We start from the raw sequence: 72,089 nt of genomic DNA, 5'->3' as shown, positions 1-72,089 counted from the left end.
ATGGTTTATCTATGCTTCCCCGCAGCGAATTTTTAAGGCTTTATTCAGAGAAATTTTTTTTATAAATTACCATCTCATACCTGTAAACATTCGAGAATTAAAATAACGGAGATTTGACTAGCGACGTTTTTCGGGCAATGCATACAGATTGACTATATCACGCATAAACAGGTAAGTCAAAAAGAGAAACGCAAAATTGAAAATATCATAAGCACTTACAAATGCTATAAAAAATACGTACATTAATCTTAGTCTAATGAAGTTTTTTAAAACCATTAATCATAATTGCTCAAACTATATCATTTCCGGATTTAATTTTTGGGAACATTTTTCATTAAAGACCGCTCCCATGATCAGAGCAGTTCAAAGGCTAATTATGTTCCACGAAAAAATATGTAAAAAGGCATTCTAGGAGATTTACTGCATACTCTTTCGTCATTGAAGAAAAAGTTGTTATTGCATTATTTTTATTAGAAGCAGCAAACAAAACCAGATGCTTCTTCCCTGCCAAATGTTGTTGCATGTCTCTTTTTTTGTGAAGCTAAGATCACAATAACAAAGTGTGTAAAAAACATGATTTACCTCTCGTTGAGATTTTTTTTAAGCAGGCGAATTCAGTCAAATACTTTTGAAGATATCGTAACTTTATCGATCTTCGAAACTTAAGACTTGGTGTTGAAAACAAAATTATTTTCCTGTTTTGATGATCAGTAAAAATACAATGTAAACAAAGTTATAGCCAGATTCCTGTAAGTACATAACATGTTATTGGAGAAAAATGATTCACTGAACAAACACCAACTTTCTCCTTAAATTCGGTTTGGTTAGTGCAGCATTGCAAGAACTAGTCAACTGACCATAGTGATATCTGTTGAGGAATAAAAGAAGTATTTTGCCATTAACAGATATTTTATCTATAACTTTTTTCTCATTCCCTCAAAAAATATGGAGAAATTCAAGAATATACGGGTAAATGGAAGATAGTTGTAAAATACGGGAATCTTTGTTTAAAAAAAAACAAAACAGGAGACTTGACAGATATGACAATTAGTGAAAATGATCAACTAAAAAAATACATACCAAACATATTTGTAGGAGCAAAATGCTATCAAATCAAACATTCGAATAGAAGATGAAGCACTTGACAAATAAAGAGCAATAAATAAAACACCAATTTCTAAGACAGACCATCCTAATGCAGAACTAGCTTGCATTCCTAACTGCTCAGGGCTGAATCTAAAAAATTACATATTATATGTATATATATATATATATATATATATATACACACACACATGCATATCACATTTTTTTATCTTAGAGGATCACAAAATAAGATTTAACAAAATTTGTACAGACTTAAATAAACAAATCTATGAATTTAATAGTAATTTATATGCATAAAATTTTTTTTAAATTAAAATGAATCTTTTATTATTTTTATTACATAAAATTTTCATAATAATATTATTGTAAATGGAGCTCGATATATGCCTTAAAAAGCGTTAGATAAATTAATTTAATAATGAATCATACATAATTACTTCAAGATTAATCTGAATAAGGTTTAATTTTCCATTTCTTTTACCTACATACATTAATTCTTAATAAATAACATTTAATTTTGATGATAATTTTTTTAGTTTGGGAGAAATTTCAGACAAAAATATTTTGCCATGGTAAGGAAATATTTCTGTTCCTCCAAAAACTTGTAATTATGTTTCTTGATAATTTGTTGAGTTTGTATCATGAGCTTTTACTACAGGCTGAACATAAAGAATAGATTCTCTGATTTTTCTATTTCTTCTGATTTTTGTCACTGATAGCATAATTTTTATTGCTACTAATTTATACTGCTAATTTAGCTCTGGCTTCCCCATGAAAAGTGCACAGATTTTCATCTTATATGATATGCTTTAAAGATTTAGACAATATTAAGCTCTTTGGACAATGTTAAGCTCGTTAAATTTGTTTTAGAACTCACCGTTGCTAAGTATGCGCCATATATAATTTTCATTCATAGGGCCAAAAATTTTCCTCAAAATTTATCTTTCATAGATCAGCAGTTTAATCTTATTCTTAGTAAGCTTCCAATATTCATACAGAACTAGTAGTGATTTAAGGTTTTATATATATTGATCTTTGCTCATTTGAGAAATTTGGATGTTAGTATTTTCTTAAAACTATAAAAAATTCTGTTTGACATCATAAGACGATTACTGTTGCTATGTCATTATTTTTGTTAATTAATGCTATAAGGTCTTTAAATTAAGTAACTCTATTAAAGCTGTACTCTATTAACTGTAATAATCTACTTCAAGAAACTTAGGATTGATCTTTTTTTAATTACAAAATAAATAAATAAATACAAGAAGAATAAGTTAATAAAATTTAGTATGTGTAAGGCTTCAGATAGATAGCTTTTAGAGATAAAATGAACACACATTTCATTTTTGATTATTTATTTTTTTGCTGCTGTTATATCAGACATGTGAAAAGTAATTATAAGAGTAACAGGTACCATTTACATGAGACATTAACTGTCAGTTAATATAAATAGATGCCAAATGATTAAACATCATTTCAGATTGAAGATTAATATTTTGATTTAGCAATATTTTTCTAATAAATGTTTAATTACTATTTTTTTTAAAAATATTTTTTTTAAATTATTTAATAAAATTATTAACTTTAAATGCATTAATGAGACAAAAAAAACTTCTACCAGATATCTATTTATTGATATAAATAAACCCAAACAGAACAATAGTGTTCGATGGTCAGAATTCTTTTCAGGATTGGTACCAATTTTACTTTTAAAAAAATATTGAACTTAAAGATACTTTAAACCCAAATCAAGTACTTTTCTTATGGATCTTTGATTAAAATTCTTTGACAGTTTAATGATTTTTTTCATGTTGACAAAATTCGTTGAACTTTTCCCAATTCAGTGATCACCCTGTAGAAATATTCAACTAATATTTAAAATAATAGCTCCTAACTCTACATGTCACATGGAATGTAATATTATTTTCTAAATGTAAACCAATATAACCAATTCGTAAAACCACTGTATTAAAGTGCAAAATATGAACAATGAATATATAAAAATATAGAAATAGACATTTTCATCACTTCTTAATTCCATAAACTATATATATATAAAATGAGATTACCTATAATAGGTAAGTGGACACCATAAAATAAATTAAATTTTTTTAAAGAATTTTTTCAAAGTTTTAAAAATTGAAAATCCTTGAAATCAAGTTACATGTTTTTTGTAAAACACCCCATTGACTCAACTGCAATAACATAGCTAGCATGAAAGCTTTTAGTCTTCTAAAGGCAAGTTTTGCCTTGGTTTTTGTCTTGGGAGTTTTCTTTTTTAGTAGGATTCAAGATTACAAGGTTATAAAGAATAATATTATTGCATTGAATATATCCATGTATACAATCGATCAACCAATAGTGATAAAATTTAAAACTATAAAATAAAAAATGACGACATAAAGTGCTGAATATTTTATTTTATAACCGTCGCTGAACAGCTGACCCAATTTTTGGGTTTCTAACTACTAATGTTCAACTCCGTAGCGTTGTAATTTTGAACCCAGTCCAGAAGACAAGGGAATTTCTGGATCAAGTATCGGGAGAAATTTGCCTTCGTGGAGGACTTATTGATGGAACTAATCCACATCTGTGTTACATAGTGGAAAAACACAAAAACCTGACAAGGTCAGTCTGACGACAAGGGGGCTCTAACCCATGATCTGTCTACCACTCAGGCTATTTTATGTCAGCACTGCGGTCAATGCAAGCCGGAAACGGAATTTGTATCAACCAGCCCTCGTTAGGATTCGAACACAGTTCATCTCATTGGAAGGCGTACGCTTTACCCCCTAAGCCATCAGGGCTTTCAATCACCTCTTGCTTAGTCTTTTTTTAAGCTGCCTAATTTAGAACATTACAACGACAACAATAAGAACCTTTAAAACATTAAGAACTGAAGAAAGAAGTTGAGTTTAAATCTGTGGTTTTTTGAAAACAAGTAAAATGACATTTCCAAATTTACAAGAAAAATCTTCTTTGAAAATTTTGAATTCCTATCTTTTTGAAAGCATTATTTTTCTGGTAGCTCTTAGCCCCGAGTCTGTTGATTTGGCAGTAAAAAATACAAGTTAACTATAACTTTTCAAAAAACATTTTTTCTAAAGTATATAATGAGTATTTTTTTTTTCAAAAAATATATAAAAAAAAATTTTTTTTAACAAATAGATGATGAATCTACTTCGACAATTAAGAATTTTAAGTTTACAAGAAAAATCACATTTGAAAGTTTTAAATTCCTATTTTTTTGCAAGCATTATTTTTCTGGTAGCTATTAGCTCCTAGTCTGTTGATTTTTCAGTAAAAAATACAAGATATGATTAATTAATAATTAGCTATAACTCGAAAAAAATATTTTTTCAAAAATATATAAGTAATATTAATTTTTTTAAAAAAATATTTAAATAAAATTTTATTTTACAAATAGATGAATACCTATTTTGAGATCCAAGTATGTATCCAGCAGTTAAAATATAGGTTACAAAAGCCATTGCTAAAACACAAAATAAAAATATTAAATAAATAGAGAATAGATAGTACATAAATAAATAGTTAATAGACACAACTAACTTGGAATATACAAATCAGGAGCATTGACATCATATCTTGGAGCTACAGGTTCATTTTGGTTATTAAAGTGAACAGCCCATTCCTAAAACATAATATTGAATTCAACATTAAAATAAAACTTTAAATAATTCATTTTTAAATAACTATTGCTAAATTAAAAAAATCTTGTTCATCAAGGAAACATGAGTGCCACTAAAAAAAATTCAAGACTGAACTTGTTTTTTGACCAATTAATGCAGTCTAGCATTGTTTACCAGAATTTTCAGAAATTTATAGCTCACTGACACCAAAATTTACCTTTATTACCAAAACTTACCTTTCGTTATTAAATCATTCATTTGGTTATTTTTTCTAATTTTTTTTCTTTATTTTATTAATTTATTTTTGACACAAAACAAAGCAAAAATAACATCTGGAAACATTGAAAACTTAAGACAACCATACCTTGATTTAATTTTATTGCAATAAATATCTACATTTCAATTTTTAAGATTCTACATCTTTTTTTAAGTTTTTAGCCACCAACAAGTTTTTTATACTATATCAGTTAACATTTTAAAATTTGTTTTTATTTTTATTTATGTAAAATAGTGATGATCAAAAACGTGAATTCGGGTAGTATCTTTGGCTTACAAGCTCCAATTAGCTAAGCTATATTCCAACCATAAATGGCTAGCAAGAGATTTGATTTTAAACAATCTATTTTGAGCCTTTTATCTCGTTGTTGACGCTGAGAATTCTATTGTAATAAGAAAATATCAAATGAAAGCTTCAAATAAGGCTAATCAATCGGTATACAGCGCTTCATTTCCATTTCATACTTCTTGCTTTATCAAATCATATATTTCACATTTGTTCACTAGGTAGGTAAAAATGTGTTTCCCTTTAAGGTTTTTATTACCAATGGCTCAATTCTGAATTTGTCTTCTTCAGAGTTTGACATTATCATATAATTAGTTTTTTCGTCATTAATACTCAGGCTTATTTCATTTGCAATAAAGATTAACTCTTTGTTACTTATATTAACTATTGTCTTTCTTACTATGTCAAATTAACCTACATATGTTGAAATTTGTACTAGTTTTTGCACTAATTCTGCAAAGACTTAACCCATTTAATCAATAGATATAATTGCAAGGTAATATTCAACAGCGTAGCTGATAGTAAATCACCAGGGGTCGACTGATACATTAGTTCAGCATTAAAGTTAAAGGTTTTTTTCTCTCCTGAAACCTTAAATAACACTTAGTCTAAAAAATTACCTACAATTTTATAAATATATAAACAAGTAAGTACAGTAGGGAACCGATTATCCGGAACGATCGGGACCATCGCTATTCCGGATAACTGATTTTTCCGGTTTTCTGAATCGCTACAAAAAGCAGTTTTTTTATTGTTAAACCTAACTAAAAAAAAAATTTTTTGGAAATAATCTTAAAAAGAAGAAAAAACGATGAAGTAATACACTAATGATTATTTCCAAAATGATGGTAAGGTAAACATCTTTCAAAAAAGAAAGAAAAATCCTAAAATCTTATGAGGAAAAAAAAATAATTTTTTTTTCAAAAATGGAGGGAAAATTATCGAATTTCGTTCTGGTTTTTTGGTTTTCCGGTTTTCTGATTTCCGGATAACGGGTTCTGTACTGTATAACACAATAAAATATTTCATATTGGCTTAGCTTGCAGCATCATTGTAAATGGATAAAAAAGTTTTTGTAAATTCAAGGGTCAATTTATACTTTAAAACTTACTTTATGGGTAAATGGGAAAAACAGTAATCCAAGTTTCTTCATAACATATTTTGTATCCACAGCAAAGTAGTATTTCACTTTTGAAATAGACACATATTTTTCCAGCTACAATAACATTTAACACATTAATTATAAATATAAAAGAAATTTAGATTAAAATAATAAATCCACAAAAATTATCAAAATCTAAGTTAATAAAGGTATACAGGATAAATTATTAATATTTTGCACATCTTACAAACTATTGACAAAAAAAAAGATTCCTTTAAGTTGCTTCCAATTTTTTTTTTGAATAACTGACGCACAAACACAATTTTTTGGTTATAAATTGCTACACAGAAATGTTTTGAAGTTTTCAATTTCTGATAAATCAACGCTCATAAATTGGGTTTTGTGAAACGTAGTTTGGAGTTTATAATATAATCATGTTAGTATTATCATATTTTTATATTAATAATAATATAAAAATACAACTATGATATTTTCATAATATCATAGTTATGTTTATAATAATAGACACAGTAAGCTAGAATTTTCACTTTATTCAGAAAAATATATAAAATGTTAATATAAAGCTTGCTTTTACCATGTTATTCTACTTATCCTTTATAATTTATGTATCCACAAATCTTAAATAAAGCTGTGCAAAAAATGAAGGTTTCATTCCGTAAAACACATTTCTCCTAGGATGATCACAAACACACAGGAAAATTTTTTTCAATGATTTTTCCCTGATTTTTGTAACCGGTAGACTTAATTTTATGGTTATGCCTTATTCTTGTACAAAAAATGTATCAAAAAACACTTACACTTGCATTTAAAATTAAATATAAATTTAAAAAAAAATTAAGAATGATTTTTTGGAAAAATATTGACCTTTTGGGTATTTTCAACTTAAATTTCTCCATTTCCCTTCAGTTTTGGGGTATTTTAATTCAAATTTCCTGATTTTTCAAGACTGCTAAAATTCCCTGTTCTTTGATTAATCCATTTTCACAATAAAAAGGCTTGTTATTCTAGATAAACATTCCCTTAAAAAATATAGTTTTTTAGAACAAGTTTGAATAATACATGGATAGCTGATTTTTGCTGCGGGAAATGCTTCAAGTTCAGAAAAAGATGAAATTAATGTTCAAAAAGCTGAATATGTATTTTTTTCTTTTCTAACTGCAGGCACTGAATTTTTGTTCTTCATCTCGGAAAATGGCGGAAGTGTTGCTCATTGGGCATCTGTGAACGTAAGTCACGGATGTGAGCAACATTACCCATGCCACAGATAACCGCTTATATGGTGGGCCACATTCACACAATAGAGAACAACACCCAAAGAGAAACATCCATGCCCTGAGCGGGATTCAACCCCGCAACCATTGACTTCACAGTCAGGCATGCTGACAGCTGGGTCACTTGGCTCTGGCTAAAGCTGAATATGTGACTCGGCTTCTACACTAAGCGTGTAATACTCATGCTTGTTATAGAACATAATGCGACAGAAAATAAAATTACCTTTTCTTCCACAATCTGTTTACCTTGATCGGCTATAGTCTGACCATATTGCATTGCCATGGTAGCCATTGGATCTGATAGAAGTTGCTGACCAGGAAATGCTGGCTGAGGAGGATAACTTGAATCCCAACCACCAGATCCCATACCTAGATATAACAATGTCTGTTCACTATTTACACACATTTAAAACAATTTATAATTTTTTTTTCACTGACAGAATTTGCACACTAATGAAATATAATTATTTAAGTCTTTAAAGGGTGTGTAGCTTAATCTTTCATTAAAAAATAAGCACCTTTTAAGTACTTTTTAAGCACTATGTATATTAACAAAATGCAAAATAATTTTAAAAGACTTTACATGATCATGATAAAATAACTAGCTGCTGAGAGAGTCTAAAATGAAGTCTGTAATTGAGAATCTCATGCAAAATGCAGCAGAGTTGCACATGATAGTGCAAGAATAATTCCCACTGAATCGAGCTCAGTATACGCACACACAGACCAGCAAATATTTCATCAAACATGTAAAATGATTGGTGCTTTCATAAGCTACAGAATGTCGTTATGCCGAAATAGATTGTGGTTGAATGAATTGAGAAAACGTTGAATAGAACTACTCTTTTGCATAATACGTGGCAAAAATCGACAAGGTAAAGAAGAAAAATATATCATTTCCGAAAAGAGAAAATTAAGCACTTTTTAAAAACACCCAATAAAAAAACGCACTTTTAAGGGCTTTTAAAAAATAAAATTCGGAAATGAGAACTTTTTAAAAAAGCTAAGCACCCTGCTTTATATATGAATTTGAAACTATACTATTACAGTTATAGCACAAGTTAGCCTATTTTTTTCAATAATGCAATATTTATTTATCTTATTCTTAAATGTCAATGCAATTTTAGCTTTTAGAAGCAAGACATTTTTATGATTTTTATTTGGTAATTATTCTATGTTATTTGAATAACTTGAATTTTAGAACACTTTCCACGATAGTGAATAAATTTCCATGAGCGGTGTTCATGTACATTATGGATTTCTGCCCATCGGGCGTTAGGCAAATTCCATGCCAACCAACTTATATTGCAAGCCAATATCATCTGCAGATCTTCAAGTAATGCAATATATCTAAATTTTTGTTCAGTAAAATAATAGTTTTTGTCTTCTTATGCTCAGCAGAACTCAAAGCAATATCCACAATATATTAGTATTCATATGCTCCATATATAAATATGGAAAAAAGTATACACTTCTAATATTCATATAAGATATTTAATATAAAAACTTTTTCCAGAGAAAGGAAAGTTTATGATCGTTTGATCTGCTCTATGATGTCACAACTTGAAAATGAACACTTGTGAAACTTTAGTAACTTCAAGGTTATTATTGGGCTATAATTTTATTAGCTGTTATCTTGCTTTATTACACTAAAAGAAATTAAAATTTTTACAATATATGACTCCTTTTTTTAAAAAAGAAAAATACATGAATTTATAGAAACATCAAAACTAAATTCAAAATATTTAAAGATATAAAATATTCATAAATGATAAACATTCAGTGATTAGATATATATTTAATATATTTAAAGTAATTTATATAGAATTTTGAGATACAGTACCTGGATTCTGCGGATACGGTGGAACAAATCCCCCACTTGTATCATTAAACAACTGTGGTACTGGTGGATATTGGCCATACTGATAATCTGCAGGATTATTAGGTCTATACCCTTTTTGCCTCCTAGGACCACCTGAAATATTTTAAAGAAATTATAGTTTCAGAATGTGAATAAGATTTAATTTATAAACTAATTTATGATTAAGCCTTAGCTTAGGGTTGGTATAACTGATGGACTAGAATAGAAGGTGTTATCCTATTAAGTGGCATTAGCAAAAGATTAAACAATGTGTGTTTAAAAAGTACATCACCATGTAAAGGCTAGAATGTTACTTAATTTTTTCTAAAAGGTTGTTCACTCCTTTAAATGGTGAACCACATTTTAAATCATAATCCCTGCAAAAATAAATATTTTATTTCTAAAAACATATGAATTTAAAGAGTGAATATATAAGAAACAATCAAAGCTTTTAATAAGGACTGTAGCATAGCTACTAATACAACTATTCAATTCCCATTCACTACTATATGAGACATGCCAACTCTATTTTATCTCGAGGCACTTTTCAGTAGATGATGATTGACAATGTCGGTAGCCTCCACACACACATTGGTGACTCAAACATGATTTGAAAACGCCTAGTTCGATTTGAAAACGCCTAGTTCAATACATGGTAAACAGTGAACAATTGACTTGCTATTTGTGACTTGATTGCTCATAGGAACACAGGAGTGACCACACCCACAACCGTAATCTTAATACAGCTCCCCTACGATGGCAATGAAATAAGTAGAGGTATCTATTCATCGAATTCTATTATAGATAAAATTCTGGTGGGGCAGTAACGTAGCGTAGCAACCCCTACAACTAATAAATTTCCACTCACTAGTATATAAGACATGTTAACTCGATTCTATCTTGAGGCATCTTCTGATAGATGGCTGGTAACATTGTCGGCAGCCTAACACTTTCAAGGATTAACCCGTGCATCGATGAAAAGCAACAATGTAGTATGATACTCAGAATTACATAATTTTTCTCTTTTAGTTTCTAGTAAAGAAGAATTATTTTTCATCAATATTTGCACAGTGAAACTTCTGAGAAAGACCACCCCTATGTAGCAACCACTTTTGGGAAGCATGGAATTTTTTCCACAAACTTTATGTTGTAGGAAACTTTTAGAAAAGATTTTATCTCTCCAAATGCGGAAAAGGTCATATAAGGAAACAAAAAAATATCAAAACAAATAAGTAGATCAGGGTGTGTAGCCAAATAGTTCAACAAAAAATAGATACCTTTCAAGTACTTTTTAAGCACTCAAAAAATATTTTTAGTACTATATAAATAAACAAAATGCAAAATAATTTTCAAAGACTTTACATGATCATGATAAAATAACTAGTTTCTGACAAAGAACTTTTTTTCTTGATTATATTAGCCGTTATAAAATGATCATGAGATTTTTCCGTTCTACATCAGAGGGCGGAAAATGAAGCCTGAAATTGAGAATATCTTGCAAAATGCAGCAGAGTTGCACATGAAAGTGCAATAATCTCCCTGAACCCAGCTCAGTAGACGCACATGCAGATTCCCAAGTATTTCATCAAGCATGTAAAATGATTGGAGCTTTCATATGCTATGAACGAAATGGATCGTGGTCGAATGAATTGTGAAAATGTTGAATAGAACAATGTGAAAAGCACGCTTTTGCATAATATGTGGCGAAAATTCACATGGTAAAGAAATAATATCTCATTTTCAAAAAAGGGAAGTTAAGCACTTTTTAAAAACACCCAATGAAAAGAGCACCTTTAAAGCCTTTTTAAAAATGAAAATCAAAAATAAACTCCTTTAAGCACTTTTTAAAAATGCTACGCACCATGTAGATTAAAATGTATTCAAAATATTTGTGTGAGAGTCTTATTTAGAGAGTTCTTAATTAACGATATAACCTCATGTTGCAGTCAGAATGCATTAAAAATGATGCTATCAATGATTTACTTATTGTGTGGAAAATTAAGTTAGAAAAAAAAGTGTTTAGAAAAAACAAGCATGTGAAACAAAACCCTTAATATCTCTTAAAGCTAACAAATTTTTATGACATAAAATTAAATGCAAACTTAAACAAAAAACTTGATTGGTAAATTTATTACACATATCAGTTGGGATCATTTTTATAGACGTTAAATTTTATTCATAGATTCGTCTTTCCATGATGCCACTAGAAGTAGCATTTTCGCACCAAGAAAATGACATTGACTAAAAATAAAATTGTTTGCGAAAAATCATGTACCTTCGATCGCAATTTTGAAGTCAATGGAGGTAACCTCTAGAACGACCATTTTACTGTGGTACGAAGAGTGGTTGCTCCCGAGAAGTCTCACTGTTAGGACTGGGCGATACATTGATTCATAGGAAAACATCGACGCTGTGTAATCATTGGCAATCCGATGTTTAGATTGGGGTCTTTTACGAAGCATCGGAAATTCTGGTGTACGACTGGTGGGTACGATGTTTCCCGATGATGCAAAGAGCGATTCTTAAGGTTCAACATCGATGGTCGCAAGAGTGCACAAAGAGCATTCCCCCCGATCACGAGGTGACATCGATTGCCGTGACGATCTTTTCTTGTGTGTTTCTTCCTTCACGAATTATCAAATAGCAATGTGCTGATATGATGAATTCCGACGTACTAGGAGTGAAACTAACTCATCGCCAATGAAAGATGAAAAAGTGCTTTCTTCAATTCTTGCAAATTTAATTTCTCTAAGGATTATTTATGTTTTGCTATTTGACAATACTTTGAGATAATTTTTGTTTTGTTGAAGAAAAGATCGCTTTTCATCTGTTCCGATAAGACTTTTTCCTTATTTATTTTTTTACCTATTTATTTTTCTTTGTTAAATCTGAAGAATTGCATTCCTTCAATATGGATAAGATATTTTCCTTAATAATTTTGTATAAAGCTGCAATTCTGCATATTGACCACGTTTTCAATTATTAAAAAATTAATATTATTATTAGAAAATATAAAAAAATCTAATATTTTTGCAAAAAATTTTGGCAAACAAGTTTTTAAAACAAATTTCCGTTTTAAGACAGTCGTTTCGTTTTTATTTCTTTAGCATTTTCTTTTTCATCTTGATTGCTTTTCAATATTTCTCGACCTTCCTTATTTATAACGATTTTTAAAAGAGTGTGCAGTTAAATTTTATTTTCACAAAATATACTTTAGCAACATAATGCATTAGGTTAGCAATAATTCTGAAAATAAAATTTTGAATAATTGATTTTTACAATATTGAAGCCATATTAATTTCCATCGTATCCTTTTCCAGGAAATTTTATTTTTATACTAATTTTTCCTTATTTCCTCAAAAATATTGAAGGTTACCACCCTCAATAAATTCAATAAATTATTGAAGGATGTTCATCAAGAAATTCTGGAGAATGAAAGGCCAAGAGGTTATACGCATCGGTTGTTCTAAGTATTCTATCTTTCTCAATCCATCATTTTTTAAAAATATTTTTCTATTAAGTTTTTCATATTTCCGTTTATAAAGATTTTTAAATTGTTGGCTCAAAGCACATGTTAAATTTTATTTTATTTTCATAATTGTATCTATTTTATTTTTACAGTTGGTTGACACACTTTGCAGCAGGCTAATACTTTTCTTCTGATTTTTACGTATTAGGACTTAATCTTTAGTGGTTTGAGGGAGAGACCTCAAATATGCTAATTAGTTTAAGCAGACAATATTTTAAATTATGAAGTGAGGCATAAAAACGTACTTATCTGAATACATTTTTTGACGGATTATGATTCCTGACCCTCAAAATATTAGGCGTAGCTGTAATCTGAGAAATATAGATCTAATAGTTTGGTCAGGAGAGCGATCGAAAGTTAGGATCTCTTGATGTTAATGCTACTTTTTGGGTATTCCGTCACATCGCGAGAACTTTTTACTCGAATGGAAAAATTTTAGCACAAAATTATAAAATTCGTTCATTGAAAGATTATTTTATGCAAAAATGATTTTAATTCATTTTTTTTATTAGTAATAGCCAAAGAAGTATACAATTTTTGTAGAATATAATTTTTTATTTCAAAATAAAAAAGTTAAAAGAAATTAGTTGAATAGTTTCTGAAAAATAAATTTCAAAAAATCAGACTTTTTGAAATCCGATTACTAAGTCAAAAATAATTTTTTTTTCATGCACTACACTCTATCCTCAAATATTAATTGCTAAAATATTCATGTTAAGATAAATTTATTACAATATAAAAGCTGAAAAAAATGCACCAATTTCTCCTAATTTTATTTTACAGAAAAATTATTTCTTAATGTAATAATTTTTTAATGTGTTTTTGTCAAAGATACCTAACTATCGTTAAGAATGTTGAAAATTAACAATAATTTTTATTGGTCAAGGTTGAAATAATATTCTCTTTTTTTTTACCTTTCTTAATTCATCCTTAAAGATAATTTACTAATTTTTTTCAAAGCTGCATGTAAAATTTTAATTAATTATTCGTTTCACTAGTTAACTATATTTATTAAATACCCTCTTTCTTTCATTTAAAAACTTTTTTCCGATTTTTTTCAGCAAAATCTGAAGGTTGAAAAGATGTGTTTTGTTTAAATTGAAAAAGACAGAATTATTTTAATCCAAAAGAAGAAAATAATCAAAATAAAAATAATAAATAAAAAAATAGAAAAAAACCCATTACAATAAATACTTTTTACTAAACATTGATGTACCAGGCTATAAAGTCATACATTTAGTTTACTCCTATCTTTAATTTTCCCCATTGATTATATTTTTTATATAACTTTATTGAAATTAAATACAACATTCAATTATAAATCACTTAGTTGCTTACCTATAAAATGAATATAATTCGGATAATGTTAATTTGATGCATTTTGGCAGATTTTCACTTTTCATAAATTTTATCTGAATATCCCTCTCTTGAAATTTTACTCTCTGTTTTCCCCAAACACACAAAGTTTAAATTCTAAAAATCTAATATATATATTTAAAATTTAAATTTTACTTTTACTTCACAGTAGCATCAAATAAATAAAAAGCAAAGTTGTGCAAGAATGCAAAATTTGGCAAAACCAAATGTGAAACAGTAACGTGACATCATGATGTATCGAAACATCGCAATGTTTGAGTGGCGATGCATCATGATGGTGAAATCTTAACATCGTCCAGTCCTACTCACTGCATATTTAAAGTTTGGTTATATTTCTGCATACGCAATTTTTTTTGCACAGAAGGATCATGCGTCCGAGAGGATGCACAATAACTTAATTTTTTGAGACCTCTGTATGATTTTTGATGTATTTTACGTGTTATAGCACCTAAACAATATCATCATCATCATAGTTGGCCAGGCAGCCCAATATGAGCCAATGCCTTCCTCTGAAGATTTCTCCATAACGACTTCCTAAACAACATCACTGTAAATATATTTTGACAAGTTTATATATCTTTCAAGTAGAAGCAATTTATCTCTAATTTATTTATACTTTAGTAAAATTTATAAATTTAAAAAAAAAAACATACCTTTATCTTCTTCTGAAATTAAAATTAGGATTTATAAAAATATTTCATTTTTAATAATAAGACAAAATTAAAAGTGTTGCATTAATTAAAATTAAATGTTTAATCTACATAAAAAAAAATAACAAAAAATATTTGTTAATGTATATAATTCACACATTCAAGTAGGTTCATAGCTAGAATTTTATTTTGAAATATATTACAACTACAATTCAAATTAATATATTTTCCTCTGGAAACATTTTGAATTGGAATCCTGTTTGCAATTCTTAATACAATTTCACAATTCAAATTAGCAACTTAATTAAGTTATAATTTGTTAATTCTTTTAGCTTTATTAACCCCCAGAAACATTCATCGTAATGAAATATCAAGCTTTTATGCACGTAAAATATCTGGGTTCGGGAGTCACCTTTAACAATTTAGACTTCGTTAAAGTTTTCAAGTTACCAAAATGATTGAACTGAACTAGCTTAGTATTGGAAGAAGTCAAACACAATATTCATGACTACAATTATCAACACTTTCTATTTTATATGAACATATCCATTTACTTCAACCTTAAGATAAATATTAAGTTCGCTCTAGGAATAAAAAAGGGCAGGGTGCTTCCTCTCAGAAAAGGGCACTCACTTAACACCGTGAAATTTTTTATCAAAATGTGTAATATTATGTAATAACTGAATTTTATCCTCAACAATTTTTAAATTACCTTCTAATACTATTTTATGTGTATTTTTAAAAGTAATTTTCTCTCAGAATCAGAATAAGAGAAAAATTTGTAATTTATAAAAATAATGAAAAGAATGCTGAAAGACAATATCTGCGCATAAATTTTTTTCAAAAAAACTATAAAAAAAAAAGAATGCAAAAAAGATTGAACTGATAAACAGCTTGAAAGCTTCTTTCTATAATTTAAACTGAAAATTATGAGAAAATTGACATTTAAAAGTGTATTTTATTTTTTTAAAAAATAAAGGTTTTTACTTTAAAAAAATTATCAATATCTTTTTTTGAAAAAAAGAGATACTTGTAAACATTTAACCAGTTGACAATAATCATAATGATGTAAATATTTGTAATAGTAAACAGAATTAAACCTATAAACACAGTGAATTTTACCTAGGCGTAATTATTATTTAAACAGTGAACTTATATTTTTTTAAATGGATTATGATTAAAAAGGCAGTGTTTTTAAGGGATGATGTCTTATTTTTACAAAAAGAGCCAAGAGAGCAGATTTATTTGGATCAAAGGGCAAGCAGAGCGGGCTGCCCTTCTAAAAGCACTGGAGGAAAACACTGTAGTTACTATATTACTTTTTTATTACTGAACAAAAATTATTATGATTTATCATTGAAAACTACATTACTATTTATTATTGAAAAAAATTAAAGAAAATAAATTCAGATACTTACTAGCTCTTCTTGCAGCAGATGGATTCATGATCAAAAATTCTTTAACTGATCTGAAATTACAAGCATATTACATGAAAATAAGAAATCTCTTAAATAAAAATAAATAAATAGAGCATATATATTAACAGTAATTTTTTTTATCATTTGCAGAAAAATAACAATGCAAAAAATAAATAAATAAAAAAATCAAATTCAAATAAGATGTCGAATTATATAGGAGTTGAAACTTTATCATAAGGTATGGAGGCAAATGGCTTGGTAAACCTGATTTGACCTAAATTATACAGGTAAAAAAAAAAGCTATGACGCACAAAACTAAACAAGAAAATGCTAAAAAAATTACAATAATAATTTTTTAATTAAATTAAAGGGGGGAAATGAAAGAATTATGTTTGTGAATAAACTTTGCCTCACCTCATCAATTGAATGATACACAGCACATAAAATAAAAAAGTGAACACCCTGAATAACTTTTGATCCAATAATCAGGACAATTCCATGATTACTCTTTGTACACATCAATTTGCTTTTACTTAAAAGCTTTTGGTTTCAAATGAAATAATTTTTTGCAAAATAACAAGGAAAAATGTCTACTATTCATATTTATACAAGAAAAACGATAAATTTTATAAAATAGTAAATTTGAAATATGGTTACTCTTGTTAGCTGAAAAAAATGTGACAATGCAAATTCACATTAATGATTATATTATCTAAACCAGGGGTTTCCAACTTACATGAGGCCGGGGGCTGCACTTAAAAACACCAGTCAAAAGGCAGGCCTGAACTTTATCAAAATTTTATATAGGACTCTTATGTTTGAAGGAATATTAAATATTACTGTCAGGTTTTTATCATGTTGTACAAAACAAAAGTATTGGATTACAAATTAAAATAAGAAGTAGATTTTTACCTGGGAATTTTTTTTTTTTTTTTTTTGCACTGTTGGTATATTAAATTTCACAGAAACGAAGAAATTAGGTGTTTTTTAAAGAAAATTGTTGGCAAAAAAATGACAGCTAATATATTTTAGCTCGTGGGCCGAGGCGCCAGTTGGTAACCACTGATCTAAACTATATAATAAAATCTTATTATTTCAAATAATTTCAAGAAAAGAATATAGAAAATAAGAAAACCTGTCAAAATGTAATGTCAGTCCCCATGGAATTGCCCAGAAGTGTTTCCTTAATAAATGTTATACTAGAAGCTAAGAGTAGATAGAACATAGGATTTATGTGGTCATGAACAAACACAAAGAGAAACAGGTGGTAAATGCTAAACAACATCTTTTTTTAAAAGAAGCATTCTTCTCCAATCATTGTGGTGAGAATAAAGGAACCTTATTGGTAAGTTTTTCATTGGAAAACATCCATCACCAAAAAGAATTAGATATGGATGGTTGACTGAATATAAACAATAGACTAAGACCGGAAGAAATGTAGAAAACTTCAGGCGTATCCCTCCGCTTACAAGGCGATGCGTGAACAGGCCTAATATTCTAGGAATTCTTATTGAGAATTTTGTTCAAATTCACATGAAATTTTACCATTTATAACAGTTATCTGAAATTCATAAATTCTAAAAGGCCGTGAGCCTAACAAAAATGTAAGAAAATTAATATTACAATACAAATTAAGTATAAGGTTTGCCATATTTTGAGTGTCTTCCCTTATTTGACTAAAACTACGTAAAATATAGCCGTTCGATATTCTTTGGGTAGCATCATAGCATGTTTTCGAGGTCTTCCGTATTCATTTATTATGTTGAAAGTTAAATTGAAAGAGCACATGATATTGCAAACGCTACAAGAGTAATAATATTGAATCAGGGTTAGCAAGGTTTAGGACAGAAGGGATTAATGCACAGTTTAAGCCGTCCTGTCCAAAACCCTTTTGTCCAATTGTCTTAAACTGTCCAAAACCCTTTTACTCAAAATATGTTGCAATTTTATCAAAACAATATTTAAAAGGTAAAATAAACATAGAACTAATAACATATTGATAATTAAATCTACTACAGAGTATTTGTTTATAAAAGTATAATGTTTTATTAATATTGTCTGACTCTTCAATTTAAACATTAAACAAAGGAAGATTAATCAGTAATCCAGTTCAATTGGTCCTCTCATTCAATAGTACATAACTGAAGTTTGACCTTGCCATACAGGTTAAGTAAGTTATTAGGGACTGAGTGCTTGGTTAGTCATAAACAGGTTTATTTATCTATAGTATTATTCAAGAATACTTTTATTTCATTCATGTTCATTTCTTTTAGCATAGTGGCGATACATCACCCCTGTCACTAACTGAAACTGATGTTATGCCCCTCAAAACTGTTAATACATTTTTCAGTTATTTTGTATTTCCAATTTAAACTAATATATTTATATTTAAAAACATTTTTTTTTTAATAGATGTCTTTTTTATCATCCTGTAAAGCAGAAATTATAGCATTTATTTAAAAAAAATATTGTGAAAAATAAAAGGCTAATTTTTAAACAAATTTAGTATATTTTTTAAAAAAAATCATTATTTTTAATATTGCATTATTAATCCTTATGCAAAAACATTATTTATCAGTATTAAAAGCATATTTATATTTAAAGGATTTGGTATTCACTTTTGTTGTTCAATGAATTGTGGAGCTTCAAAAATTATAAACCTTTTCCTATTAAATTATATTATTTTCCTTTAATAAGTTAAAGTAAATTGTATAAAAAAATATCAAATATTCATTGATACGTGTAATTATTATGTGTACAATGGTTACCCCTATAGAATTTTTACCTTTTACCTAAGTTCAAGGTTTTGGACACTTTAAGACAGTTTTATTTAGTTTAGGACAGTTTTATCCAGTTTAAGACAGTAAGACCCACGTGTCCTGTCCAAAACCTCAACCCTGTATTGAATGGCTCGCTTTTCCAAGTTTAGGCGAAAAAATCAATCAAATGTAGTAACCTGGAAGTATTATGATGAATTTTAATCACAAAAGTCATCTGCTCTTAGCTTCACACGATCAACCATCCATTTCCTAGACGGTGAAGGAGCAGTAACCATATATTTAGAGAGACTGCTGCATTAGAAATTCTTATAACTACTTAAAAGTTTTTTGTACATTGCTGCTTGGCTCAACTGGCAGTCAGATGATGAGGGACTTTACATTGTTAACAGCAATTTTTTAAAAAGTGTTAAATTTTTATTAACATTCTGATACTTTTTTTTGACCGCTTCAAAAAAAAATTCACCAATTTTTATAAAAATTTGGTGATATTTCTGTATTGTGACCTGTAACAAATAAGGGGAGATTTAACTTCCAGGCAGAGGCCCACGAGAAACTGAAAGAACATCACAGAAAGGGACCAACTCAAAAGGTATAACTCGTAGTTGCCCCTGGGAAAACATCAACATATCTTTTTTAAAAAAAATTTCTTAGTTTAAAATCTATTTGGCACCTAGGGGATTGTAGTTTAGGCAACAGATCACGATTCAGTATGAAAATACCCATAATCAGTAATGAAAATATAACTCATTTGATACCTCTTTTTTTTATTTATTATTTTTTTTACAAAAAGTACCTAAAAGAGAGTATTTTATAAAACAAAACTTGTAGAGAAGTTTCTAACACAAAATTAAAATTAACTACGATTTTTTTTTCAGTAGAAAAAAAAGTACCTAACGACACTAATAACTTTTATAAATAATTGGAAAAGTATTCAAAATACATTTAGATACGCCAACATAAATAAAAATTAACTTAAGAAAAACGAAACTTAAATATCACTGTAATTTACAATATTAATACCTGTATGAAGAGTAAAAAGTAGACAGAAGAATCTCGAAAATAAAAACTACAAGTATAATTAATTTATTTTGAGAACTCAATGAAGCAATTTATTTTTATTTTTGAATTAGAGAATAACTAAATAGGATGACTAGTACAAATGCCAATATCATTTATCCCAGATAATCAGTATTAAATTTTAAACTCCTTAAATGAAAACATTTTTTGCGGAAAGAAAACAAAAATTAGCACGCATCAGGAAGCTAATATAAAGCAAGCACTTACGTATAAATTTACATGAGACATAAAAATTGTTCACAGATGTGTCAGTTTGTCAGAGGAAAAAAACAAACATGACCCAACAGTTACGGACAAGGATGAAATCTTTTTTTTGTATTTAACTTATGATTACGCTAAATAGTGCCGTAAGAGGAAATGAAGGTCATATCTTCTCAATGGCAACAAAAAACCGATTTGTTGTTAGTTGTGCTAGTTCTGATTTAGAAACGTCCCGTAGTGGACTGATCGTTAAGACACGGTTCCCAGCAGATCACCGAAGTCAAGCATCACTGGCTGCGGTCAGTCTGCGGGTGGGTGACCACTTGGATCAGTCTGCGTAGGGACCGAGGGTGTGCGGTATTGATCCTCGTTAAACTGTGCTACCGTAAAGTGCTCGACTTTGCGCGCAGGTCGTCGGGCTACCGAAGCGGGGGTGCTATCCCCTCCGCAGAGGATCAAAATTGTGATGGCATGCCTTCGGATCATCCTCAGGGATGTTTCCCAGACCGTCGCCAATAGCCCATTGTGCAGCTCTAGTGCGACGTAAATGAACAACAAGAACATGATTTAGAAACATAAAAAATTGATAATAAATTGTATTTTTACTTTAAAATTAATGAAACTTTTAACTCGATTTAGAAATATGTATTAACTTAGTTAATTACTTATTAATAATTAATTTGATAATTTAATTTTACAATTCTAAACTACAGACAGTTGTTGTTGTAGTTCATTTACGTCGCACTAGAGCTGCTGTTGTTGTTGTTGTAGTTGTTACTTTTACGTCGCACTAGAGCTGCACAATGGGCTATAGCCGACGGTCTGGGAAACATCCCAGAGGATGATCCGAAGACATGGCATCACAATTTTGATCCTCTGCGGAAGGGATGGCACCCCCGCTTCGGTAGCCCGACGACCTGCGCGCGAAGTCGAGCACTTTACGGTAACACAGTTTAACGAGGACCAATACCGCACACCCTCGGTCCCTGCGCAGACTGATCCAAGTGGGTCACCCACTCGCACACTGACCGCAGCCAGTGATGCTTGACTTCGGTGATCTGCTGGGAACCGTGTCTTAATGATCAGTTCACTGCAGGACCTACTGACAGAGAGGGGGTACCATCCCCTCCGCAGAGGATCAAAATTGTGATGGCACGTCTTCGGATCATCCTCCGGGATGTTTCCCAGACCGTCGCCAATAGCCCATTGTGCAGCTCTAGTGTGACGTAAATTAACAACAACAGCGACAGAGCCCTTAGTAGAGTGTGCTTTAATGCAGAGCTGCCATCTAGTGATGGAATTAGTAAATCCCTACAAAAATGAAATGAAAATAGAAAGGAGTATACAAAATTGAAAACTTAATTTTGGGAGGTTTGAATTTTTGTGTCCTTGAAAAGTGAGTCACTTAAGAATTTTTTAGAATTCAAAACAAGAATTTACTGACATTGTGAAAAAGTTTGGAAACAATTGCTGATAAATTCGGACGAGCAAATATTTCCGAAATAGAAAAGACTATTGAAGAAAATGAAGTTTTACAATTTAAATAATGTTTTTTCTTCCTTTCATAGAACTTAAAACAAAAATAAATTTGGTAAAATATTTTATTTTGTATAAAAAAAATTCCTTGATGTTACGTTGACATTTCGCTTTACACTTACCCTTAAGAGTATTTGATTACGAATTGAATTAAATTAAATTATCAGTTGATGCTGATTTAGTTGATTTTACTATGCTTGAACACTATTTCGAGAGCACAATAAGCTTGACATCAAAGATTTTCTTTTCCGCCCACACTGAAAGTGCCCTAAACCTTCTTTGAAGAAGCATTATTGACATGCATTTGCATTTCTGTGAAAATAAAGAAACATATTGGTCACGTGTACACGAGTTGGTTTCTGAATATAGATTTTTTAATTTAAGCAAAAGGGAGGGGGAAACACATTATTCTTAATCCATAGCTTAAAAATTATCTTGTGTGTGTTAATGTTAGCCTTTTCTGAAAAAGAATGGTTCTTCGAAAATTCGTTGCTTTGACGCTTCAGCTTTTTAACTTCTTCTAAAGAAGGAAAAAAAATTATAGTCAAAATTTTACTTAAAAGAAATTATAGACAGAGGCCGCAAATAAATTTCATGCAGATTAAAATTTAAGCGAGAGAAAAAACAACATCTGTGAAAACCAGCGAATCAAATAAAGAAGCATATTTGATTTTCGGGTGAAACAGAAAGAAATTGAAAGGAGATCGGTAGAAAGCCAATTTGATTGCTTAATGATTCTTATATCTAAGAATCATTAGGCAATCTATAATATTTAAGAATCATTAGACAATCAAGTTGGTTTTATCGTTTCTGAAAGAATATAAAATACCAGGACCGGAGGTTATTGATGGAATCAACAAATCGAGGTTGTTGTAAGCAGCCTGACTGATGCACTGACTTGTTTTGTTCGTTTGATTTTGGCAACTTTTTATTTTTAATTATATAGAAAATATATTAATAGAAGTGTTCTTTTTTTCGTCTAAGTTTGTCTTATGTTATAATCTTCATTAAAATATTTCTTTTTCTCAAAATGATCTGTTTATTTACAATTCTTTTTCTCAAAATGATCTGTTTATTTACAATTGTAATTTAATTTCAACAGTTTCTTCATCTTTTCTTAACTAAGGATTCGATAGTTTCCAACTATCTTTTTGTTACTTCCTCGCTTAAATATTAGCCTGTGACCTATAATTGCGTACTATTTAGATTAAATTCTTAATAAATATTTAAGCAATTTATATTAAGAACGAGGAAACGGAACACTCTGTTCATATATTTTAAAAATGCTTGTGGCACATGAAATCGCAATTTGATTAAAAACTTCATGTTTTGGTCTTTGGTGTCGCAAATAAATGTCTCAGTCAGAATTTTATCAAAATCTTAGGAATCACTGTTGAGGATAATGACAGCATAAATGGGTTTAAAATTAATTAGAAAATAGTAATAATCCAATTAATCAAACAAATAAATGTAGCAATCCAAATAATCAAACTAATAAATCTTGCAATCCAAATAATCAAACTAAAAAATCTAGCAATCCAAATAATCACCTTACATCCCTAATTAGTCTACGCGGCATACAACTGGTCTTTTATGATTTTGATTACATACATGCTATACGGTGACTGAAATTAAATTATCAGATTTTTATAATGTTCTTGTTTTCTATTGTTTTCACTTTTTTTTTCCCGTTAAAGCACAGGCGTAGTAAGCATATAATTTTTCAAAGTCATTTTTTATCACCTAAAAAATAATTTTTTATTAACAGTTTAAAACGTCACATTCATGCAAGTGTTATTTTAAGTATCATTTAAAGATTTTTTTTTAAAAAAATACATAATTTAAATAAAATTATTTAGCGAAACAAAACGAAATCAAAGTATTATTGGTAATTTTTAAATACATTTGAAAGCTCGTAGGAACCACGCAAAAACTATGCTACTTTGACAATTAACAGATTCGTTCGTGCAGGGTGAAATTGTGTTAATTATAATAATTTTTTTCCAACATAGAGTAATACTTTGCATAACAACTTTTTCTTTCTGTTAAATTTACAGTATAATTGTTACCGTGAATGGCTGAAATCAAGAGAATGTCGATTTTCACCGGTGAATGTCAACAATCACAGAGTCGCTTTGGTGAATGTCCGAAATATTTGTTATATCCCATTAGATATTACGTTATCCGTTAATATTATTTCATTTATTCGCTATTTTAATATCAAGGGATCGATTGGCTGAAACATCAGTGTTCGGAGAACAGATTAAATGCATATTGGGCAGTGGCAGTTGACCTTCAAAATACATTGATATAGGGCATACCGGGCAAATGTATATCGGGTAGAGGCACTTAACTAGAGCTAGTATATAATTCGGACATTAACCATAGAAGGTTTTATAGGAGAATACTTCATAATTTAAAATTAATTAAGAACATCTGTAAACATACTCTTAATATCAAAATGATAAAGTTTTATTTCAAACAAATAATAAACATAGTAAAGAAACATAATTTTTTAATTTTTATACTTTGAAATATCTAAAAATTCGTAAATATTTTCGTCTAATTTCTTTTTTTAAGCACAAATCCCCTCTTTTCTAGTGGTTGTTTAGAAAATGAATGTAAACACTATCCATCAATGAATCAATTGCGGCCACGCACCAAACACAAGATTATGCGCAAACACAGACGCGCATGATTATTTGAATTTCTATTTTAATTCACAATAAACGCGATAACTTTCCAAATTCTTGCAACCAAGAGTGATATTCAACAGCCAATCACAATGTCAAAAGCCAATTGCATTCTGTAGCAGAAACTATGGTTTAAAATTAGTTACCAATTCCTATGAAGATAGAGACCCTCCATTATCTAGTATTTGATTGGTTGATTTTGCCAATCAACCAATTAAATTCATCATTAAAATAATTAAATACAATGAAGAAATTTTTTAATAAAATGAGAAAAAGAGATGCTTTATTTGAGAAATAATAATTTTTTACTATAATTTTTAATGTTTCAGTCTGATTATAAATTTATATCAACTAAAAATGATCAAAAATGACACTTCAGAGATCTTTGCACAAAGGTCGTCTGCAACAAACCGCACCCGTGATTTGTTTAAATTAATTTCGTTATTTGCATTTGTAAACAGTCCATTTGTTGTTTCTCAGCAGACATGTCTCCTTTGATAAAGAAAGTTATTGTGTTCGGTGCATCTGGTAACACAGGATTAGCGACTGTTGAAGCAGCCTTAAAAAAAGGTAAAAACTATTATTCTTTTTAAATTAAACTTAAAAGGATTTTTGTATCGCGTTTTTTTAATCGTACATAGAGGGCTCTGTTGACCAGTACTCAAGAATGATCACGTGTGTTGTAGATGTTTGATGTCGTTATTTAAAAGTTATAAAATGTTTTTCTCCCCAGTAAGATATCTGAAGAAAAGCCTTTGTACTTTTCAAAAAGTGCGAAGCATAAGTCAAACTTCAAATATTATTGCAGTAGAAAAACTAACGGGCAATCATGAAGGCATTGTTACGGTAGGTTTTAATAGACCAGAAGCTAAAAATGCTTTAAGTAAAAATGCTGTTAGTACTTTGACTGAAACATTTACCCAATTGAAATTTGATAAGAATGTTCGAGTAATTATTCTTCACAGCTTAGTCAAAAATGTCTTTTGTTCTGGAGCTGATTTAAAAGAAAGAGCTGCAATGCCGGAAGCTGAAGTTGCCCCGTTTGTAGCCAAAATTCGCCAATCTATTACCGATCTACAAGAGATCCCCGTTCCTACAATCGCTGCTATTGATGGATATGCCCTTGGAGGAGGTTTAGAAATCGCTCTTGGATGTGATTTACGTGTATCTTCATCTTCAGCCAAAATGGGTTTGGTTGAAACCAAATTAGCGATCATTCCAGGTGGTGGTGGTACGCAACGCTTACCACGCATTGTTGGACCAGCTATCGCAAAAGAACTTATATTCACTGCTCGTATAATTGATGGTAAGGAGGCTTTCAGAATCGGTTTAGTGAATCACAATGTGGAGCAAAACGAGGACGGAAATTCTGCTTTCCTAAGAGCCATATCCTTAGGAGAGGAAATTGCTCAACAAGGGCCAATTGCTCTTAGATTAGCCAAGCAGGCAATTAACAGAGGAATGGAAGTTGATATAAATAATGGATTGGCCTTTGAAATGGCTTATTATACTCAAACTGTTGGTACAAAAGATCGTGTTGAAGGTCTTATGGCGTTCAAAGAAAAACGTCCACCTAAGTTTACTGCTGAATAACTATTTCCAAACATTCTATGATTGCACTTTCAAATAAAAATTTCCGTTAAAGTTTACGGGGATGTTTCCCTATCGTGATCTGTAGTGCAAACTACATTCTTCGTGTGCCAAAAGGATTTTAAACTTGCAAAATTTTTTAAAAAAAGCATGTAAAAGTTGTACCGTGGTGGCTACAGGATATACGCTTTAACTTAGTTCCGTTCTATGATTTTTATTTTTTTTTTAGTTTCTCGTTGGTTGCCTTAACTTGTGGTTAATTTGCCCCAGATCACATTACAGAAATTTTCCCACGTTTACGATCTATAATTATTAAGGGAGACTGTAGATTTTGACTTCATTCAAAAATATTTTTCCATGTTGCACCAAAGTTAAATTGTTGAACCAATTTTGATTTTACTTTAAAGGAAAACATCTACTAAAGTTAACTGCTGAATTATTATTTGCTTAGTTGGTTAATCCAGGAATTATTTAGTTTTTTATTAAATTAAAATTTTTATCTATGCTCATAACTAGGACGGGGCGCTATTAGAAATTTTATATTGTGATGCATTGTCAGTTTTGCATCGCGATATAGTATTTTTGAATTTCATTTACTTGTAAGGCACAGTAAGTCAGATTTCCATCAAAACTCCATACTCAGATTGATTTAAATAAATTTATAAATTTTATATCTTTTGCTTAAGAAAGATATTAAATAAATTGACTATAATGTACAAATCTTACTTAATATATTTATTAAAAAAATGTGTGTAGATACAGAATGAAATATTTGCACCTCTTTATCGTTTATAAGATATAAGCAGTATTAATTTAAGTTAGATACTTTACTAGGCTTTTAACTAGAAATCAAAGAAAGTTTAAAACAATAGGCTTATGAATTATTTGGAAATCAATTAGTTTAAGCGAATGAAACTTTGAAAAAAAAGGTTCAAAGCCATAAAAAATAATTTTACTAAATGAGCCATATAATTAATTATATGGCTCATTGATAATTACATAATTATTAAGTTCGATTGTAATGTTCAAATTCTAAATGAAAAAGTAAACGCAAGTTTTGTTACTTTTTCTAGTTAAAAAATAAATGATAAAAAAATTAATGAAATTGAAATTTATCAATGTATTTACCTAACAGTATAGAAGGAAAATATAAAAAATAAGCTCGTTAAAAATAATTTGTATGCTTAAAACAAAGTGCTAAATAAATTTTAGGAAAAAAAAAAACGCTTTTAAAACACTATTTTTTATTATTATTATTTTACATAAATAATTAAATTAAATTGAATAATGACTGAATTATGATCAAAAAACAAAGTAATTAAACAAAGTAAGTAAAAACAAAGCCATATAATTAATTATATGGCTCATTGATAATTACATAATTATTAAGTTCGATTGTAATGTTCAAATTCTAAATGAAAAAGTAAACGCAAGTTTTGTTACTTTTTCTTAGTTAAAAAATAAATGATAAAAAATTAATGAAATTGAAATTTATCAATATATTTACCTAACAGTATAGAAGGAAAATTTAAAAAATAAGCTCGTTAAAAATTATTTGTATGCTTAAAACAAAGTGCTAAATAAATTTTAGGAAAAAAAAACGCTTTTAAAACACTATTTTTTATTATTATTATTTTACATAAATAATTAAATTAAATTGAATAATGACCGAATTATGATCAAAAAACAAAGTAAGGTAAAGTTTCTTAAAAATAAAAACAAAAGAATTGTGATATTCTATAATATATTTACCTAATTGACTAGTAATATTGAAAGAAAATTTTAAAAAAAACTATTATACTCTGTAACAAAACGAAGTGCTACCATGATTAAAAAAAAAAGAAGAATAAAAATCGCAAACCTTTCATATTTTTTTTGAATAAACGAAGTTGACTGACTCGTGTCCAAATCCAAATGACAAAAAATTAGTTTTGTTTTAACTTTATTTCTAAAAATAAAAACTCAAGATTTATAAATTTAAAATCAGTAATAAAAATCCATTAAATTATTCGAAGTTTTATCTAAAAAGTTTTTAATAAATTAAAAGAAAGTAGAAAAATAACCTAACAAATTTAATTACTTTGTAATTTAATTCTTTATGCTCCTTAAATTAGATTTCCGATAATTTTCACATTTAAAAATAGGAAAAAGTTTTGTTAAAAAAAAAACCCTAATTAATGAAGAAACTCTGTATATTCTTTTCAATAATAGATTGCGTTCAGAACAAGGTAACGGCGGCGATCACGAAGTTAGTCCAACTGAAAATAATCTACAAGAAACGATATAAAGTCCCGACAAAGAAAAATCTAAGAGGTACGAAAACGAACATGCGAGATCACGATATATGTTCTCGAAACTCTGGTTCTGATTTTACCGCTCATCAATCAAGGTCATTTTAACATAACGAACATCGTCTTCCACAACGCGAGTCTGGATCGGAATGTAAGAGAAGATCCTTGCGTGACTCATATCGGTACATCATTTTGCGCTCGTCGTCTTTACTCGACGGATTAAATCGGATTTCTGATGCATCGCCTGGAACGAAAGTCGCAGTATCGGTTTGCTGATATATGTCACGATACATCGATTTATAGCCCAGTCCTACTCATAACTTCTGTAGCATATAATTCTTGATTTGGATTTCAATTATCTAATTCAACTTTGAAAGAAAAATTTCTACTCAACTTTGTAGTATATTATTAACAAATGTTGTTCTTATAAAAGTTTTAACTCGTTAACAGTTGAGTTTAGCTCAGGGATATTTCTGTATCGTGGTCTGTCGCTCCAACTGCAATTGCCAAGGTGCCAAATAGGTATTAAACTTGCAATTTTTTAAAAAAACATGTTGATTGCCCTGGGGTTGGCTACGAGTTATAGCTTTCAAGTTATTCCCTTTGTGTGATGTTTTTTTTAGTTTCTCACGGGCCACTGCCCGGACGTTGCCAAGACTTGGCGATTATTCTGCCACAGATCACGATATGGAAATCTCCTCTATAGCTCGATATACATTTATCTAATTTGGTTTTTAATGCTTATAATTTGAGATGAAATTTACAGAATTAATAATTGGCTGTGTATAAAGAAAAATTATTTAAATGTCTACTTCCTATCCTAAATAAACGATGGATTCTGTATAGAAAGCCAATTAAAAGTGACCTGTGTTGGATATAGCCACAGCATAGAGCAAATTGTTGACAAATATTATCTTGCTAATGTCTTATTTAAACTAATTCATTTTATCGTTGAAGTATAACTCATAACAAAAAAAAAATTCTGAATATTATTTTCGTTTGATCTGATCTTGGGAGAAAATATAAAGTTCTTTTTTGCCTTGTTCTTTTTTATATAAAGTTTTTCTAAATTTTGTTTATCCCATTTGGTGTCAAAATAAATATTGCTAAAGGGGAAATAAATAAACAAAATAAATAAACAAAATAAAATCTCTTCATTCAGAAAAATTTTGCAAGTTTTTAAAAAATTTTTTGAGATACTGCCAAAAGAAAAGCTTAATTAAAAAAAATTAATGTGTAAAATATAGGGTCATATAGCTTTTACTATGACAATTATATATCTGTGTATGAAAGATATAAATAGATAAGCTTTGTTATAAAATATGTTATATAATAAAATTGTATTACTATAGTAATACATAAATCTACAACTTTGTACTCATGTTTAATAAATATTTTTGAAAAAAAAAGAAGCCATTTTATTATTTAGTTTCAAATTTTTTTCATCGTGTAATAGGTTATGAAGTTACTGCCTATGTTAGAGATAAACAAAAGCTAGGATCCGTTGAACCAAATTATGTTGTTGAAGGCGATGTCCTCAACAAGTCAGACGTGGGCGATGCAATCAAAGGTCACGATGCTGTCATTATTGTTTTAGGAACAAGGAATGATTTAAGTAAGTATTTATATCTGTTAAGATTTAAAGAATATAGAGCAGGTACTTCAGAGGTACATGTTGTATGAAAAACGTGTACCTCTAAAGCAGGGTTCCCACGGATCAGGGAAAACCTGGAATTGTCAGAGAATTTTATTTCAACTCCAAAAATCTGGGAAAGTTGCAATTTTTTACAAAAACCTGGAAAATTCCTTCATTATACCTGGAAAAAAAACCAGTCTTAAAATTGTCAGTAACAGTACTCAGTTGTTGAGATTCGAGTTAAATAATTCTAACATCTATTACAATTATTTATTGTAAAATTTTCACAATTTAGACAAACTGAAATGCTTTTTTCCTCGTATAATATTTATTTTATATAGAAAATCTAATACTTGGCATTACAAATAAAGGAATCAAAATTTTCTGATAAAAAACTTTGTAGCATAGATAAAATATGGTATTGATTTTCATTGAAATTTACCTGATACCTGGAAAAGTCAAGGAATTTTTTTTCTGAAATTGAGTGGGAACCTTGCTCTAAAGTGCGTATAGTATTATTTAAATCTCAGGTTTGTGTAAAGAAGAGATTATTTGAGACTTTTAAAAATAAGTATAAATAAATTTAATAAAAGTTATCTTAAGCAAGAAAGGTATAAAAAGTTAAATGTCGAAAATATTTCAGTTTTCAAAATCTGGTTTAGAGTAATTTGTCTTATATAAACAAGAACTATATATTCCATAATAAATTGAATGTTTAATGAATTATGTTTAAATTGAATTATAACTGTTCAACACCATTTTTAAAAACTATTATATTTTTTTTAAAGCAATTTTCAACATTTACAATTCCCTACTCATATTCTACCGAAAAATTTGTTCCCCTCCTTACTATATTTTGTCCAAAAAATCCTGCACACCTATGTGAAATTCATGTTTAAAGAAAAGAAAAACAGACAAAATTATTAAAATTATAGAGTGTTCACTTTAAAGGAATTGAAGAGCTTTTTCAAGTTATCTTTTGTTTCCAGCTAAAATAATGAGGGTTTTCGAAAATTATTTGCTCTTGAGGACTATCTATAAGATGAGGCTTCACCTCCATTTAATCCTTATTTCTTATGATTTAACCCTTTATCTATGAAAAACGACAGGGCCGTTATAGGAGTGGGTAACCGAACAGGCCGACGAAACATGTTGATATAGTTATGATACAAGTTTTTTTTTGTCTCCTTTCACTTTATTGCCTCGTTGGGAAAATTTCTTTAACTCTTTATAAATTACACTCCTAATTCTATCTCTTTCCTAGGAGAAAATTTTATTTATCTTATAGTCAGTTAATGTGGCATGTGTTAATAGATCTTTCCCCTAGGTGTTGTGAAGAAGACAATTGTCATCTCCACTCGTATTGCTATTTAATTATTATCAATGACTCAAGATTTCTAGTATCAAGAAGGGCAGTGAAACTGATTGATCCAATTAATATATATATTTTATAATACAAATAAAACATGAATTTAAACAACTCTGATAAAATGCCTCAATGTTTTTTCCATGCTAAATCCCTAAGCATGCCCCTGAAAAGTGACTTATTTAAAAGCACTTCAAATCATTTAAAAAAAGTTTGGTGTATAGAATAATTTAAGTTGCCATTTAACATATTTTGAGTTCAAATGATAACTTTAATTAGTTTTTATTTAAAGAAATTAAATTTATATTATGTTTTTCATTGTAAAATTTGAGAGTTATTTTATTATTTGTAGTTGCTGGACAGATTTCCAATATTACTGAATTGAAGTCAGATAATTTTTTATAGATAATATAGTTATTTAAAGCTATGGTTTTTTGATATTATTAGTAAATATTACTATCTAGTTATAGTAAAAATATTTTCAATACAGGGTTATTCATAATTCCCTCCGCCTGTAAACGCCACTTTTCTTTACTGCAACTGGCTTCAGTGGTACATGTTACTGCCATCTACCGGCAACTGCTTAAATTAAAACTTGGATACTTTCGGAATAATTTAATATGTTCTTTTTTGCCATATTCGTCTTCGCTTTTTACTATAACGCTTAGAAACCCCGGAGGGAATTATGAATAACCCTGTAGTTATCAAACTTCATTCAGGAAAAGATAATAAATCTATACTTCAAGAGCTATTTACAGTTATAATGCATGTTTCTAGTTTTAAAAATGTGTAATTAGTGATAAGTTTTAAGAGTTGCCTAAATTTTTTTTTTTTTTTACGAGTTTAACTTTTTGTTTTTAACTGGTAAAATTGGTGAATTAGATGAGCATGTAAAGTAAATTAACAATGAGCATTGACAAAACAATTATTTGTAACATTACTGAGCTCTAATTAGTAATACTATTTTCGTTATAAGATGGTTTCTATTTTAAGTGATAACTTTATTTGTGTTTCAGTACGTTAACATTTTTTTAAACTACATATTTCTTACAGGCCCAACCACTGTCATGTCTGATGGGACTAGAAATATTATTGAAGGCATGAAAGAAAATGATGTAAGAAGAGTATCCTGTTGCATTTCTTGTATGTATTTGTAGTCCTATTGCTTCAATTCCTTTTTTTTAATATTTAGATTGAGATATGACTTCCATAAGTTTAAAAACCATGTTTGTGTGATTATGGAATAAAAAACTGATAGTTTAAACCCAGTAGTCAGAATAACTCACTGCAAGTAAAAAAACTACTGTATTCACAACTTTTTAAGTAGTTGGTAGTGTAATGAGCTACTTTTTGAAAAAATTAGCGTTGCGAGTGTAGTGTGATACGAAAAGAGAAAAAAAAAAAACTAGTTTTTAGCAGTTTCTTGCGATTACTCTTACTATTAGTATAGTTGCAATCTGATTGGAGCAAAACCTTACTTAAGTCCGTCAGCAGTTACAATGATAATGCTCCTAATGTGCTCAATTTTGTTTCTTTTTTCAGTTAACTTAAGTTTTAAACATTTAGTTAGATCACAAATGTTTGATTGTTTTTTAGCATTTCTTTAGTGTCATAAAAGGTTGAAAGGAAAAATTTCTAAAAAATATTAGCTCATTTATTATTCTGAACCATTTTTTTTATTTCATTATTCAGCTTTTTTTAATGTAAACTGAATCTTCCAGCAAAATTCATCTCTTGAAACTTCATTTTGAAAATAGTTTGTAGTAATCAAAATGTTGAGTTAACTACCTTTGTAATGAAGTAGTTGTAGTTAACTACAAAAAAGAAAATTAATTTTTTCTGGCCTCTGTTTAAAACGGGTCAGCATATTTTATTGCCGAAGGGTCTATACTGACTCCCCCACTATGTCCTAAGACCAAAATAAGCATTAGTTAGATGAGATGGGGTCATCTCTTCCTTTACTTCAAAAATTTAAAGAAAATAAATTAGTTTTAATAATTAAAACTATTTAAAGCTACATTCCCTTGACCCTAAATTTTGAGTCCTTTTCAAAAACAGGCAAAAATCAACAAACCAATGTACACTGAATGGCCACTCTTAATAAAGCCTGTCTGTCTCTTCAATTTAGTTAGATCACTTCATTAAATACAGCTTTAATTCTTGGTATCAAATCTACAAGAGATTTATAGGTTATTAAGAGCTTTTTCTTATAGTATGAGACTAAATGGTTGTAGATCTAGATGTTGGAATGCTTTTACAAGTCCTTCCTATAAATGCTGCATAGGCTATAGATTTGGAGATTATGGGGGCAAATATCACAATGTAAAATATTAAACTAGTACTTTGCGTTCTAAGAAGTATTGCAAGAACCACTATCTTGTTTAAAGTACTCCTTGATTTAGGGATAGATCATCAGCTTTTCAAGATGCTCTTGCTTGTTCAGCTACGCTATTTAAGTATGAAGTCTTATTTAGGCTACTATGTATCCAAAAACATGCCTGGAATTTTTTTTTTTTTTTACTTTACACTAGTTCTTAAGTGGCAACATTATGACACAATAGCTTATTTTCATGAAACTGCCAGGTACTTATGAGTTAATTTGTTATTAGACTGGTAAGATTTTTATTTTTTCAGTTTTTTTTTTTATAATCCTTATTGAACATCTGCAATGTGATTGCTGTTTCAATTCATGAAATCAGTGCACCAAAGAATGAACATGAACCTGATGTAAAACTCCTTTGCCCTAATAAAATAAATTTTAAATTGTATTTTTATAAGACTCGTTTCAATATTTGTAACAATTTTCTTTATTGATGGTTTGAATATTGTTTTGATTTAAGCTTTCCTGTTTTGGCCAAGGGAGAAAGTTCCAAAGCCTTATATTCCCGTGACCGAGGATCATGAACGAATGCTGAATGAGTTGAAAAATAGTGACAGAGAATGGGTTGCAGTACTTCCTCCTCATATTGCTGGTATAAAAATTTCTATTCTTAATTAAACTAATGGTCAGTTAGAAAAGATATTGTTGGATTAGAATATAATTTTTTTTATAACATAGCTGCCTATTTGTATGTTTGTTGGGAAAGGTTTTACAAACGGGATTTAAAATAACTAAATCAGGATTGGCATTTTCGCTGGGAGAAATCCATTTCTTCCAGAATTCCAAAAGAAAAGAGGAAGAAAAAAAACTGAATAAAGTGGAAGAAACTAAAATAACCCATTCAATTGTTTAGACATAAGTGTTAAAAATAGATAAATATAAAAAAGAAAACTTTACAATACAACACACTTTTTGAATTTAACTACAAAGGAATTTTGACAAATAAACAAAACTGGACAACTATGAACTAAACTCCACAAGCTTGCTACCCAATAATGAAAAAAAAGAACTCTCAAAACCTGGCAAACACTTTATCTCCAGGTATTAATTTTCTTAAATTGATTTAAGGCTCATGACCTTTTAGAATTTACAGAATGGTAAAATTTCAGAATGTAAACTCAAACACAAATCATGATAATAATAATAAAACCTAGAATATCAAATAAATAGAAACAAATATTTGGTGCATCTTCATATGCTACATTTTTTTTTAATGGTAGTTCACATTAATTTTAACAAAATAAAAATTACTTTATAGTTGTCAAAATAGAGTGGACTTAAGTGATTTAATCACTTAATTAGATTCCTTTCTCTTGATTGAAATAGTGATAGAAATCTATCAATTTTCTTTTAAAAATCAATGATTTAAATCAGCTGACTATTTAAAAAAAATCAGTTGATTAAAGAAAAATCATGGATTTAAATAGAAAAAAGATTTTTTTAGTCCAATTTTATTGATATTGAAGTTTCAGTTCAAGTATCAATTTATTTTCAACCGTATTTTGTACAAAGAGATAACGTGCTAACATTTAAAGTTTGAAATAGATTTGTAAGTAAAAAAAAAGTTACAAGTGAAGATAAAAATGCTGTGAATAGCTATAGTTAATGTCCCGCAGTGGACTGATCGTTAAGACACGGTTCCCAGCAGAACACCGAAGTCAAGCATCACTGGCTACTGTCAGTGTGCGGGTGGGTGACCACTTGGATCAGTCTGCGTAGGGACCGAGGGTGTGCGGTATTGGTCCTCGTTAAACTGTGCTACCGTAAAGTGCTCGACTTCGCGCGCAGGTCGTCGGGCTACCGAAGCGGGGGTGCCATCCCTTCCGCAGAGGATCAAAATTGTGATGGCATGTCTTCGGATCATCCTCCGGGATGTTTCCCAGACCGTCGCCAATAGCCCATTGTGCAGCTCTAGTGCGACGTAAAGTAACAACAGCAACAGCTATAGTTAATAATTTACTGTTAGCATTTTGAAAAATAATTTGCTGGTGAGCTTCAATTTTTACATTTTATATTATACTTCAATTTTTACATTTAAAACTTATTATATTATTCATATATTTTGAAATTTATTAAATATGTAGATTATTAAACAATTAGAACTTATTCTGCTAAGTGTACTTTAGAATAATTAATTTTGTTTCCTGAATTAGTTGATTCTTTATTTGAAATCTGAAGACTTAAGTCTTGGTGTTTACAAATTCATAAGGGTATTGATCTTGAGTAAAAAAGGATATAGATTTTTTTCAGCGATTAGTTTGTTAAAATATAATAGTTTTTAGCCATTTTTGTAAGAAATGTTAATTATTTTAGTAATAATAAGCATTAATAATACATATAATAATAGCATTGCTTATACATTTTATCAGTCTTTTGATTGATAAATATAAAAAATAATCCAATTTTTTCATTAAAAACATTATTTTGCCATCCTAGGTTTAAAATAGATAAAAATTAATGTTTTTTTTTTCTTGTAGAGGAACCTGCAAAAGGAAATTATGAAATCAAAAATGAAGCGCCAGTTGGAAGAATGATATCTAAATATGACTTGGCAGATATTCTAGTAGATATTTTGACACAAGAAGATCATATTGGTCATTATGTTGGGATTGGTTATCCTTCGTGAATTTCTTAATTAGGGAAAAGGGATTTTCTATTTTTGTATGCTAGCAAAAAGTGTCACATTTTCACTAATTTTGTATTTGCTGCAGCTTTTTACATATCCTGTTTTAAATTCTTATATTATTTGCTTTTTTGTGCAAATTTTTTATTTATAATACTTACATTTGTAATGCCTAGTTTAATCAGATAACTTTTAAAATTGTATTAGACAAGTTTTCAGACAACCAATATTTAGTGTTAATATTTATTGTATATATTTTATTCATCAGAAATTAATCATGTTATAAATGTATTGATATTTTATTTTTCTGTAAAGCTGGAAATTTGTATTCTTTGAAATAAAAAAATTTAAAATATTAACTATGTGTTTATATATATATATTAAAACCTTTCTGCAACAATATTTTGGGGACCAAATAAATATATTGTTGTAATATATTATTATATCAAACGTCTACATACTATGGGGAGGCAATAAGATTTTTTTAAAATTCTTATGTTATAAATGTATTAACTATAAATCTAATTATATATTATATAAAAATTTAATTTGCAGAGAGGTAATTATGGCTAAATATGAAATCAGATAGGAATGTTACATCTGTGACTTCTTCAGAGATAAGGGCAGCAATTTTAACAATTGAAGGTTTAGGGGTGGTCTATGTTCATCAAGGATGGGGTATTGAAATCAGAATACAAAAGTCATTCACTATGGTGAAAAGAAATAAGATAAGTACATAATTAGCAGTGAGACTTCTCTTGTCACAAAAGACTGGAAAAAAAATGGCAAAATTAATAAAAAAAAAATATTTTTTTCATTATTTGAAAACCAATAACAAATGGAGAAAATTGTTTTACAGGGGTTTATTGCTTCAGAGAATATTGAGAGGGGGATAACATTAATTCATATGAAAATTCGTCAGGACCACGAAACATTATTGTAATAAAGGGGTTGTATGGGATATCATAGTAGCGAGAGTTCACATTATTCAACTCGATTATCATTAACTTGAAAAATAGTAGGATAAAGTCAGTATTGTTTAGAAAATTCTTAAACCTGTTAATGAACAGTAGGAGGTAAACAAAATTCCTTCTGATAAAAATTAAATTTAAAAGCCTATTTAGTGATTTTGATTTCTTAAAAAAAAATTCACGTGCTTTTAGGTACCAGGTTTAAATTTAAGAGTCAACACATTTGGAATGTTTTAAGTACTGATATATCAGTACCTCCCATATAAATCCCATCGCTGCAACAGCCTTCAAACTTATCACTAAAAATATCCAATTTGATAAAAACTTAGCAGAGGCATCAAATTTATTTGAAATAAAGTTTTACATCAAAATATTATAAATTTTTTTTTATTTAACAATGAAAATTACATATATACAGTTCATGTTAAGCAAATATATATATAAAAAAAGCATGACATTTTTATAACCACCCTAATATAGTGAAAGCTGTATTCTTTGCTCCTGGTCAATAAATAGCACTTAGTCCAAAGTAAATATTCTAGCTGCTATATCATCTAATATCCAGTCTATTCCTACCAATAGATTTTCTCCAGTAACAGCACTGCAATTAACTATTCTCCAATGGTGGGTTTTTATGTTATCCAATTCTAAAAGCTGACCAAAGTGATAATTAATTATTAACTTATAAAAAATTACTCTTAGAAATTTTTTTTTGAACATTTATGTTCAAAAGAACCTATAAATATAGTTAAACTCATAACTTGTGAGCCCTGATTTAACAAAATCAGGACATGATGCATGAGTAACTGATTTATTAAACTCTGTTGTTCACTTTAGAATTTGTAATTTTTTTTTTAATATCTAAATTGTTTGCTATTCAATTAGAAGAATAAAATTCCTTAATTTTTCCAGCCTTTTCAGACATATTTTACAAATATTCCAGTCTAATATGTACTGACAGTGCAATACAAAATATAGAGTAAGCCACAAAAAATTAAGCTTTTTTGTTTACACATTATATTGTATATTTTATTTTAATTGAAAAATATAACTACATAGAGAAAAATAGCATTAAAAATAATAGAAATATATCATATAAAAGAAAATTATTTCAAAAATTTACTTAGCCTTCAAAGAAAACAATTTTGTTTTAAATCTGCAATTTGCAAATGAATAGCAGAAAATTTTGAAGAAATATCCCTTTTCGCATCCCTGCTACAAATCCAATTTTCCAGGTAGCATAGCAATTCAAATCCAATATTGCGATACATATTGACATGATTTTAAAATGTAATATCGCTGTTCATATTCACCCCATTTCAAAAATCGAACCTCTAGATTCCTGAACTAAGATTTTTCTTAAATTAGTTACTATAAATAAAGGTATGATATTCTTCATTGATAGGTAATTCAATTATAAATCTTATTCCAAAAAATTATATTAAATACAAATCATGTATGGTATATAAATTAATATCTTGATATTGATTTTTTGCACTTAAAAATTTCAGGGTTTTTCACTTTGTGTCACAATGATCCATGATAAAAGAAAATATTAATCAATATATTTCGTAATGTGTTTTGTTACAGTATCTTTTGCATTTTCAAAGTGTAATTTTAGCTACTCATTTGTGTTTTTACGTATTATAGTCTCTAATTTCAAAATTATCATTACCTCTTTTATATCTTGAGCAGTTAGAGCCCCTGGTAAATCTTGTTTATTAGCGAAAACCAATAAAGTTGCACCCGAAAGTCTCTGAAAGTGAAAAATAGAAGCTACATATGAAGTTTTATAAACATTAGTGGTATAGTTTATAAATTACACAACAGTTGAACTTAGTATTTTAGGGCATTATAAATTCTACTTGCAGTGGTCCAAAAACAATTAAAAGTTCTATTGTTATCCAGCATACAACTTTAGCTTAGTTTTGAACACTAATAAGTTGTTGAGTGAACGAAATTTATTTTAACGATAAATTCCTCTTGGTTATATACTCAGTACTTGTAATGGTTCGTAAACAATTAAAACTAAGTAAAGCAGCACAGAGCTCTAGTTAGAATTTGAACTTTCAAACTAGAAGAAAAGTGGTTAAATTTTGATTTACAATAAATTCACTTTGATAAATTTTTGTGACCATGAAGAATAGTAGTTTTGAAGAACAAAGCTTTTGCGAGAGCACAGAGGAAATAACAATTCTAGTTAATAGGAAAATGATCAAAAATTTTGTATGACAATAACGTCACATTGGTGTTAATATGAAAATTAATTTAGCTTATATCAGTCTAAAAAGGATCAAATCATTGTTATTTCACAACGATTCAATCTTTGCTAAAGCACTAGATAAATTAGGAAAAATACTAGAACCAATCATTTGGCAATGATTAATTCTCGTGCTACAGTTAGTTGGAGAACTGCTGAAATTTTGATAACAAGATTCCACCTTAATTTGCACAGAAACAAATTAATAAATAATAGTTAAATGGAAAATATTTTTATTGTATATATTAATACAGTTTCACAAAACTAACTTCAAGTAAAAAAATTAAAAGTTACTTTAATTCAAGGAAAAAACTATTTCAGATTTAAATAAAATTAAAAAACTAAGTAAGATAGAAAATAGTTTTATTGTTGTATTTATTAATAAAATTTTGCGAGGATAACTTGAAGTAAAAAAAAATTACTTTTGCATCATTAAGAAAATTATTTTCACTTTAAAATTGAATTGAAATATGGGGCTCTTCGCATATTTTTCTCAATTTTAAATTCCCCCTTATCAGCAAATCACAAACCCCCCTCTCATGCTTATGTAAGAAAGTTGTACTCCCTGGCCCCATGGCAGAATTTTTTAGAGCTATGTGCAACAAAACTCTCTAGGATTGCAATCTTTCTGCAAGATCTTTTAAACAAACATATATGTTACTAATTTAAAATAACAATAGCACTGCGTTTACAAAAAAAAAACTATGTACTTGCATTTTGGGAAGGAACACGCATTTTGTAAATAAATATCACAATAAAAAAAATAATTAAAAATCATGAAACCTATAGTAGTAATAGCCGGGAAAAAAAATTGACGACGAAATCAGGCGACGCGAATCGGACTCCTCAGATGTGTGTTTCAATTCGAGATTAGGTTGTTGTAATAAATATTGTATAAAAATATCTGATTGAAAAGCTATGGAGAAATCAATAACTTCCAAAAATTCGATAGAATTATTGCCTTAAAAAGTAAATACTCAAATGCACGATTTGAATTTTCCATATTGTTTGAAATATATCGGGATATTTAAAATTCACATGAAAATCAATATGAATAACTGCTGAAAATACAATCGAAACATTACATCGATTTGCGATACTATCTACGTAACTTGAGTGCATCAAAAACTGATTATTCAAATGCATGATTCAAATATTATGTGCAAATTTCTGTAGGAAAAGAAAAGTATTTTTTTTTAATTTTCGAAGAAAAAAAAACTTTCTGAAATAACTCCGTAACATTCTGCGACAATGTCATTGTGTCATTACGATTCTGCCTCGGGGTTCCCTGGGGGTTTGTCTAGTTTTAAGGATTAAGTCAAATAAATAGATGTAACTTTGTATTAAACAAAATCTACGTTTTATCAAATTTTGAGTAGAATATTCTTTACAAATTTATACAATGTCGAAACATCAATAAAATGTTTAAAATGAATGTCAAAAATACACACTTAAGCTAGTGGTTTTTAAAACGTCAAATAATCAGGATGTCTGGCAGAGTATTGGAGTATTACTCTCTGACTTTTTAGATTTTTATGCAAAAATTTCAAATTTTAGCTTTTTTCTCACATTCCTTAAATTTGCTATTTATTAAATTTTAAAAGATATAAAATTAATGACAAAAATTTAAATTAAGCTGTAAGATGCTTTAACAACATTAGACTTTTTCTTGCATGTTCACTAAAAAAGAAAATTCAAGACATAAACTAGAGATATATATTTTTAAACTAAAAATATAAATTTATAAAGTAGTCATTTCTATCATAAATTTTGATAATTATACATACCAAGTAATGTGTTTTTTTTAATCATTCACCTTTAGTATAATATAATGAAATATTCTTTTTTAACTAAATATTTACAAATTGATGAAACTAATTTAATTGATTATATTTAATTACACTCAAAATTTAAAAGAATTTCCTTGGTTACATGGTAGAATTACAGTGGATGCAAAAGAGGGTGCGAAACGGTTTTTTATTTTTAAAAATGGTGATTTAAACTTCCAGACTTATACGTTTTCAGGGATGGTCAGAAAAATTTCTATTTTTCCATGTTTTACACATTGTTAAACACCCTGACAGATAATCATAAAATAGTAACACACCAGTAATAATTTATAGGGATTAAAAGCAATTAAACAAACCTCCTCAAGCAATAATGTGTGTAATTCATCTTTACAATCCTGTAACCTACGTCTATCTGCGCTGTCTACAACCCATATCAGACCATCAGTACTTTCAAAGTAATTCCTCCAATAAGATCTCAAAGATTTTTGACCTCCAACATCCCACATGTTAAGTTTGTATCTAAAAGGGGAAAAAAATCCAGATTAAAAATAAATCAATAACAGATAACTAATTAAAAATAGATAATAAAATAATACGAGACAGAGGTGCTAACTTTCCAAATTAGTTATCGATAATCAGAGGCACAAAGAAAGGAACATAGTTAAGAGCAGGGCTGTCTTAATAGCAAGCCTGGCACGGAAATGTTTTGGGGCTCTATAACATGTCATACTGTTTAAAATCGAACTAAACAATTTCACATACACAAAATAGAGCATTTTTAAGATATGCAGTCATTTTAACAAAATTAAAGACATTTTTGTCACTCCAGAAACGCAACACACATAAAATAAAGCAATTTTAAACTATGCATAATTTTTTTAAAAAATGAGATGCAATTGCAATCCTCAAATAATAAAATAATTTTCAAAACCAAAAAGCTAATTACAATAATTAAATTTAAAAAATAAAGAGTTTAACAAATAAAAAAATTCAAAAACGCATGAATTATTTTGTCACATTATTAAAGTCAGTTATTAAAACACTTTTCAATGCACATTAGACAAAACCAGTTTAAAAGTAGCTGTCCAATAGTGCTCTGCAATTCTAAACTTTTTCAATTATTACTTTAGTTAACTATTTATAAATACTAAACGGAATTGGTGGTGGTCAAGAAATTAGATATGAGAAATTAGTTGAGTACCTAAAAACCTTAATTTTAACGTAGAGAAATAGATTTTGGATGACTTTTTAAGCTTTCATAGCGATAAACTTTTCAAATTATTGTTGTTTGCATGATAATCAATCACTATTCATAGAAAAAAAATGCACACTTTTTACATGAGAATATATTTATCTTAAAAAATATATAAAAAGTAAGATTCTCAAGGATCGCTGAGAACTTAGGGCCCTCGGGTTTGCCCACGCATTAAGAGGGTACTGGTTAAGAGAAATTAATAATAGTTATAATTTAAATTAGCATAATTTTAAGATTAAACACTACTTAATTCTATAAAGGTAAAAAATATTAACAAAACTATGCATGAATTTTACTATTATTTTACTAAAAGAGTAACACTTTGGCAAAGTTACCAAATTAAAAAGTGAGTGAAATTTTATATGATGTAAATTGATTACTTGGAATAATTGTTCTAGTTTTCGGTTAAATTTTAAACTGGCCCCCATTTTCTTTTTCAAAATAGCTAAGTGAAAGATGGGGTAATGTTCGTTTGCTCTTATTTCTTTTCATTTCTTGCTTCAATCACATCATCTTCATTATTTATTGCTTTTAGAATAGTTTAAGGAATAGAAAAAAAAATATTCTACATTGTTTGCAAACAACAAAATTTCATAACTTTTGGCAGTTAAGGGGAGAAAACACACCTTAGATTATAATGAAAAATCTCAAAAACCATAAATTTTATTACTTGTTTATAGGACTGTAATTTTGACAAAGAAATTGTAATAATTAATTGTAAAATTATAAATCATAACAGTTAACATCTCTGTACTAGATAATAATTTAATACTATATAACAATTTAAAAATAGGTAATAAATTTAGAACAAGAAAATCAACTACAAACAGATTATACATTAATAAGATAATAACCCCAGATATTAAGCTTGTATTTAGAAGGAGAAAATTCAAATCAAGAAGAAATCAATAATTTATTAATCACAGATAATATAATGCTAGTTTATATTTTTACAACAGATAAGTTAATACTAGAAAAATAATTATATATTCCACACATTGAACTTTCGTGAAGGAGAAAAAAAAAAGATAAATAATTCATTTATAACGAATATTAATTCTTATAACAACACCTCATAAATAAAGCTTATACACACCAGAAAAAAATCACATGAGAAATAAAGTAATAGATTATTAATTTAATAATAAATAATTAACAGATAATAAATTAATAGATAATACCATCTTTCATGCAGCAATATTTTTAGTATTAAACTTGTTTCTAAAAAAAATTAATAACTTTAGAAATAAATTAATAATTTTATCATCCCAGATGTTACATCTATTTTTAAAATAAAAACTATTTAAATTAGAAATAAAATAATAATATCATCCTAGATACTAGCCTCATACTACACTCGCGACAAATCAAACTTTTAAGCATTGTTCACAGAACAATGTGTAATGTTTCATGGCTATAAAATACACTGGTTATCATAAATTAAGGAAAAATCACAAAAATAGCGATAACTCTTTCAAAAGTAAGCCAAACCGTGCAAAATTTGCATATGTTGTCCACTAAGAGTAGCTGAGTAAAATTGCAATATGCAAATTAGTGGCGCTGCACTCGGCTTACGTCATCTGCCTGGAGCATAAAAGTCCAAGTTTGAGAGAAAGCACACAAATTTTACTGTGATTGCGACATTGAAAATCTGAGATAGCCAATTCGTAATAATGACCTCTAGGCATCATTTGCCTGAAGAACTACGATGGAGAGCCATCGGGAGACTAGAGGCAGGGCAGAGTCAATCAGAAGTGGCCAGATGGCTAAATGTGAGTCCATCTGTGGTTCATAGACTTTGGAGGCAATTTCAAACCACAGATTCGGCATCTAGGAGGTTCAGTCAAGGACGGCCAACTGTTACGACCAGTGCCGATGACCGATATTTGACATTAAGTGCACGCAGGAATAGAACCGCTACTCCGACACATCTTAGATCCTCTCTTGCTGCAGCCACCGGAAGGTTGGTGTCAACGTCAACTGTGCGCAGAAGGCTCCACGAAGGTGGTCTGTATGCGAGACGACCAGCCATTTGCGTGCCGCTCACATCACGCCATAGGAGAGACCGTTTGCAGTGGGCCCGACAACATGTCCACTGGACGTCAGATCAATGGAGGCCTGTTCTCTTTACGGATGAGTCCAGGTTTAGTCTAGAAAGTGACAGTAGACGTTATTTGATATGGAGAGAACCTGGGACCCGTTATCATCCATCAAACATCCGTGAAAGAGATGCATACGGAAGAGGCAGTGTCTGTGTTTGGGGAGGCATATCCTTAGGAGGGCGCACATACCTCCATGTCTTTCCAAGGGGAACCGTGAATGCTCAGGTTTATCGAGACAACATCCTTGATGCTTATGTGCGCCCATATGCCGGGGCAATTGGTGATTGCTTCCTGTTACAGGACGATAATGCAAGACCACACAGAGCTCGCATTGTTGATGATTATCTTCAACAGGAAACAATTACTCGCATGGAGTGGCCAGCTCGATCCCCGGACTTGAATCCTATCGAGCACGTTTGGGATGCTCTAGGGAGGCGTGTATCTGCCATCAATCCGCCCCCTCAGACCCTTGCCACGCTTGCAACTGCTTTACAAGAGCAATGGCTCTCACTTCCTATTGAACTGATAGACCGCATAATTGAAAGCATCACACATCGCTGTTTGTGCTGTATTGCTTCTAGAGGCAATCATATTCCATATTAAAGGTACTTTTTCTATTGCAAACCGATACTTCCAATTTGTTTATTTTATACATGTGCTAATTTCTATACTACTATTAATGTCTGATAATTTCTTTTTATGTTGTTTAATACCTTACTATGTGTTGTATATTGTGGGTAAGTTTCATAAAATTCCATGTGTAATTGAAAGAGTTATCGCGATTTTTGTGAATTTTCCTTAATTTATGATAACCAGTGTAGTTCATATTAGTATTGCTTATATATATATATATACATTGCTTATATAATATGTATAATCTTTTTAAAAGAGGAAAATGAACTACAGATTTAATTGACAAAAAAAAAGAAAAATTTAACCCAGAAATTATTAAAATTCTTTAAATTTACATTATGCGAAACCTTTAAAAATGCACGTAGATGACAACTGAAAAAAAAAAAAATATTCAACTTGGTACACTTATTGGCATGAGTTAATTTGATACATTTTTATTAAAATCTTTCTAATATTTTTTATTTATTTTTTGACTAGTACATATTTCTAATTTATTCATTTATGATATCATAAAAATATGCTTGAAAACTACAAAAAATTTCATCAAAGTTTGATAACTAACTCAAAAATAGTCAGTAATTATTTTTACAAATTAAAATTAACTCACCAGCACAGATGAAAATAGCACATCACCAGAATTATATAGGCAAAATTTCAACCAACTTTAAATGTATGCAAAAAAAAAAAATCTTTTCGTTTTTATTAATAGCTGAATAACTCTGAGTAACAAATTAAATTTTTATGTTTTCCTTGATGTTGTTTGATCAGTCCTACATAAAAGCCTTGATTGTTTAGGTATAACTCTTTTTTGTTTTAAAATTTCTTGTTTTGTCAATCAATAGATAGAAAAATTACAAATATTAATAGATGGATAAAGAGATAATAAATTTATACTTTAAATAGGGACCAGTTTTTAGTAAAAAGAGACATAGAAATATGAGATTTCTGAGTCCTTAAAGCCTGCAGTTTTCAAAATCTAGAGGAATCACTCAATATAAATATTTTCTATTTTAAAATATCACCAAATTTAGTAATAAAAAATGCCGTTCGGCAAAACTACCAGGGGTCTGTCCAGACATTTTGTGAATGGTCCGTTTTTGTGAAAAAATTACTCACATTCTTTCAACCAGGGTCCTGCTTTTATGAATTTGTGCAAATAGGGTCCGGTTATTGCAAAAAACTTTTTCAATGCGTTTTTAAATTGTAAATAGATACAAGATTATGCTCAGCACTGTAAAATCATAATAAAAAAAAATTACATTTTTAAAAATAAACAGCAATTGCTGCTTCTTAAATTAGAGATGCAACATACAAATATTTGGTACTTAGCCTATACTGCTGAACTCAGAATATTCATTTCGGATGCATAATGGAAGAATCATCTGCCGAAGACAAAACTTAATTCATTTATATCCATATTTCTTGTTTTCTGCCCTGGGAAGGGTTTATTCAATTAACAAAACAATAATGAAGATAAACAAATTTGTAAAAGGTCCGATTAAAAGAAAAATCATTTTGTGAAGGGTTCGCTTTTAAGTTAAAATATTTTGTGAAGGGATCATTTTTATGAAAAGATATTTTGTGAAGGGTCCGTTAACCGACCCAAATTTCTTCTAAACAGACCCCTGACTACTAACTACTAGAAAGTTAAGTAAACAGGCTGTTGTAGCCTTGGTAATGTTTATAGGTTAGTTTTCTGCGAGTATGGAAGAAAAAATATTCAAATTAGAAATAAGTTAATGATAGATAACATCCCACAGATAAAATTGTATCCGAAAGAAAAGCAAGATACTTTTCCTTTAGCCAGGTGCAAATCAATCCAACAATTCTTTTCTGGTAACATTTTAGGACGACTTACACCAGAAACCGAAACAAAATGGCTGTCACACAAAACTGAAAACATTTATCAACATACAAAATAAATTTTAACATAAATGATGAACTTGTTTTTATAATTTAATTTTGCCTGGGTCCTGATGACTTGGCAACTTTTTGCTTGCATCTGGCTAACAAAAAAGTACCAAAAATGATCAAATTAGAAGGAAAATAAATCATTAATAAATAATAAATGAACTAAAATATAACATTAATAATAGTGAGAGATAATAAGAAAAAAATGCATGTATTTTCAAGAATAAAAATTTTTTAAACTAGATTTGGATTTAAAAACGATAATAGAGTAATAAAAGATAATGAAGCAATAAAATATAATAAAGCAATAAAAAATAATCATATCTCATTAAGAAAATAAGTCAGATAAAATAAATTACCCTCTGTGTTCCAAAGTTTTTATATTGAATCCTAATGTTGGAGAGATTACACTAATATCTTCACCGTTGAATTTTTTCAAAATGGTAGTTTTGCCAGCATTATCAAGTCCGCTAAACAATTTGTTAAGGATTCAATTTGTAACAGTATTAATACACTAATTAAAATAATTGAAATTGTTTTCATAACAAGAGTGGGAAATTAATCAAAATATCACAAGCAATTAAAAAGATTTTATCAAACTCAAAATTATAATACTCATTCTATATAATGGAAATCTCAAAGTCTCATTGATTAGAATATGTAAGGTCCAAAATTTTATAACAGAGATGGGAAAACGAATGAAAATTGAATAATTTACCAAATATTCCAATGCAAAAATGTAATTTTTTTTCACAGCTACATAATTAAAATATTATGGCTATTCAGCTGAATAACATATGACACACCATACGCCTCAAGGCAGAATCGCAGCAACACGTCGACATTGTTGCAGAACGTTACAGAGTTCTGCAGAAATTTACATATTTAAATCAAGCATTTAGATAATAACTTTTTGAAGCGCTCAATTTACGCCAATAGTATCGTAAATTGATGTAATGTTTCGATTGCATTTCGGCAGTTATTGATTTTCATGATGATTCTAAATATCCTTATATATTTCACACAATATGGAAAATTTGAAATGTGCATTTGAGTATTTACTTTTTAGGGCAATAATTCTATTGAATTTTTGGCAGTTATTGATTTCTCCATAGTTTTTAAATCCGATATTATATATTACAACAGCTTAATCTCGAAACAAAACATGCATTTGAGAAATCCGATTGGCATGATTTTGTCATTGATCCTTTTTTGGGGCGATTACTTCTACGATTTAATGATTTTTTTTATTGTGATGATTATTTACAAATGCAAAGCAGGAAAACATTTGCACGTCCCCCTTAACAAAATGCAAGAATATAACCCATAATATAAGAATAAAAAATTATTGTATGTTCAATTAAAAGAAATTAATTAAATTAAACTTGCAAAATTCATAAAAAATAGGAAATTGTTCGCTTATTGGTGGGTACAGGTTATACCTTTCGAGTTGGTTACGGTCTGTGATTTTCATTTCTTTTTAGTTTCTTGCAAACCAGTGCCTAGGAGTCACCAAAACCTGTTGTTTTCCTTGGCTTAGCATACGGAAATTTTCTTATTTATCATGGAAGGTAATGCTCAAATTACCGAAATGGTATAACAATAAGGGCAACATTATACTTGAACTGACACACATTTGAATTCCTCGTAAAAACCATAGGAAGATTTTTTCATATCATGATCCATGGCAGAATAATCATCCAAATCTTAGCCTGTGAGAAATTTAAAAATTTTACAGTAATTGACCAACTTGAAGGTTTCAACTCGTTGCTACCCACCAGGCGATTCTTTGCCCATGTATTTTTTTCTAAAAATTTACAAGTTTTAAACCCATTTAGTAGTTGGCGTAGTATAAGGAAATACCTCCAAGATTGAAAAGAATATCAAATACAAATTACTATTAAACAATTAGAGATTCAAATGCATTACACATTATTTTAGCAATAGATTGCTTAAGCAGTTGCTAATAATTCAAGCTAGAAGTAATATTGATCATGATAAATGATGGAGCAGTATATATTTATCAAGCCATGAAAATAAACTTGCACAGTAACTAAGCTGACCAGCGTTTTCCCAATACTAAAAAAAAATTGCTAAACGGATACATAAAAACTCACTGTTTCCAATTATTTAAAAAGAAATTTCTGTAAGAGAATCTCTGCAAGCGATTTCTGCTCACAAATTATTAAATTGGATATATAAAACACCGAGTTATCAAATATCCGTTTAGAAATTTTAAAACAGTGTTTTAGTACAAGGAGGACGCTGGTCAGCTTATAGTAATAAATTTGAGACAACACAAATAACGAAAATATGTTAATACATTTAGCATCAATGGAATGGAATATGCTTAACAGATTAAACTACAAAGATACAGCATTAAAAGGCGCATTTCCTTTTCTTTTTGCTTCATTTTTTTTAAAATTGTTAGCAATCCCATGCTATAACTAAACAATTTTTTTATAAAATCCAAAAATGATACCAAGTGTTTCAGATTTGTATCCTCTGGAAATAATAGCAAAACGAATTTGTTTTTATTTTATAATCGATCATCTACTTTCCAGCTTGAACAGCTTACACTTTTTCAACTTTATCAACATTTTTAAATGGGAGAAGATGCTGGTAATGAAATTGTATATTGACTACAACTGAACAAACAGATTAAACTGTAAACAGATAAACTGTAAATTCTAGAATGCTGAAGGATAATAAATTTTGACGTTTCGCTTCAGTATTATGCTTTTAGCTTACATATGAAAAAATGAAGACAGAAGGCTCTGTCTTTATAATTCGCTTCCTGGAGAGAATATTAGAACTACACTAGAAAGCGCTGCAAGCTGTATGCCGCTTATACTTCCGGGTTACTATTTCCGGTGTATTTTAAAGCCATTTGGCTTACAACGTGATCATTGCGTCTTAAGATTCTTGCAAACGTGGTATTTGAATACTTATTACTAAACTTAATCTTGCTCCTCGAACAATATGCAAACACTAACGTGAGATGGTGCACAGCTTGCAACACGAACAAACAGTAATAAGCAAATGAAAAGGGGCCATATCAGGACTGCCGAAATATCGAGTTATTCAAAATCTAGCAGCCATGTCTCCTTTTTTAACAATATATATCTAAATAACTAAAACAAATTTTCACTTCAAACCCAGAAAGCATGTAACCTTACGGCAAAGTTGTGCCTGAATTTTCTTTTCATTGACACGAAAAGGTTTGCAGTAAAAACCTTTTTTCAATAAATCAAAAATATTGCAATTTCCAACCTTTTATCCTAAAAGGAAAACTAAATGATTTTTAAAGCTTTTTAAAAAAATATTGTTTCTTAGGTTACAAAATAAACAAATGGCAACCTTTATTTTTTCATTTTTGCTTGTTGTCATGATAAGGTAAGCGGAAATATAAAGCTGAAACCTTTTTCCAAGGAAACGAAATAAGGCAAATATTAACCTTTCCAGCGAAAATATTGATAAATAATTCGAAAATATTTTGCATTAAGGGAAAGCAAATAAACGAGCATAAGACCATGTTTTTGGATTGTTTTCTAAGGTCTGCGAAAGTACATTGCGAAAACCTTTTTTTAAAGCTTTCTCGTAATCACGGTTTAGATTTAAAACGTTGGGAAAACATTTCTGTTGAATCTGAATCATATCTAGTCAACGGCTTTACCCCGTCTTCCTGTAATAACGAGAATTACTTTAGCAGTTTTCGAGTTTTGCCTTTTTAAGAAAATGTGGACACAACAAATACAAGTTATCGTTAATTTTTTGAAACTTTTCATTCGAAGAATCTCATTAAAAAAATGAATAAAATTTAAAAAAAATTTCAATTTAATCTTCAATATTCTTTTTTAGAAATTGTAATTTTTTTTTTCAAATTTGGCTTTAGGGGTTCTATACGCAGTGGTTCCTTTAAAATGTATGGCCTTTTCTTGTTCATTTTACCTTAATGCAGACCTAATTATGGTATAGCAATAAAATATCTGCACCAAGAGAATTTTATTTAAAATATTCGATACAAAAAATATACAAAAAATTCGTGACTAACAAACAATTATACAAAAAATTTTGTGACTAACGGCGTGATGGTGACAATAAAATCAGCATTTGCGCATCTTCCGCTTTTATTTCCCTGACAAGCTGGTATCCGCTCTAAAGCTGGGTAGATTCAAAGCCTAGAACCATAACTTTTTTTCATCATATCTTTGGAGTGAATTTAAAAACTTTTTGCACGCAAAACTCGCTGTATAGTGCGCAAAACAAAAAACAGACCACCCTGAATAAATTTTGATTTAATGATCGGATCTTCATGTTTTATGACTCAATCTTAACTGTTCGAAGGGATGACCTCAAATATGCTAATTAATTAGCGCAGACGCTATTTTAACTTAAGAAATCAGGCGCAAAAATTTATTTTCTATGAATAAACATACCTTTTTTTCAGACGCATTTAGATTTTTAACCCCCAAAATATAGGAAATAGCCACAATTTGAGGAATATGGTCCACATAGTTTGATCAGGAGAGCGATCCAAAGTTTGGATCCCTTAATTTCAATTTTACTTTTTGCGTATTTCGCCATATATCGAGATCCTTTCAAACAAGTTGAAAAATTTTTGAACATAATTTTAAAATTCGTTTATCTAAAGATAATTGCATGCAAATTTTTTTTTTTTTGTAGACATTTATTATTTTTTATAAAGTTATTAAATAATAGCTGGAAAATTTTTGAATTGTAAGGCATACAACTTTTTATTAAATTTTAATGTATGTAATTTTACTTGGCAAAATACAAAATTGAGTTAAATCGGTCGAATTGTTCCTGCGTGTGTATTTATAATTCGATTTCTCAGAAACTATTCAACAGATTTGGCTCAAATCTTGTATTTTGCCATGTAAAATTACCAATTTCAAAAGGATGTAAAGAAGTACATACCTCACAACTTAAATTTTTTCCGACTGTTACTTAATAAAATAATAAATAATAATAAAAATATTTACTAAAATATACTTTTTCTATAACATAATAGATAAACGAATTTCATAATAGTGTGCAAATATATTTCAATTTGCTTAAAAAGTTCTCGAAATATGGTGAAATACGCAAAAAATAAAATTAGCATTATGGGGATCAACCGTTGGACCGCTCCTCCGTCCAAACTATTTAGACCATATTTCCCTGATTGCGGCTACCTCTATATTTTGGGGGTCAGAAATCCAAATCCGTTGGGGGAAAAAAATGTTTATTTAGAGAAAGCAGGATTTTGTGCCTGATTTCGTAACGTAAAATATCGTTTGCAGTAGGTAATTGGCATTTTTGAGGTTATCCCCTCGAAATATTTAGATTGAGTCCCAGAACGTGAAGATCTGATCATTAGATCAAAAGTTATTCAGGATGGTCTGTTTAATTTTTGCACACTGTATATAATTTCAATAATATCAATTGCAGTTTTTGTGTTAGCTTGAATTCAACTCTATTTCGCTTGGTAGAGTTGAAAATATATGAAGTGCATTAGTGGATGTATCTGTATGTTTATATATCTTATTTTTTATTCATATAGTGTTTTTATTTTTATAACTTTATTTACAATTTAACCTTGAAACTAAAAAGTTATAAATGCTGATTATTTTATTTTTAAAGAATAAAATTTATTTATTTATAAAATTATTATCTTAGATTATACAAATAATTTTTAAATAAATTTGTCAAACTAACAATCAAACAATTTTCTGTACAGTAAAATGTTTTCTCTAAAAAGTTCATGAGTTATCAGGTACGTAAATGTTTAACCATTGCTGATAATTTGCATCAGTTTTTTAGAGGGAAAAATTTTTTTATATACATTTTCAACAAAGCACTATTGAAAATAAAAAATTTGTATTAAAAAAAATGTAAAAGTGATATAAAGAAAAACACGTTTTTCTAAAGGAGGGGGGGGGGAGGATAAATGTCTGTTTAATTAAAATTTACTCAAGTCGCTTAAAAAATCTGAAGATATTCTTTTAAATCTCTACTCTTTCTTTTAACATCTTATTTGTATTAGCTAACAACTATACATCTAAAATACAGCAAGTTAAAATGGAAAAGCAATAAATAAAATTTGAAAAAAGTTCGTTGAAAAACTAGAGAAACTTCTATCAGCCTTACTGCACTGAAACTTTGAGGTAATGCTTAATGTTCAAACTTCAAAATTCTCTTTCGATTAAAAATAATAAAAAAAAGGAAAGAAAAAAAAATCTCACTAAATTTCACTTAAGAAAATTCTTGTAAACCTGATTCCCCTCCCTCCCATAATGCTGTCCTAAAAACTGCTGCTTACGTCATACGCAACTAATATTACTGATATATAATATAACTAATATAACTAATATATATTATACACTAATATTACTGCTGGTGATCATTTGCACTCTTGGAATTACTTTCCTCGATTAAAGTTGAAATTGGAGTTTCTGTTTTATTGATATTCTGTTATATTGTTTCCAGTTAAAGATATTTACTTTTCTTTGCAACAAAAAAAAAAAGTTGGTACACCGTTTGATTGCATTTCATTTTCATTATTAAACATTTAATCTGCGTATTGTTATTTATCTTTTTTAAGAATCTCAATTAATATTAACATTTAACTTAGGAATCTGAAACTTAAATTTATGTTTGGAACGACACAACCTAAGGGACATTGAATGGTAATTATGATGTCTTCTTAATTTCAATAAATTTTAAGTAAACACTGAAGCTATAATTTAAATTTAATTAACAATATTTTAATTTATTATTGCTATTACTGTTTTACATTATTATTATTATTATTTTTTTTTTTTGGATGTACGAATTGTCTATATATTCAAGTAAATAGTTCCACATTGCAGATAAAAAAAGTACACTTTACATAACTATTGATTAATGAGATTAATACTAACTGTAATTAATAAACTTGCATTAATATAAAAATATAGCTCAGCAAATAAAAATTATATTTCCCAAATTGGAGATTTATCCATAGTAAAAGTTTTATGATGGTCCAGACTACTTATCAGGATTTTAAAATTTAAACTGTGTATTACTATAGTTTGAATCTGAGTTTTGCCAAACGTGGCATTTATAATGTTTTCTTAACTCACTTTCTAGTTTATTTAAGGCTAGAAGATTGTAATTTAAATTTCGGTAACTTTCCAATTAGCTCAAGCACATTAATTTCTAGACAGGATAATATAATTATTCATGTAGCCTGTGTTCATGTATAATGTGTTTTATTCGTTTTCTAACCACTATAAATAAAATTTATTGCTTATAGGAATAATCTTCTATCGAAAATTTGACTTTTTTCCTAGGAGCTGGAATGCTCAATTTAAAATGGGAACTTTGTGCTATATGTCAATACATGTTTTAATTTCTTTCTGTCCACTATAAACACAATTAATACCATATTATTGGCTGATAAGAAGTTATGATAAATCGAAATGTTAACCCCTTCCCGACTAGCTAGAGCGCGAATTCAGACTAAACGTCTTATCGGGAAGCATACACACCGTACCTTAAATTAATTACGGTTTTAAAATGGGCATTAAGATATAAGCATAACTAACAATTCAGAAACCTTTCTACCATTATTAATTAAAATAAAAAGAAATATTAAAAAAAATTTGACAGAATTATTTTTGGATAAATGAATTTTATAATTTTGCGTAAAAAGTTTAGATTTATTTGAACGTGAAATACGCAAAGAATTAAATTGACATTAAAGGTTGACCCAAACTTTCGATCCCTCTCCTACCTAAACTATTGGAACCATAGTTTTTATATTGTGATTACAACAATATAATTTAAAGGCAAGAATTGAAATCCTACGAAGAGAAGGTATGTTTTTTCAGCGAAACACGCTTTATTTTTTGTGTGATTTCGTAACTTAAAATATCGTCATACTAATTATTTAGCCTAATTAAGATCACTGCCTTAAACCATTAAGATTGTGTTCTAGTACGTGTAGATCCGATCTTTATAGAAAAAAGTTATTCTGGATGATCTTATTTTGCGCGCGCTGTACATACGTTACGTTGCGTGCATATACGTACGTATGTACGTAAGTACGATGTGTGCAGCAAACGTACATACAATATTATTACATAGCGCATACATACGTACGTATGTACGTGCATTAAACATGTGTACATATATATGAACTTTGTACATATATATGAATGTTTGGATCTCTTAATATTAACAAAGCTTTTTAAGTAATTCGCTATATTTGAAGAACTTTTTTAGGCGAATCATGAAGTTTTGGCACACTATTATAAGATTCGTTTATCCAAAGATAATCTATGCAAAAAATAACTTTAAAAAATTTTTATTTTTTATTTTATTTACTGATTGTCGAAAGCACTTAGCATTGCAAAATATAGAATTTTTTCCTCATCATTTTTAAAGTAATTTTAAAGGCAAAATAAGAAATTCGAATGAAATAGGGCTAATAGTTTCTATGTAGTCCAATTTTAAAAAGAGTTATTTATGTAAAATTCGATTTCTGAAGAACACTTAGATTAATTTTATTTAAATTTAAAATTTTCGATTTGCTTAAAAAGTTATACAAGACGAAATTCGCAAAACGAAATTTTAACATTAAGTGATTCAAACTTTCTACCGCTCTCCTTCTTAAACTCTTGATACCATATTTTGCAGATGGCATGTATTTTGCAGATGGTCCCTCCCCTATTTTAAGGGTCTAGAAACTGAATCCCTCATAAAGTTAGACCTTCAAACCAATAAGATCGAGTCGTAGTAGATTGAAATCCGATCAATAGATCAAACTTTTTCAGGGTTTTCCCTTTTTTGAGCCCTGTTTATACGCAAGTGCATACATCGTTATCACATACAGCATGAATACATGCGTACATGTATTGAACATATATGAATTGTGTACATGCGTACAAACATACGTACGTACAAATATACCCACATTTACATGGATACATATATATATTATATATACAAACATTCATATAATGTATGTATCTACATATATGTGAATTCGCGTACATAAGAATATGCATATTTATATGTACTACTTAAGTTATATATACGTATGTACGATACGCAAAAAATAAACGAACCATTCTAAATAACTTTTTATCTAATGATCGTATCTCCACATTCAAGGATTCGATGTTAAAGGTTCGAGAATATGACATATATACTAATTAACTAGTGCACATGATATTTTAAGTTACGAAATCAGACACAAAAACGTACTTTCATACTCTGAAAAACATACCTTTTTTTTGGTGCTTCTTGGGTTTTTAACTCTCAAATTATAAGGGTGGCCGCAATCTGGGAAGAAATAATCCCAATAGTTATGGTCAGAAGTGCGGAAGTTTGTACCCCTTAATGTTAATATTACTTTTTACGTTCGTATGAGACTACATCATGAGAGCTTCTTAAGTGAATTGAAAATTTTTTAGCTATCAATTAGAAAATTCGTTTGTCCAAAGCTAATTCCATGCAAAATATAACTTCTAGTCAAAATAATTATTTTTTGTTATTTTATTCAATGACAGTCTAAAAAATTTTGAATTGTAAGTTAAACAATTTTAAATGGCAAAAGGCAAGATTTGGACGATATGAATAACTCCTAAAAATGCGACTTTTTCAAAATTCGATTTTTCAGGAACTATTCGATTCATTTCACTCAAATTTTGTTTCTTGCCATTTAAAATTTCCTTCTTTAAAATGATATAAAAAATTTTATACTTTACCATTCAAAATTTTTTCGGCTATTACAAAATAAAATAAAACAAGTAAATATTTACTAAAAGTTATATTTTGCAAAGAATTATCGATGGGTAAATGAATTTTATATTTGCATGCAAAATTATTTTAACTCGTTTAAGAAATTCTCAAGACATGGTGAAATACGCAAAAAGTAAAATTATCATTAAGGGGTCTAAGCTTTGGACTCAGACCACACTATTGGGGTGATTTATCTCGGATTGCGAATACCCGTTAGACGACTCTTTTGACCAACTTATTATTGGGACCATAATTCCCAGAGTGCGGCTACCCCCTATATTTTGTGGGTCAGAAATGTGCATCCGTCGAAAAAAGGTATGTTTTTCAGAGAAAGTACGTTTCATTTTTGTCTAATTTCATAACTTAAAATATCGTTTGCATTAAATAATTAACATATTTGAGAACCTACGAACCCTTGAGATTCAGGCCCCTCTTCCCCACTGGGCACTATGGGCACGTGCCCAGGGCCCCGCGATCGAATGGGGCCCCCTAGTTCCTGCCAGATTACCAAATGATAACCGATACATTATTACCGAAAAACATTAATTTTGAAAAATCTGATGATAATGACTTACTACAATACCTACGCTTATTATATTAGCTTTAGTTTGCCGCATGCGGATAGCTATACCTTGTACAACATAGCTTGAACTTTTTGACAGATGGGTCAGTGATGGGAAACAGAAAATATCTATTGGTGTAAAAAATGTGTTGGCTAAATATGTGGCTGTATGTATGTTTTAAACTATTCAAAATAAATAAATTCATTCGTCAATCAATTTTATTGCACTAGACATAAAAACATTGGGTAGGTAAGAAACCATTGTTTTCAGTTTTTCTATTTAAATTTTACCTCGAAGCAATAAAAACCACTTAAGACTTTCGGAAAATGCTTGAGTCCTTAACAGGTACTTTTATGTTGTGTGTCTATTCTTATGATTATTATCAATTTTTAATATTATTAAAATAAGAAGATATTGTTCGTCGTTGCAAAGTTATATCGATTTCAGATTTGACATCTGTCAAAAAGAAAGATCAAACTAATAAATAAACAGGGTATAATACTCCACTCTCTCTCAAAAATGAGTTTTTCCGATATTAGTATGTTTAGGTTAATTTAAATACCTATATGTAAGTATAAGAATACAATTTAAAAAAAAATTATTAAATTAAAAAAAGAATTATTTGATGCGGTGTGGTTTATGTCTTAAAGAAACCTATTCGAACGTCATTCGTAATACCAAAGACAAAAAAGGGGAATTCCCGATTCCCGATCGTCGTTTGACTTGACGAACGGGAATTCCCTTCAAGTATTTGTCTGCGATGTTGTGGCGTTTGTTTTGTTTGTAGTTGTTAGTTTGTTACTGACTGTGCTCGAGCTCTGATAAAAAAAATAGTATTGTTTGATTAAATCGTCGTTTTGTCTGTTTTGTGTTAGCGAATATTTTCGTTATAAAATTAATTAAATAGTGAATTATAATATAAAATGTCGAAACGGTCATATCCTAGTGGATCTGAAAAAAGGAAAAAAGCTCTACATCAGAAAGAAGTAATTGAAAAGTTACCAAAATTAACATCATATTTTACTACTACTACTGGAGAAACTTCTGTAAGTAGCAATCAACTCATAAATGTTCCACATGATGACTCAGCTCAATTACAAATTGCGGGAATTTCTAAACCTTCATGTTCCAATTTTGAAAAAGAGATTGAATCAGAAAGCGACTATTCCTACGACGAAAGTGCAACGACTTCAGTGACTTCACTAAAACCGACAACTCCAACTGTGTCAATTGAACAGCAGTTTTCCAACACAGAAGAATTAATATCGCACGATCCCGCCGATTATTTTCACGAAAAGTTTGTTGAAATAAATCGCGAAATTTTAATTCGTAAGGGACCAGTATATTTTCAAAATAAAGATTCTGACTTTTCCGAGGCATCCAGAACATACAAAGATGGTAATAAATTAGTAACGAGATATTTCAACAAAGCATTATTTATTCGCAAATTAAAGAACAATGAAAGCGTCGAAAGAAAATGGTTGCTGTATTCGCCTTCCAAATGCTCTGTATTTTGTTTTTCATGCTGCTTATTTAACCCAACTGATGTTAATCTTTGCTCTCGGAATGGATGTAATGATTGGAAGCATATTAATCACATAATTTTAACACATGAAAATAGCCCAGCGCATAAGCAATCTATGATGACTTATCTGGCACGAAGTAAAGCGGTTGGTAGAGTAGATATAGACTTATTATCTCAACATCAAAAGGAAGTGGATTACTGGAGAAACGTACTTAAACGGATTGTAGCTGTTGTAAAATTTTTGGCATCGAGAGGGCTTCCATTTCGCGGCGACAATGAAATCCTAGGATCTCCAAACAATGGAAATTATTTGGGTTGTGTGGAATTATTGAGTGAATTTGATCCATTTCTTGCAGATCACTTAAAAAAATTTGGGAATCCTGGAAAGGGTAACATTTCTTATTTATCAGCAAATATCTGTAATGAGTTTATTGAAGTAATGGGAAAACAGGTTCTAAAAAAAATTATAAATGAAGTTAAATCAGCAAAATATTTTTCCATAAGCGTTGACAGTACGCCCGATCTGTCTCATATTGACCAGCTAACTTTCATCATTCGATACGTAAAAGACTGTGTTCCTGTTGAAAGGTTTTTGAAATTTATACCTATTAAAGAACATAAATCTAAGTATTTAGCGGAGACCATCTTAAATTTTTTAGAGATACATGATATTCCCATAAAAGATTGCAGAGGACAAAGCTACGACAATGCTTCAAATATGTCGGGAAAGTATAGTGGTCTACAAACAAGAATCAAGGAAAAATGTGAATTTGCCACCTTTATACCATGTGCAGGACATTCACTAAACTTGGTAGGTGTCCATGCTGCTGGGTGTGTACCGGAGGCATCACAGTTTTTTGAAATAGTTCAGAAAGTGTACAACTTTTTTTCGGGCTCTACCCACAGATGGAATATGTTAACAGAACATTTAGGTTCAAAAAAAGTTGTTAAGAGTCTTTCACAAACCAGATGGTCAGCCCGAGCTGATGCAGTAAGTGCTTTGCATGGGGGTTATAAAAGAATATTAGAAGCTTTAATCACCATCGCAAACGATACTGAACAGGCACGAGAAACAAGAGACGAAGCCCTTAGTCTGTCTAGAAAAATGGGAAATCTAGAATTTATTATACTGACGGAAATCTGGAGCACTATATTGGAAAGAATAGACAAAACAAGTAATTATCTTCAGAAAGAAACAATAACACTGGACGTTGCAACCAATTTGTTGACTTCACTTTATGATTTTATTACTAACCTCAGGGATAAATTTGATAACTTCGAATCATCTGCCAAAGAAAATAACCCAGAATCTGACTACAAGGATCTATCTCAAAGAACAAGACGTAGAAGCTCACGGCAGAGTTTTTTTGATGGCTCTGCGCCATCAGTCCAATTGAATGGAAAAGAGCGATTCAACGTAGAAACCTTTCTCCCAATAATCGATACCTTGAGTGTTCATCTAAAACAGCGACAAAGTTCATATGAGATCGTCAGTCAACGTTTTAGTTTATTTTTTCACTTAAAAACTCTGAATTCCGAAGAGATACGACAAGGATGCAAAGAATTTTCTCAAATCTATCACGAAGATGTAAATGAAAAAGAGTTAGAAATAGAATGTCAACATTTAAAAGAATACTTAATAAATGTTCAGAGTGAAAATGAAGCATCTAACAGTGTACAGGAAGTATATAATCTATTAAAGCAAAACAAAATTGAAGACACATTTCCTAACGTAGAAATTGCATTGAGAATATTTTTAAGCATGATGGTAACTAACTGCAGCGGAGAACGCTCCTTCTCCAAATTGAAACGAATAAAAAATGAATTAAGAAGTACAATGCTTCAAGAGAGATTAAATAGTTTGTCGCTGATGTCCATAGAATGTGATATTCTCAATACCATAGATTTTGAAGAAGTGATTAACGATTTTGCTCATCTTAAATCTAGAAGGGTACCTTTGCAATCAACATAGAATTAATCTAAGGATTTTAAGTTAAGCGAGTTACTTTTGTAGATTATTTTTTATATTTCCTATTTTTTTATAGCTAGTAACTAAATAAAAATAAATTTAGAACCTTGTTTGTCTTTCTTTATCTATTGTAACTAAATAGTGTTTTCTCAAGGTCATAGGGGCCCCATGATCCTAATGTGCCCAGGGCCTCAAATAGTTTAAAGACGGCCCTGTTGAGATTGAGTCATAGAACGTAAATAACCGATTATTAGATCATCTCGCAGTAGAGTGAACTTTAGGACACGTTTCCCAGTAGAACACCGAAGTCAAGCATCACTGGCTACGGTCATTGTGTGGATGGGTGATCACTTTGTTCAACCGGCAAAGGAACCAAAGTTGTGCGGTATAAATCCTAATTAAACTTTTCAACCATTAAGTTTTCGACTTCACGCGCAGGTCGTCACAGAAGCAAGCGATTCATCCCCTCTGCAGAGGATCAAAATTGTGTTGATATGTCTTCGGATCATCCCCAGGAATGTTTCCCAACTCTACACTAATAGCCCATTGTTTATCGTTAGTGCGACATAGACCAACAAAAACAACCGATCATTAGATCAAAAATTTTTCAGAGTGGTCTGCTTTTTGTTTTGTACAAATAATTTATTCTTTCTACCTCCATATGACTTACAATGTACTATATGCGTGTACTCACGTGTGCATGTACTATATGCATGTACTATCTAATAGCAATGTTATTCATAAAACGATATTTAAAGTAACCACATACATATAATTATATACTGCGTACGCCCGTGTGTATGCATGTGTTTTTATTTATATGTTTGTATGCACCTGTATACATATAATGTACGCATGCATTCCTGTACGTACAATATACTTTTGTGTCTATGTACGTACATGCAATTCATGTGTATATGCATAAAATTTAATCTTAGTTTTCAGAGAAAGGAGCATATCTGACGAGGAAGTAATTTATTTGAATGAAGATTGCTTCGCTAATTCCTTCCTGTTAAATATGTTGTATATTTACTGGTGGTTATTATACCTATAATATCATTTGTTTATATATTGACGAAATAGTTGATTTAATTATGGTATATTTGTTTTGTGTCTTTCACTAGTGGTTATTATACGGATAATATTTTTGTATATTAACTAAGTACCTAATTTAATTATGGCATATCTAATTTGTACTAATGCACTTGTCATTTATTAATTGTAATGATAATCATAATATTTATTTGTTGTTGTGTATTAAAAAAATATGTTTGGAATTTCTACATATATTAAACGATTTTTTTAAAGAAATATTTTGTTATCATTAAATTTCCTACATTTATCAGATCATACATATTAAGTAAGAGATAAATAATCAGTTGTATTTAATTTATTTTGACAAAAGAAGATTTTTCATGTTAATTTTCTCTGATACGCAAAAAACTGCATTAGCACTTTTACACTCATCGAAACTTCTCACAGCACATAAAATTCCGAATAAGAGAGGAAAAAAATAAGCAGACCCTCTTTAAGTATTAGATGTTCGATTTATTTTGTTTTTTCTTTAATCAAATTGTTGAATAAAAAATAAAATTCATATTAAACGATATTTTAACTTGTAAATTGCTAAGTTCTCACTGCAAAGTAAGTCAGACTGATAAAAAATGATTATTTTCCCCAAAATAATCGAGCAAAATTGATGAAAAGGAGAATTTTCCTCGGATTGAGAAGCTATAAGAAGTAAAATATAAAACAAATAATGAAACGCACCGTCATACAACCGTGGGAGAGATGACGTCACGTTCAGAATGACGTTTTAGCTGACTCGCTCTAGCAATAGTATTAAATTGCATTGTCAATGAAAATCTCATGACAAGGTAGATTTTAGCTGAGCATACGAAACGTTGCAAACGGAAACCTCATAATTATGTAGATTTAAGATGATTTTAATCTTAGAACTAGATTTATTTAAGTTTTTTTTTCTCGCTTGAAAACCCTAAGACAACCTCGTTTTAAGGTTGTTATGTGGAAGGTTGTTTTCCAAGGTTTTGGATTAGGGTTATGTGCGTAGAATAGAGCAGATTATCGCAGGTCTCGTTTTAAGGTTAGAAGGTTTACACGAAAACCGTGTGAAAACCCTTTTTAGGTTTACATGAAAAGGTTTTTGTTGAGTGAAAAAAACCTTATTTTGCTATCTGGGAACTCTACAGAATTACATAATAACATTAATATCTTATGAAATACGGCAGATTTGAGTTCAGAAATTATCTAATTTATTCCTTTTATTGAAAACAAAATTATCCGTTTGAAATTATCGCCTCGCAGAATAACATGTAGTAAGCAGCTGCAAACTTTCTAACCGGAACTAGAGCAGGCATACAGCTCGAGATTGTTATTGTTTACATTTCTACTGAAAGCATCATCCATTAACTCTTTTCCTATCAGTTTTTTTTAGAAACTTTTACAACATTTTTTTGCTTTTACACTATCTAAAGTATGTTTTTAATCTTGATGTAAAATGCAGTTTGCAGTTCCATGTTCCATATGACATACACCTTTAAAGCTTACAATTCGCGATTGCAACGCTCGAGTACGCCCTCTAGGGGGAGCCTGAAAATATCAAGCACTAATTTATTAACTTTTCATTCAGCTCCATCAAAGTCATTGACAGAATCAGACGCCATTTTTTAGCAGCAAATAAGAAGCAAAATTTCCCTAAGGAAAAGGCAGAAAAACTTGAAAAAGCTCTCCAGAATTTTGGAAAATCTTTCATAAACCGAACACGCCAAACATTTGAAGAAAAATTCCTCAATAATTTTTAACTTCTATTATCAACAAACTTGCAACTGATGACTTCCGATTTCGATTACAGATGTGTGTATTACGGTAAAATATATATTTTTTTCTGTCTTCAATTCATTATAAATCAAGTCAACATTGCTTTCTTCATTCCAATGAATAAATGTGAATTCAGAACTGTAATAGAATATTCTTCTTCTTTATAGAATGGTATATATATCTGTATCTATATAATTCGGAAAACAACAATAAAGAATCATCTCAACTATTTGAAATAATTTCACTTGTGCTGATTATTAATAAAATTTTATCGTGTTCTTGGTAAGTATTTGTGGAGAATTATACAATTGACTATATCAATCTTCATCTATCAAAAGTTACCTCAAGACGGATTCAAATTAACATGTCGTTTATACTAGTGATTTGGTATTTAATATTTGTAGTGGTAGTTACGCCACATATTTTTTAGTTATGAAAGAGTAATTTCAACTAGAATTCAGCTATTCTGTTTTTAAGCTACATATTAAAATTCATATCGAGATCTTGCTGTGTGGTATGCTATCTAAAAGTAATGAAGGGATAATCTATGTAGATATTATTTGAAAATAAAATTTTCAAACTAAGAACATTTAATTTGGAATTCTCCGGATTTATAAAGAAGGTGAGTGTTATGATTTTTATAATAAAAAATTTACTTGTAAAAATTTTTTTTTCTTATTTGATGATAGTTCTCTACAGAATGGTTTTTTACGTCTGATAAAGAATTATAAGAATAAAAAAAAGAAACAAAATGACAGTTTTTTTTTAATTTTAGTATGAGGAATTTTTAAAATCGTTTTCTTATGAATTAGTGATTATTTCCTATGAATTTCCTATGATTATTTTCCTATGAATCTTTATCCCAAGAATTCTTTGTTTTACGTGTTTTAGTTTATGATTTTTAGATAAAAATTGTTGTCAAAATACTTTTTTTGAAAAATTAAATGGTATAACATTATGTGTTTAGGTATACTTCTTGCATATTCTAATGTTTGAAGTAATATGATTCAGAAAAGTATGGAATAAAAATTTGGTACTTAAGTATTAACGCCACCGCAGCTACAGATTTGGCAGTTTTTAAGTGCCGCCAATCTACACCTAAAATTTTTGCGACAAATCATAAAATAAAACACTTTATTTAAAATCAAAGTAGTCAATCGGATTTCAGTGGGAAAAAAGCCGATATAAAGTTTAACATAGATTCAAAACAATCTCTTTTTTCGTTCACCTGATGATGTCGCCATATTAACTCTAATAAATAAGATTCCAAATGAGATAACATTTCCAAAACGTACGTTTACCAAGATAAAGTTTCATGTCATTGGAATTGGTACATTTTCGTTTTTTTTTTGGTAAGATATTTCGCTCCTGAAAAAATAAAATTTCATCTTGTTTTGTTTTTGGTAAATCCCAAAGTCGAATTTTCGTAGCACTAAGAATAGCGACAAAAAAGAATTTTTTGTTGTTGTTGTTTTTGCTTCGTAAGCATTCTTTATTTTACGTTTTTTAGTTTCTAAATAATGATTTTTATTCAAACTTTTTTTACAAAATTAAATTTTATAAAATTATGAGGCTTATGTATACTTTTTGTTCATTCTTAAGAGTATGGAATATAAAGTTTAAATAGGCCTTTCATGCTATATCATTAAATCTAGTAAAACTATTTCTCAGGCATTAGGTTTTGACTCTAATAATACATTTTTTTTTCTGTTTATTTACAGATATTTTTCCGATGTGATTTGGATGTTCCTTCTCTAAAAAGAAGAAATACAATTTTGCTTTCGCTTGCATAAGAAAGAATATAAAACATTTTTCTTTTTTAAATTTAATAAGCCACAATAAAGAAAGAACGTTGCAATGCTACACGCTACATTAAAGACGTCTCTAGAGAAACTGAATAACTGTTAATATAGAAATTGCAGGTATTCGTCTCATACAAAAACGCCCCCTATAGTTTGTTGCGATCGCGAATTCACGATCACAGTGAACTATATAAATGTGTATTTTCTTATGATATGTATCTTCTTATTACAGTTAAAACCTAATACCTGAGAATTAGTTTTACTAAATTTAATGATATAACATGAAAGGCCTATTTAAACTTTACATTCTATAGATTTAAGAATCATATTACTACAAACATTAAAATGAACAAAAAGTAGGACATAAAGCCACATAATCTTATAAATTTAATTTTGTAAACAACGTTTTTTGACAATAGTTTATATCAAAAATATTTAATTTTCAGTAAAAATCATTATTTAGAAACAAAAAAACGAAAAAAAAAAAAAAAAAAATTCTTTTTTGACGCTATTTTAAGTGATACGAAAATGCGTCTCAGGGATTTGCCAATAACAAAACAAGATGCAATTTTATTTTTTCAGGAGCGAAATATTTTACCGAAAAAACGAAAATGTACCAATTCCCATGACATGAAACTTTATCATGGTAAGCGTACGTTTTGGACATGTTATTTCATTTGGAATCTTATTTATTAGAGTTCATATGGCGACAGGATCAGGTTAAAGGAAATAGAGACATTGGTTTGAATCTATGCTAAACTCTATATCGGCCCATTTTCCACCGAATTCCGTTTGATTACTTTGATTTTAAATAAAGTGTTTTATTTTATGATTTGTCTCAAAAATTTCAAGTGTAGATTGGCGGCACTTAACCGTCAAATCTGCAGCGGCGATGGTGTTAATACGTAAGTACCGAATTTTTATTTCATACTTTTCTGAATCACATTACTTCAAACATTAGAATATGCAAGAAATATACACATAATGTTATACCATTTAATTTCTCAAAAAAAGTATTTTGACAACAATTTTTATCAAAAAATTATAAACTAAGAAACGTAAAATAAGGAATTCTTAGGATAAAAAACGATTTAAAAAATTCCTCATATTGAAATAAAAAACTTTCATATTGTTTCTTTTTTTTATTCTTATAGATCTTAATCAGACGTAAAAAACCATTCTGTAGAGAACGATCTTCAAATAAGAAAAATATTTACAAGCAAAATGTTTACTATAAAAATCATAACACTCACCTGTTTTACAAATCCGCAGAACTCTAAATGAAATGTTTTCGTTTGAAAATTTTATTTTCAAATAATATATGCAAAGATTATCCCTTCATTGCTTTTAGATAACATACCACACATCAAAATTTTATAATTGTAAGATCTCGATATGAAAAATATGTAGCTTAAAAGCAGAATAGCTGAATTCTAGTTGAAATTATTCTTTCAAAACTAAAAAATTCTTACCAAGAAAACGATAAAAAAAATTTTAATAATCAAGCACAAATAAAATTATTTAAAGTAGTTCGGATGATTCTTTATTGCTGTTTTCCTATTTATATAGATGCAGAAATATCAGGTTGAGTAAAAAGTTTTCCGCCAAAGGGAAATACCTCCGTGCTAGCAGCAGCCATTGCCGTGGTGGTTAACTTTTTTTGAAACGGGCTTTTGTATTTTAAAGCAGAAAGTTGGAACTACACAACTTTGTAATTTGTTTGTCAAAACTTTATCATCTTGTGCACCAAAACATTTCTTAAAATGGAGCTATCACGTTAACAGATCAGACCCATTATGTACTATGAGTTCCGAAATAAACTAAGTGTAACTGAATGCCACAAGAAAATGTGTGAAAGTTTAGGTTTCAATACTGTTTCTTATGAGGATACAGTAAAAGTTTGGTTTCGAAAGTTTAATACTGGGAATTTCAACATTGAAGATGAACCACGTTCTGGCCGCCCTGTTGAGGTTGATTGTGACCAGTTAAAGTAAATTATTGTTCAAGACAGAAATTTTCAACACGAACTATTGCGTTAGAGCTTGACATTTGCCAAAAAACAATAGCAAATACTGTCAAACGCATAAATCTAGCAGTCAAGTTTAACCGTTGAGTGACTCGCGAATTGACTGCTGAAGACAAGAGCAAGAGAAAAGCGGCCTGTTTGGTTCTGCTCAGAGATCAAAGAATAGAGGACGTTCTGGACAGAATTGTGACCTGTGATGAAAAATGGGCATACTACAACAATACTAGCCGTAGAGGAGGGTGGTCAGCATCCGGGGAATCCGCAAGTTCGGTTGCAAGACGAACGCTAACTAACAAGAAGATTTTTCTCCGTATCTGGTGGGATTGTCGTGGAATTATCTACAAGGAGTACCTTAAAAGCGGGTAGGCTATCAACAGTACAATATACAGCAATATGCTAATCAAAGTTAGCGATGCGATTCGCGAAAAACGAGAAAACAAGCTCAGAAGGAAGGTGATTCTCTTTCATCAAGATAACGCTTGGCCACATGTTAGTGCAATGACCGGCATGACGCTCCATACGTTATAGTGGGATTTGATGCAACATCCACCATACAAAACAGACATGGCCCCTTCGGATTACTATCTGTTTTCAAATCTGCAGCTGCATCTTGATAGCACAATCTTCCGTTCAAATGACGAGGTCATAAATGAGGTCGATTGCTTTCTCTACTCGCGCACCCCCCAGTTTTTCGCAGAAGGGAATGAAAAGTTGCCAAAACGTTGGTAGACTATTGTTGATTTGAATGGAGATAACTATTCTCATTAGCTTTGCTGATTTTGTATGTGTTTGTCATTTTTCAGGATTTTTTTTTTGGCGGAAAACTTTTTACTCAACCCGATATATACTATTCTATAAAGAAGAAGAATATTCTATAACTATTACAGTTCTGTACGTTCCGAATTCATATTATTCATTGGAATGATGAAAGCAATGTTGACTTCACTTTAATTTGTGATGAAATGAAGTCAGAAAAAATTATTTTACTGTAATACACACATCTGTAACAGCAAGTGATCATGAAATCGGAAGTTATGTTGTTGGTAATAGGAAGGAAAAAATTATTGAGAAATTGTTCTTCAAATGCTTGGCGTGTTCTGCTTCAATGTTTGGCATGTTCTGGTGAGTTTTTGCAAGTTTTTCTACCTTTCCCTTAGAGAAATTTTGCTTCTTATTTGCTGCTAAGAAAATGGCGTCCGTTATTGCCAATGGTTATGATGGGAACTAATGCCCGATATTTTCAGGCTCCCATTAGAGGGCGTACTCGGGCGTCGCGATCGTGAATTTGTAAATGCACTTCGAAATCAAGAGTAGTTAATTAGCGCACAGTGCATCAAAAATAAATAAATAAATGAAAATTAATAAATAAAATAAATAAATAAATAAAAATAATATTGAGCCACCCTGAATAACTTCTGATCTAATAATATGATATTCACGCTCTAAATATCCAACTTTTTTAAAATTCAATTTCTTAGGAATTTTTCAACCGATTTTGCTAAAATTTTGTATTTTGTCATGTAAAATTATATTCTTTAAAATGATGCAACAGAAAAAAAAAGCAAACCTTACAATTAAAATTTTTTTGGACTAATATTAAGTAAAACAAAATGTACTAAAATTTATTTTTTGCATAAAATTAAATTTGAATAAATGAATTTTAAAATTTCATGCAAAATTTTTTAATACGTTTAAAAAGTTCTCGAGATATAGCGAAATACGTTACTGTTAACCCCTCACTGTCAACCCAAACTTTGAAGTGCTCTCCAGACTAAACTATTAGAACCATATTTACCAGATTGTGGTTACCCCCTACATTTTCAGGATCCCTCATCCGTCAATGGAAAGGTATATTCAGAGATGGTTTGTTTTCGTGTCTGATTTCATAATTTAAAATATCGTCTGCACTTATTAAATAGCATATTTGAAGTTATCCTCTTGAACCATTAAACTGAGTTCTAGTTAGTGAAGAACCGATCGTTATATTATGTTGATAAACAGAATAACATTATTTGAATGGTTTTATTACTTACGTCGCATAAGAGCTGATCTAATGAGCTATTGTAGTTTTTTAGAGCAGAAATACATTATGATTCTAGAATACATTATGATTGGAATACAATATTTGCACAGGATCATATTACACTAACATAATTTAGATTGGAACTCCTTCGGTCTCCTACCATATCGGCTCTTCCATATATGTTCTCAAACACTTAACCATGCATTCTGACTTTCCGGATCTGAAAGAACATATTCCTTGCTTGCAATTTTTTTTAACATTCCAAAAAAGTTCACCCTAATAAGAATCTGATTGGCGAGTTTTTTGCGGGAAAATATTTTCTATAAGTTTCTCTTTCGCATACGAAAAAATCTTAAGCAATGAAAATGCTTCTTAACACCACAGGAGAAAAGGTGTGGTAAGTCATAACAATCTATTTGACCAAGTATCAAAATAATAGGTTATTATTTAGAGAGAATACAGGCTATTGTGTATATTAAAAATATTAGATAAATTCTAGGTGCAGTGTAATAGGTATAGGTACATTCCCCCCCCCCCCCCAAAAAAAAANAATAACTTTCGTTCTAATGATCGGATTTTCACGAACTAAGTGTCAATCTTAATGATTCCTGGGGGTGACCTCAAATATGCTAATTAATTGGTGGTAATTAGTAATTAAGTTACGAAATCAGAGACAAAAACTTACTTTCTCTAAATAAACATGTATTTTTTTTTTGGATTCTTAACCTTCAAAATATAGGGGGTAGCCGCAATCTGGGAAATATGGTCCCCATAGTTTGGTCAGGAGAGCGATCCAAAGTTCGTACCCCTTAATGTTAATTTCACTTTTTAAGTTTTTACTCGTATTTTTAAAACTAATAAAGCAATTCAAAGAAAATTGCACCCACTCATAAAATTCATTTACTCAAAGATAGTTTCATGAAAAAAATAATCTTTTATAATTATTAATTATTTTTTATTATTTAATTAAATTGAGGATGAAAAAATTTGGAATTATAAGGTATGAATTTTTTAATACCATATTAATCTACATATTTTTCAATTGAAAAATCTAAAGTTTCAACTGTTTTTATTTATTAGAAGCTGGAAAGAATTAAAATTAATTATTTTTAAAAAAATAATTTGGCGACAATAAAGAAATAATTAAATGGGGCGATTAATATTAAAATGTGATAAATTTGCGAGGAACGCGCACGTAGCGTAAAATTTCATTCATATTTTTTTCACTAATAATCGTTTGCAAATCTTTTTATTTTTATTTCTCTCAAACTATAAAATACGATGTTTCTTTTTTAGTCGTTTAATAATTTATTTTCAATTTAGTAAAGAAATTTGAATACAACATTTTGAATAAAACATTTTGAATGAAACATTTTGAATAAAACATTTTGAATAAAAAACACTTTATTCAACGAATGTCTAGTTTTATAAAAGCGTGCTTCTGATAGAATATGATTATACACCAGATTGTGCTTATTTAATGCGATTATTTTTTATTTTTTTATTTTGTTTTTTAATAACTGATGCAATTTTATACATACGTATGCATAGATTTGGAGTAATATATTTATCAATTTCTTGAATATATATTTTATAAATATTAATTAAAATACGTAGTCAGCATTTTTAATGATCTTAAAACTTTTTTACATCTTATATATCGCCTTAATCTTAAAAGAAATTTGTAAATTATCTGCCTGCTCTTGTTTCGCAGAATTATTTTGCTAACTTTTTTTATTGAATTTTAACGCAAAATCTTCTTTTTTATGCTACTATATATATTATTCTCCAATAATATGCTAATCAATCGTTTTAATACTTTAATTTATGTTTTCCTTTAAAATAAAATTACTTTTTTAAATTATTGCTAAGTTCTTATTGAAAGAAAAATTAGAATTATTGCCAGCT

At 29.4% G+C, this 72,089-nt stretch overlaps 5 protein-coding genes across 6 annotated transcripts in view; 3 read left to right on the top strand and 2 right to left on the bottom strand.

The window, feature by feature from the left end:
* LOC107444431 (Yip1d-interacting factor 1) overlaps positions 1-20,752 on the bottom strand; it is a 30,504-nt gene extending 9,752 nt beyond the window's left edge. Inside the window, exons 1-8 of one of the 2 annotated variants that reach the window (XM_016058561.4) lie at positions 20,613-20,752; positions 16,549-16,598; positions 9,557-9,688; positions 7,937-8,082; positions 6,431-6,535; positions 4,678-4,759; positions 4,543-4,600; positions 1,081-1,236 (exon numbers count right to left, since the gene is read on the bottom strand). In XM_016058561.4, coding sequence (XP_015914047.1) covers positions 1,081-1,236; positions 4,543-4,600; positions 4,678-4,759; positions 6,431-6,535; positions 7,937-8,082; positions 9,557-9,688; positions 16,549-16,576 — 707 coding nt within the window. In that variant the 5' untranslated portion in view covers positions 16,577-16,598; positions 20,613-20,752. Of the gene's footprint in view, positions 1-1,080; positions 1,237-4,542; positions 4,601-4,677; positions 4,760-6,430; positions 6,536-7,936; positions 8,083-9,556; positions 9,689-16,548; positions 16,599-20,348 lie in introns of both variants that reach the window. The other variant, XM_016058562.3, reaches the window with a different exon arrangement.
* A 4,278-nt stretch (positions 20,753-25,030) lies between these two features.
* Positions 25,031-37,080, top strand: LOC107444427 (flavin reductase (NADPH)). The gene is made up of 5 exons (XM_016058555.3): positions 25,031-25,405; positions 30,173-30,331; positions 32,772-32,861; positions 34,559-34,690; positions 36,576-37,080. The coding sequence occupies exons 1-5, from the start codon at positions 25,321-25,323 to the stop codon at positions 36,722-36,724; spliced, it is 615 nt and encodes a 204-aa protein (XP_015914041.1). The 5' UTR covers positions 25,031-25,320; the 3' UTR covers positions 36,725-37,080.
* LOC107444426 (methylglutaconyl-CoA hydratase, mitochondrial) lies at positions 25,412-27,649 on the top strand. Its single transcript, XM_016058554.3, has one exon. The coding sequence runs from the start codon at positions 25,529-25,531 to the stop codon at positions 26,426-26,428; it is 900 nt and encodes a 299-aa protein (XP_015914040.1). The 5' UTR covers positions 25,412-25,528; the 3' UTR covers positions 26,429-27,649.
* Positions 37,081-38,063: 983 nt separating the features above from the next.
* On the bottom strand, positions 38,064-50,337 carry LOC107444430 (ADP ribosylation factor-like 2). The gene is made up of 5 exons (XM_016058557.4): positions 50,019-50,337; positions 48,003-48,113; positions 42,099-42,261; positions 39,368-39,448; positions 38,064-38,346 (listed from the first exon to the last, which is right to left on the bottom strand). The coding sequence occupies exons 1-5, from the start codon at positions 50,081-50,083 to the stop codon at positions 38,212-38,214; spliced, it is 555 nt and encodes a 184-aa protein (XP_015914043.1). The 5' UTR covers positions 50,084-50,337; the 3' UTR covers positions 38,064-38,211.
* Positions 50,338-58,921: 8,584 nt separating this feature from the next.
* LOC122271585 (zinc finger MYM-type protein 1-like) lies at positions 58,922-61,495 on the top strand. The gene has a single exon (XM_071183394.1). It carries the CDS (start codon positions 58,922-58,924, stop codon positions 61,493-61,495), a length of 2,574 nt encoding a protein of 857 aa, XP_071039495.1.
* The last annotated feature ends 10,594 nt before the right edge of the window (positions 61,496-72,089 follow it).

The sequence above is a fragment of the Parasteatoda tepidariorum genome, chromosome 7, assembly GCF_043381705.1.
Source record: "Parasteatoda tepidariorum isolate YZ-2023 chromosome 7, CAS_Ptep_4.0, whole genome shotgun sequence".
Taxonomy (NCBI): domain Eukaryota; kingdom Metazoa; phylum Arthropoda; class Arachnida; order Araneae; family Theridiidae; genus Parasteatoda; species Parasteatoda tepidariorum.
The sequence above is the reverse complement of the archived record's forward strand: the minus strand, read 5'-3'. Positions and strand labels throughout refer to the sequence as shown.

What these genes read in the sequence shown, in the direction of transcription:
- LOC107444427 (XM_016058555.3), top strand. Translation starts at nt 25,321, where the DNA reads ATGTCTCCTTTGATAAAGAAAGTTATTGTGTTCGGTGCATCTGGTAAC. An exon ending in TGAAGCAGCCTTAAAAAAAG is followed by an intron (nt 25,406 to 30,172) that starts GTAAAAACTATT and finishes ATCGTGTAATAG; the next exon opens with GTTATGAAGTTACTGCCTAT. An exon ending in ACTTCCTCCTCATATTGCTG is followed by an intron (nt 34,691 to 36,575) that starts GTATAAAAATTT and finishes TTTTTCTTGTAG; the next exon opens with AGGAACCTGCAAAAGGAAAT.
- LOC107444426 (XM_016058554.3), top strand. Translation starts at nt 25,529, where the DNA reads ATGTCGTTATTTAAAAGTTATAAAATGTTTTTCTCCCCAGTAAGATAT.
- LOC107444430 (XM_016058557.4), bottom strand. Translation starts at nt 50,083, where the DNA reads ATGGGATTGCTAACAATTTTAAAAAAAATGAAGCAAAAAGAAAAGGAA. An exon ending in GAAATGCGCCTTTTAATGCT is followed by an intron (nt 48,114 to 50,018) that starts GTATCTTTGTAG and finishes CAAATTGTTTAG; the next exon opens with CGGACTTGATAATGCTGGCA. An exon ending in ACACATTATTGCTTGAGGAG is followed by an intron (nt 39,449 to 42,098) that starts GTTTGTTTAATT and finishes TTTCACTTTCAG; the next exon opens with AGACTTTCGGGTGCAACTTT.
- LOC122271585 (XM_071183394.1), top strand. Translation starts at nt 58,922, where the DNA reads ATGTCGAAACGGTCATATCCTAGTGGATCTGAAAAAAGGAAAAAAGCT.